This window comes from Chenopodium quinoa, unplaced genomic scaffold (assembly GCF_001683475.1).
Source record: "Chenopodium quinoa cultivar QQ74 unplaced genomic scaffold, ASM168347v1, whole genome shotgun sequence".
Taxonomy (NCBI): Eukaryota; Viridiplantae; Streptophyta; class Magnoliopsida; order Caryophyllales; family Amaranthaceae; genus Chenopodium; species Chenopodium quinoa.
The window spans coordinates 2677418-2749506 of record NW_018743331.1 but is presented as its reverse complement, the minus strand read 5'-3'; the positions used below and the strand labels follow the sequence as shown (position 1 = coordinate 2749506).

The following is a 72089-nucleotide window of genomic DNA, read 5'->3' as shown; positions in this document are numbered from 1 at the left end:
AGAAAATTTCCTCTTCTTCTTTAATGGCATGAATCTCTTTCATTGAAGTATCTTCAACAGGCTTAATAAGGAGTAATGGATCTAATGGATCTTGATCATCAGAAATTGCTAAAGAATCAGAAAGTGGAGAACTATTGATGCTTGGCTTCTTACTAGCGGGAGGCACTGGAAGTTTGTTGTTATCAATCAAGTATTGAATAGCTCTTTTAACTTCCAACAACTTTCAGTAGAGTGGCCCCTACCTTGATGGTATCTTCAGTGTGCATTTGGATTCCAATTGGATGTTCTCCTTTTAGGTGGAGGATCTTTCATTGGTCTAATGAGAGTAATAAGTCCTTTGGCATGGAGTCGATCAAAGGCAGTGTCATAGCTCATCCCAATAGGGGTGAACTCCTTCCTTAATTGCCTTCTTGACCCTTGATTATCCATGGCTAGGACATCATTCAGATTAAAGGTGCTAACATTGTTACTAAAGTGGGTGTTCTTGGAAGAAGAAGGATTGTCGTTCTTCTTTCCTTTCCAGCCACTGTTGTTACTATTGTTAGTAGCTTTCTGTTTCACAAGGTCATCTTCAATTCAATGCCTATATTATAGAAAAATTTAATTGTATTCAAGTTGCATTTATATTTCAAATGTTTTTGGTATTTTTCTTAGAGATTCTTAATTAATATTCTTACAGATTCTTTTTCACTCCGAACTTCGATCCTTCTAGCGGAAGTTTCCTTCCATCTATTATAAAATGTAGTGAAACCTTCATTCTCTTTTTGCTTAAGAATTTTAATCTCACTGTGATCGGTTTCTACTTGAATTACATTTGTATCTATCAATGAAAACATGCGTAATAGTCTCCCATGTAGCAATTTTCTCGGCACCCATAAAGAAGAACCATTGTTGACATACTGGTTCCAGGGAGAGAGAGAAGAGCGAGGGGAAAACCTTCTTGTCAATCCCCTTGATCTCCATGGTTGTCTTAAAATCCCTCAAATGAAAGTAAGGGTTATCAGTAGGTTTGAACTTGGGATGTCATTGGTAGAGAACTTCGGCGGAAGAAGATCTTTGTCACTGAGACCCCCTTAGAGCTTATACCAAGGTACTTGTAGTCGTTGGAGATTTGACTTGGACTGTCTTCGATGCGGTTGATCATCTCCGTTGGTACTTGCTTAGTAGGGTCCTCAGCCTTTCCATTCGGGTGCTAAGTCCCTTGAGAATTTCAGCAAGACCATTCACAGTTTCTTGGAGTTTATCAAAAAATCTTCTTGACTGGCTGCCATTCTTATCTTTCTTCTTTTTCGAACTGGACTCTGGAAAAGGAGTACTTGTACAAAGGTGTTGTCTTTGATCAAACGTCCTTCTGTCCTTGACCAAACGTCGTGGAATTAAACCATTGACACTTATTGTCAATCACTTGACTCGAACTCGATTCAACATGCATAGATGGGGAAAGGTCATGGTGTATGAGGGGAATGATATGGGGAAAGCATGAAAGAGAAAAGTATGTGAATGTGGAAAGTGTTTAATAGAGAAAGTGTAATGTATGGAAATTATATGGGAAGGTAGATATGGGAATTTGTGGGAATAAGATGAAACCTCAACTCAAATGACAGAAAGAAGACTCATGCATGGACCTAAGACATGGTCATGGTGAAAAGACATGTACAAAGTGTGTGCAAGGACTCGTGAGTGAAAGTGATATGTTCAAGACTCGTAGGATGACCATGGGACTAGATATGTGATAAGACTCAAACAAAGACCAAATTAAGACCTCGTGTATTCATTAAACCGGTTAATAATGGAAATTGGACTTGACAAGAAGACTCGGAAGGGAAAAATCGAACCATTGCGTGGCGATGGAACTGTTGCGAAACGCTGGAACCATCCGGCGTGATAGGGCTATCGCAGCACGATGAAACTGGCGTTTCGCGGCACATACTAGATTTTCACGCCGCTAATGGAACGTTAATCTAATCTGTTTTCGGTGATTCTTTCGAAGGTTTAAACCTATGGGCTGCTAGGTCGGGTATGTTTAGACTTTATAGGTTCGTATTAATTAACAAATTTAATAAAGCAAAGTCCTTTGGGTTAGTATATACAAGTCATATGTACAAGAATCAAGTTAAGACAAATGTTAGTTTGCATAGGCATAACGTAAAAGAACAAATGTTAGTTTAATCACAAACAAGTTATGCACAAGTAAGATATGCACAAGTAGTCAAGTAGTCACAATATGATGCAATGAGTTTGCCACCTAACCACGGCTCTAGTTCTATAAGGTCAAGGATTATGATTTCTAAGAAGGTCCATGGTTATGAGTCCAGATGCATTGCGCGCAAGCCTTAACTTAGAAGGGTTGGCACGATGGATGGGACCCCGCAAGTTAAACTCGCTTCCATGGTTTGGTGAATTTATAATCTCGCATGCATCCATTGTTGCACGGAGCGTTCATTAGGGTGAATAGAGCTTGAATTCCCAAGGGCTAAGACCATATGTAGAACACATATGGGTTCAGAAAAGTCGAAAAAACTCAATCAGGGAGTAAAATCGGCAAAACAGTATTGGAATTAGTCGAAAACACGAAAGTAGAAAACTGGCGCATTGTTGCAAGAACTCGACACTAGAAAACAGAGTCTATCACGCAGCGACAACTCCATCGCGCCGCGATAGGGTTGTCGTTTGGCGATGGTCTCTGTCGTCTCGTAACAGTTCCAGCGCGTTGCGACAATTCTGGTTTTCGAAAGTTTTTTCGATTTTTCGTAGTGTTTATTCGATTTTAGTTGTGAAAGATATTTCCGGCTTTTCGTACGTGTAAATATCCTATGTTTTTGACGAATTATGGATGTCTTTCCAATGCGAACCTTTTTATGTTTATGCCACAATGTTAATCAAAATTACGCACAATGAATATCTAGAATATTTCAAGTCCCATCCACTCATTCTAAACCGATTGCCAAAATAAATTTTAGGAATCAAAAATGGAAATCCTTACTAGTGGAGTCGCCAAAAACTGTAGGGAATTTTTTCAAACTTAACCCTTTGAGCCCCACTGTGTTCATGCTTTTAGCATGGCGGCACTCCAAGGGAAGGAAGCTAGAAATAGAAAAGTCGCCAACAAGTTTTAGGAACTTGTAAATCGTAAACAGGTGCGAAGGTAACACCCCATTCACGATCACGGAGATCACTAACTCCATAGTTGTCCGGAACCATGACTGGGTATTCGGGGATGATGACACGAATCCAACCTAAAAGAGATTGAACCCGCCCTAAATCGGCCTCTACTTAACCCTTATGATATTCATGTGCACTTTCCGATCAACATACATACATCAAGTTAGCCCTAAACTTGTTTAATCTATGTTGGTTAATTATTAATGCACAATCAAATTTATTATTGGTGATCAACTGAATTAAAATCATATTAGCCCAAATTCAAATTATTAATTATCTTATTAGGCATGATTTCAAGTACAAATTCCCTTTAAACCCGCAAGAAAGGGTGTGATCAAACAATAACAATCAATCATGAATAATCAAGCAGCATATAATTGACACAACAATCATCATCATAATAAAAATCTTCAAAACATCATTAGTAAGATCCTAGGCATGATACTACACAGATTAATAACAAATCTTAGCATGTCACTAATAAAAATCATAATCAAAGCTTTAACCTAAACATGATACTAGAAACATGATATTAGAAATACTAATTAATACCCTAAACATGATACTAGGAATCAAAACCAACATCCTAACATGATACTATCAATCATAAAAGCATCCTAACATGATACTAGGAATTAAAATAAAATTGTAAATATGATTTCTATTCCAAAATCTAAAGAGTAAAGATAGTAGATCTACTCACTTTGATGCCTCGGCTTTCTTTCTATCAAAACAATACACACGTTAGTAACTTCAAGAAAGATAAAAATAATAAAGTAAATATATCAAATATGAATTGAAATATAGATTTGGGACCAAACCCTCAGAACTATCAACCTTTCACGTCGAGGTCAAAGGCAACGTCGAGGATGGTTAAGAGTATTCGAATCTCATGAAGGAAGTATGGTGTTTGATCAAAGAGAGTATCAAAAGTGTGTGTTGGATGTGTTTAGGTTAGGCTAAGAAAATGAAGAATTAATAGAGAGAGAAAGAATATTAGAGAGGATTGATGATGATTGTTGGCGATTGAAAACGGAGTAATACGACCTTTGTTTATAGGGATAAAAGAGAGTCGAACGATCAGAAAAGAGTTAGAATTCAAATCAATGAGCCTATCGCGGCGCAATGGTGCTGTCGTTCAGCGAGGTTTTGAAGAAGATTGAATCCGTACGAAGTTTTATTTCCAATCGGATTGGGTTAAACGTACGTATTCTATTTTGACCAGGATTAGGATCATTGAAAAACAGATGTTTTATCCGATGTAAAATTCTTAAATCTTTATCTATTCGAAAACTGGATAAATTAAAACCTTCTAGAGGATTCTAGAAGCTCATAATAAATCCTAATGGGTTTAGGAATGGAACTAAGGTATTTGGACCCTCCTCATGATCATTGGGTCGTAGGTAAGGCTTGATTCGAGCTCGATTTAGTATTTTAGCCATAACTTCTTCGTTTTAAGTCAGATTCGGGCTTATAATATATAGTTGGAAAGCTCTTTTCAGGCCCCATCTAAATATACAATAATTGGACTCGGATTACGGACCAAAATAGACTGGTTTGGACGTTTTTATAAAGTGGACACGAAATGAATGGTTTTAAAAGACACAAAATAAATGATTTTGGTTTAAAACATTTAAAGAAAGGTTTAGAAATGGTTAAGGCTAAAGGAAATTCACGAGACTCTTTAATCCTTCACCTAACTTGATAATTAAAGACGTGAAAGTTACTCATCACCGGGTTTGGTTTTTAGAAAGACACAATCAGGTGTCTACATCAGTAAAATTAATTTAGGCTCTTTTCACTTCACCTTGTTTCCACTTATTTCAAGAAAAATAAGTCCAGATAAGTTTAGATAAGGGTTAATAAGTTCAGATAACATAAGTTCAGGAAAAATAAGTTCAGATAAGTTGTAATAAGTAGGGGTAATCAGGGCTACCCAAGTTCAATTTATAACTAAAATAAGTTCTAATAAGGGCTAATAAATTCAGATTAGTTTAGATAAGATTAGAGAAGTTAAGTTCAGATAAGTAAATATCTGGTGAATATAACGCACACTTTTTTTCCTCTATCTCTCTCTCTCTCTAGGGTTCTTCAAAAAAAGTGTTCCATATGCCAAAAATAGCCAAATTTCTCCGGAAATTTGACTATTTTCGACCCTTTTCCTTTAGTTTCTTTATGATTTTGTTATTGGATTCAAAAACTACACTATTTGAAGGTTCTAAGTACCCCTTTTGTGGGTTTGAGTGTAGTAAGTTCCCCTATGGTGGGCTTTGTTTTAGTTTTGTTTTTGTATTCTGAGTTTAGTATGGTACAAGTTGTTTCATGGGTAAAGATTTGTGCTAGATCGAAAAAGAGGTTAATCCTTCAATTACAATCAGATGAATCAGACGAAAATTTTCTTCACGACTACAACAGATCGATAGACCCCCTCGTTGAAAAAGGCTGCAAATCACAGCGATATGAAAGAGGGTATAAAGAATGTACGATTAGCAACAACGATCGTAGCTCTACTGAAAGGATTTTTTTTTATTTGATTCGATTGTCATGTATTTATCAGATTTAAATCTCTTTGTAGATGTCGTATGACTTTTTATTTATGAATCAATCTTTATTAAAAAAAAACAAATTTAAATTCAATAAAAATTAGGTGAAATGAACAAGATATTATGTGATGATGCACACAGTGCACACGTACTAGAGCTGTCAAAAAATGACCCGACCCGAGAACCCGACCTGAACCGACAATGATCTGAACCCAATCTGCACTTGAACAATGGGTGAAACTAGTGACATGATCTGAACCCGACTTAATGTTAACCCCATAACCGATATGATCCGATACTTTATGACCTGAACCTGAACTTGCACCCAACCTGATAATAATTGACAACCGATTTAACTCGACTCAACAACGATCCGAACCCGAACTAGTACCTAACCCAATTAGAACTCATAAATGATAATAACCTGACACATCCTGTTATTGTTGATTTGACTTATAGTGACCTAGAAACAAGCTTTATTTGACTCATTAATTCATCATTGCTAACCCAACTTGCCATTGTCCAAACTAATAGAAAACTAGATATCAACACATCCTACTTTTACCCAAATGACCCAAAACAAATTAAACCAAATATATTTTGAGTTTAATTTGGTTACAATGATAAAACTATTGTCTTAAAAAAAAATGATAAAACCGTATAATTGTACAATTTGTTAAGATAATTGGTACAATTTGTTAACATATTGGTACAATTTGTTCAGATTATATACCTCTAGTTCTCTATTATATATGGTTAATAAAATCTTCATAATGCTTGATCGAATTATGCAAGACATAATTATATAGGTTCAACTTGACCACAACGATATTATTGATCTGAATTGAACCTGACGCAAACCCAAGAATGCTCCAATTTAAAGATTAATCCTGATAATTATCTGACCCCACCCTGGCCCCATCCTAACACGAACCCGAATTTAATAGCTATTAACTCGTCTAAACCTGACTTGACACAACTCGAACCTAAAATTGAACCCAACCTGAATTTGACTCGAATCAAACCTGTCCTACACCCAAAAAGGTGAATGACTAGAAAAAACCTGAACCAAGATTAACCCGACCCGAACGTGAACTTGATTTGGAGGCTAGTTGACCCAACGTAACCTAATAACTGATTTTACCGAGACCTGATTTGACCTGACCCAAACTCGACTTGAATACCCAAATTGACTGCTCTAACACGTACTATACTTATAAATTTCTAAAATAATTCCTTGGTCTCTCTTCATTTGTTGTTGCTACTAACTCTTCCACAATCTCTCTTCACTTCAAATATAAGTTCTTAGGTTTGTTTTTTTTTTGTGCAACACATTGCTTTGGTACGTACTTTAATGAAGATATTAAACCGTGTTCACTTCACCTTATAAAATAATGCTCCCTCCGTATTTTATTACTTGCTCAATTTTCATTATTCATTTGACCTATTTTGACTAATGTTTGTGATTTAAACATAAGAAAAAAAAATAGTCTTGTGGCTAATTGTTGGAATAGTCTAAATGAATAGATTATTAATATTCATTTGTTATAATTCATACTTATTGATAATTAATGATATTATTTGATCAAAGATTTGAATCGACAATTTGGCATACGTGCCTAAGAGAAATAGAGCAAGTAATAAAATACGGAGGGAGTATTAAGGAAAAATAATTTTAGTTTAGTTAAAAAAAAATCAGTTATTAAAAATAATTTCAGGTTTATATTATTATTTAGTAAAAATAATTTTAGTATATCAAAAACAAAGTGAAGTGAACATAACCTTAGGTTATGTAAACAGACAAATTAATAGTAAATTTTTTACCACCAATAAGAAAAAATTGATTAAGTTTTACTATTTAAATCAATAGTATTATTAAAACTCCAAGGAAGAAGTATCATTTTGCCATGTGTCACTTTTAGTAATTGACAAAGCACCACATAAGCAATTACATGTCAATGTGATAACAATAGCAATTTTTACCACCAACAAGTCATTACTTGATTCATTAATCATAAATTTATTTTTTACCTTGATTTACGCTAAATAATTCAATGGTCTTAATGAATGGCCCAAAATATATTTGTAACTGACATTGTCCAAAATTATAGATGGAGTAGCTAATTTTTTATTCGCATACTTATTAAGTTTTTAACTATGGAGTAGCTATTATTTATTTTCATACTAATTAAGTTTGTAACTAACCAAAAATAAAATCTCAGAATATATTCAACTTTTCATCTTTATACGGAGTACTATGATTATTTTATTTTTTAAAATTTTAACGTATCGTCAATAACATTATCATTCCAATCTCAATTAATTACTTCATTACTGTCACTAAACCTTTTTATATAAATCATCCATTTCTGTCAAATATTTCATTACTAACACTACTAGAAAACAGGCCATTTCTGACGGAAAAATTCCGTCGGAATCACCTTGAATTCCGTCGGAAAACCCATTTTCGACGGAAATTCTGTCGAAAAACCCATTTTCGACGGAAATTCTGTCGGACCCGGTTGTCGGAAGCCCTTTTGTAGGAAAAACGAAATTTTTCGACAGAATTGTTTTGTCGGAAGAGGAATTCCGGCACCGGAAAAGTCCATCAGAAATTTCTGACGGAATACAAATCCGCCGTAAAATTCCGACGAAAATTCCGTCGAAAACTAGTGCAATCAAATTAACAAAAAATAAGCCGCACCACCACCGGTACGGCCTGTCACCACCCTTAGCCACCCTAAAACCCATTGTCAACCCCACCCTCACCCCACCTAACACTAACGCACCACCACCACCCTAACAACACCAACACCACTCTCACCGAACCACCCTACCACCTACCTTGACCGAACCTGACCCACCTCCTAAGTCCTAACCCTAACCCTAACCAAACCGAACCCACCCCACCCCACCTACCCAGAAAAACCCACCCACCACCCTAACCCATATCCTTCCCCACCACCCTAACCCTAACCCTAACCCATATCCTCAACCCACCACCACCCACCCACCTCACCATCCAAACCCCCAAAATAAAAAAACACCCACCTCGTCGCCCAGATCTACCAACCACCACCACCAACCTCACCATCCGAACCCCCAAAATTAAAAAACACTCACACAAAATAAATTCAGAGATCCGAAAAAAATAAACAAAAAATAATTGAAATCAAACAAAATAAATAAATATACAATTATCTTTTGAAATTAATAAAATAACATTACAATTAAATTAAAAATTAAATATAATCAGAATTGTTATTTTGAAAAAAAAAACTAGATCTACAATGTTGTTTTTGTTGTTGTCGTTGCTGCTGGTGTCGTTGTTGTTGTCGTTGCTGCTGTTGTCGTTGTTGTTGTTGTCGTTGCAGTGGTGTCGTTGTTGTGTCGCCGTTGAGGTGGTCAGAAAGAGGAGAGAACGAGGAGATCGAAGAAGAGGAGATCGAAGAAGAGAGAGAGAAGGAGGAGATCGAAGAAGAGAGAGAGAAGGAGAATGAGAGGACTAGAAACTAATTATTTTCCGACAGAAAATCTGTCTGAAACTAAGTATTTTCCGATAGATTTAAATTCCGTCGGAAATTTCCGACGGAATTTAAATCCATCTAAAATTTTGTTTTTTTCGACGGATTTTCGTGTCCGTTGGAACACATCCGTCGGAAATTGACCTTTTTCTAGTAGTGTAACCACCCCTATATACAATATTAGAATATATAAAATATGTCAGCTTCCACTATTGGAGGAGAGAGATCATCAAGAGAACGACTAATATATATTTGTAGTATTCAATGTGGGTGCTATTATGGAGAGGAAGATTGCATAGAGATCAATAAAAGGAGGGTCTAAACAACCAATGCAATAATGAAAAGGTAAACAATTATCATCCATATACATGATGATGAGCAAGGGTATAGTAGTCTGTTATAATTGTTGTAGGGTGAAACTATTAACCTCTTAAGAGTGAAGGGAGGGGCCAACTATTGGCTTATCTTAATTCATAGCTTAAGTTCATGGATCCAATACAGATATTATCTCATCACATTCCATAGTTCAACAATTCGCTTAATTCATTTTTTACATAAAACATGTATGTCATGCAATGACCCGGGGCAGCGCCCGGGCCACCAACTAGTTTATAACTTAATTCGTCTGTTTAGCTAGTCAAATCACTTTCTTAAATAACATGATTAGAAGGTGTGTTGCAAGTATAATAAGACAGGAGGAGTTATGAATCAATGTGACACTTAATCTGGGCAAACTCTAAATAAGTTTTTAAAGCTGCCAGTATTCTTATGATACAATTTGGATTGATTTCGTTTATAATTAGTACGTACTCTGTAACATAAAACGTTGGAAGATAACATAACACAACAATAGCATAGACACAAGAATTGACTACATTAGTAACAATAACTATTGTGACACTATCACAAAGCAATAGTTCTAATCTATAACTATTATTAAAGAAAGGAAAACTTGGTAAAAATAATTCCAACTTTCGCCTGTTCCCTCAAAATAATCCCAAGTTTGATTTATTTTTAAATAATCCGAACTTTGAGGGTTATTCGCTCAAAATAGTCCCAAATGAACGGTAACCTGTTAAAGAGGTAATTTATTTATTTATTTTTTATTATATTTTTGTTTAAGGTACACGTGTCATCACCTGATTATTTGAAAAAAATAATTAAAAATAATTAATAAACTATAAAAAAAACCAACCCCCTCCACCACCAACTTTCCGGCAGCCACCTGCTCCCACCACCCAAGTACTTCGATCCCCCGTCCCTAACTGCTGCCGCGCCCAGAACCCCTCTTCCCCGCGCAGGCTCCGGTGCTGCCACTCCCCCAACCCCCTATACCACCAAAACCCCAACCAGAAAAATTCCTTACTCAAACCCGAAACACCTAAAAAAAGCAACCCCACCGCACAAACCCCCTAATCGGCCCACTCCCACCCTCGAAACCTTATACGCTAGGGTTTAGATGGTTAGGGATGGCAGTTTGGAGGGTTTTGCGATGGGGTTGGGCTTTTTAAAGCGTTTTGGGCTGTGATGATGGTGTTTTTGGGGTCGGAATTAGGTGATTTAGGGGGTATGGGTGGGGAGCGCCGACGCTGGCACGCCGGAGGTCAGGGTCAAGGCGCTGGCGCGGGGGATGCTAGGCGGCGACGGAGGTAGGGGGTTCTGGGAATAACCGTGGCTGGTGGTGGGGACGGTGGTTGTGGGTGGGGCTAGGTTTTTTTTAAATTATTTAAATTATTCTTTTTTTTTTCATTTTTTTATTTTTTATTTTTTAATTTTTCAACCATTCATGTGGTGGCACGTGTCACCTTAACCAGTTATAACAGGTTGGTGACCGGTTGGGACCATTTTGAGCGAATGATCCCCAAAATTTGGATTATTTAAAAATAATCAAAGCTTGGGATTATTTTGAGCAAACCGGCAAAAGTTGGGATTATTTTTACAAATTTTTAATTACCGCTGACATCATAACTACACAACTGGCAGCTTCTTACATAACCTCCAAAACTATTATTGACATCATTCTTTTATTTTTTTGAATAAAGATTGATTTTCTTTCCCTTTTTTTTTTTTTTTTTTTTTCTCCTCTCTCTCTCTCTCTTTCAAGGTAAAACTAATGTTTAGAAATGATTGATTATTTATACATTTTTCTAAAAGCTTTTATGACTAAATACACAATTTCTATACCTATGGAGTAAAAATAATTGACGATTACATAGATTTTCTTAAAAAACAATCTCATATATATATATATATATATATATATATATATATATATATATATGTGTGTGTGTGTGTGTGTGTGTGTGTGTGTGTGTATATATATTGTGAGAACACATCCATTTTATAAGAACTCGATCTAATCTATATGAGACCAAATCTAGACTATTGATCAAAATTGATCCAACGTCCAAAAACCAGAATTAGTAATGACATTTTTGTAAATTTCACAAAAACTACACCTCTTTCTTCTTCCTCTTTTCCAAAAGACTTCTTCTATGAAACTTTCTTAGGTTTCACTCATTCTCTCTCTAAATTTTCCACTAAGAAACTCCACTTAGAGGAAGATCAAATCGGCGGTATTTATCATCATTTTTTTGTAAGTTCCTCAATTTCATCATTAAATTCTTTTGTTATTCGAATTTTTTCATTGTGTATAGTATGACGCTCAATTTTGCCTTTTTTCGATTTTTTGTATGTTTTTTCAGCCTAATTTTAAATTATTAACATTTTTTTTGGTTAAATTATGGTTTTAATTGGTCTATACGGATGACAATCTGATAAATAATTGTGTTTGTTCGTTTACGATTTTGTATTCTTGTGAATTTTTTTTAATCATGCTTTTATTTATAATCTGAATTTTGTGTTTGGGGATTGAATTTTTGAGCGATATTTTGCTGAATATTCACTATTATATTGAGTTATTTAGTCTAATGTTGTTTATTTTTGATATAATGTTGCTAAAATTTGATACAAAATTACGTTATTCATGGATTGGGTTTTTTGGATTTTTTGTTGAAACCCTAGAAATCGCGAATTGCAAATGGATTTAACCGAAGCTCCAATCCAAATGATGAACCAAAATTTCCAGTTGTTACTCAAGGACGATGAATGTAAGTATCAATTTATTTTAGTTTAAATTGCTCATTTTATTTTAGTTTGCTCATTTGAATTTAGTTTGCTCATGTTTATAGTTTGCTCATATGAATTAGTTTGCTTAATTGATTATATTAGTTTATTATCTTAGTAATTTATGCATACTTTATTGTAGGCATGTCTGCACGTTTATGTGCATAAATTAAATCCTTACTTCATTATGTGAACCTTGAATTCAACTACTTGAAATTGTATAAAAAAAGTCTAAAAAGGAAAAACTTCCAACTTTGTAGACAGAAGAATTTCTTTTTGCTATTGTACAACAATCATTTGAATAGTAGACAATGCAGACAATTAGGTAGTAGGATCCTACAGAATTTAAAGTACACCCAAATTTAGGAAATATTTGCATTTATTTTTGTAAAAATCAAAGTAGTAGTTTTCTTACTTTTGTACAATATAAAATGGTTGTAGTCTTGGCAATAATTATATGCTTGAAAAACTGAAAATAATCGTCTACAGACTACTCTTCAATTAGAAATATCTAGATAGTAAGAAGTACACCAGCTATGTGATCATATATAGAGCTGGCCAAGTCTTCTATTTCGGTCGGGGTACAACATTATTTAAGATTGTGGATCGACCTGAATCTGAATATTAATTGCTAACCATTTGTCTTAGATCTGCTTGACCTTAACTGTTAGCCAAAATGATTTTGGTTGTAGCTAGGCCATGTTTAGCCAAGCATTTACTAGTTCCTATATTTGTGTGTTGTTGATTACATAAAATTGTTAGCCTATTAGCTCAATTGGTCGAGCACTGTGTTTCTACATTGCACAGAAAATGTAGGTTCAAATCCTACATAGGCTAGTAGTAAAAAGCATTTATATTTGTATTCAATCTGATGAACATATTAGGATATAGTCAGAATTGTTACATTTGAATTATTATTACCCTCCTCTTAAAATGAGTAAACAAATATTGCTCATTTTAGCCGATTGATGCAAAATAGAAAAGCAATAATGTTGCTCATTTCATAATTGAGCAAAATATATTTCGTCATTTTATAATTGAGCAAATAATTTTATTTATTTCATAATTGAGCAAAGAATTGTTTTCTCATTTGATAAATGAGTAAAGAATTGTTGCTCATTTGATAAATGAGCAAAGAATTGTTTTATCATTTGACAAACAAACATAAGAATTGTTTGCTCGTTTGATAAATGACCAAAGAATTGTTGCTCATTTGATAAATGAGTAAAGAACTTTTTGCTCATTTGATAAATGAGTAAAGAATTGTTGTTCATTTGATACATGAGCAAATAATTGTTTTCTCATTTGATAAATTAACACAAGAATTGTTTGGTTATATTTGAATCGAAATTGGATCTTTTTTTAGTTTTTACTTGAAATACTTTGTCATTTATACATAGCGTTTATTTGAAATATTTACTCATTTTAAAAATGAGCAACGAACTATTTGCTCATTTGACAAATGAGTAAAGAAATATTTGCTCATTTGTCAAGTGAGTAAAGAATTGATTGCTCATTCCACAAATGAGCAAAGATATGCTTGTTAATTTAATGAATGATTAAAGAAATGTTTGCTTATTTGACAAATGAGCAACTAACTATTTGCTCATTTGACAAATGAGAAACTAAATTGTTGCTCATTTGTTAAATGAGAAACTAAATTGTTGCTCATTTGTTAAATGAGCAACTAAGTATTTGCTCATTTGACAAATGAGCAACTAACTATTTGCTTATTTGCTCAATGAGCAAAAAATTGATTGCTCATTTGCCAAATGATCAAAGAGATGTTTGCTTATTTTATAAATGAGTGAGTAGTTATTTACTCATTTGACAAATGAGCAAACTAATGTTTACTCATTTCTCAAATGAGCAAAGAAATGCTTGCTGATTTAATGAATGATTAAAGAAATGTTTGCTCATTTGACAAATGAGCAACTAACTCTTTTGCTCATTTTACAAATGAGCAACGAACTATTTGCTCATTTAATGAATGAGTAAAGAAATGCTTGAGCAATTAAATATTTGCTCATTTAAAAAATGAACAATTACATTGTTGCTCATTTAATAAATGAGCAACTAACTATTTGCTTATTTGACAAATGATTAAATAAGTCTTTGCTCATTTAACAAATGAGCAACTAATTAAGTTGCTGGTCATTTAACAAATGATTAAATAATTGTTTGCTTATTTTATAAATGAGTAACTTATTATTTGCTCATTTGACAAATGAGCAAATAATTGTTGCTCATTTATTAGTTGAGCAAAGAAATGTTTGCTCATTTGACAAATGAGCAACTAACTATTTGCTCATTTGACAAATGAGCAACTAACTATTTGCTCATTTGAAAATGAGCAACTAATTATTTGCTCATTTAACAAATGAGTAACTAAATTTTTGCTTATTTATCAAATGATCAAAATATTTTAGGTCATTTATCATTAATTTGCAACCAAAGATTCATTTGATTCAATGATAGAATTAATTGCTGCAAGTTCACTCAATAGCTAATTTGCTTATGAGCAATATAAAACTAAAACTATATTATTAAATATAGAAATTCAACAAAATTTCTATATGTTCAATAATTAATGAGGGGATGTGCTAAAAATATTAAATCATATATGTATATAAAAGTATCATTACACTTTTTTGGACAATTTCTAATATCATGATGACTCAATTCACCACAACCTCTGCATAATCTCTTCTTTTTATGGTTTTGTTCTACAACCTTTTCTTTTTCCTCCTATAGCCTTTTTGCACTTCTACCTCTTGTTTCAACATTTGACACATCAATCTCAGTCCTTTTAGCCTTTTTCTCCCTTTAGCCTTTTTGCATAATCTCTTCTTTTTATTCTACATCCTTCTCTTTTGTTTCTCCAGGAGTTAGCAAAGGTGCGCGCTACTTTAGGATAAATTACTATTGTAGGAGTAATTGACACATTTGTGATGGCACTAGAATCACTCTCAAGTTGTTTGTTATTGCTCATCATTCTGTTATTAAATATAATAGAAATAACAAGTCACAAACAAGTGAAAAACAATTCAACAAAACAGTAACAAGTGAATAACACAATAATATAGAAAACATAGCTGTAATTGATCTGCTGCAATTCTACACCCCTTTAAACACAGTAACACAGACACACACACACACACACACATTCACAATTAGAACTGAAATTAGATTTTTAAATAAGAATTGTAATCAGTTTCTGAAATCAAAATCTGAAATCAGAACTGCAAGCAGAAGAAGGAGGGGGTTGGGGGGATAGGTTTGTGCAGGAAAGTGGAAGAAGAGGGTGGGGTTGATGTGCAGTCAACAGACCAAGAAGGGGGTGGGGCTTGTGTGTAGGCAAGTAGATCAAGGAACTCATAATATGTTTGCTCATTTTGAATATATTTTCTCATTTTAATTATGTTTTCTCATAATCTATTTGCTTAGTTTAATAATATTTGCTCGTTTTAATTCTATTTTGTTATTTTAATTCTTTTTGCTCATTTTAATTATATTTGTTCATTTTAGTTTGTTTTACTCCTAACCCTGTTTCCGCATTTTGAATATATTTGCTCATTTTACATACTTTCAATTCAATTTAGCAAATTTATAACAAGCAATACAATAATTTTGATGAAAATCTTATATTGAGATCACTAAAATGTTCAAATTGCTCATTTTAATTATGTTTTCTCATTATATTTTTTTCTATATTATTACACATATTTAGGTTTGCTCATTTTCAATTCATTTGCTCATTTTAAATTTAATTGCAAATAAGAACATAATAACATAAGAGCATAATAATAGCATTCGGAAATAAGAACATTATAAGAGTATTAAATTGGAAATTCCACGACATGAATACGAAAATCTTAACAAAAATTCAAAAATAACATGCAATTCAAAGATTATCATAACAATAGAATCCAAAATTATCAATGCAATAGAATCGAAAATTATTAGAACAATCGAAAATTCTCAATTACTAGCTAAAGTCAAATATTATTTCTTAATTTTTTATGATAAGTTTAATCTGAGATCATTAGAATCACTATCAAGTTTTTCGTTGTATTCATGAAATTCGAAAATTTTCAATAATTGATGAAACCTTAATAATTGATGCAATTCGAAATTTTCAGAGTAGTAAAATCGAAATTGTAAAGATAAACAAACCTTGATAATTATCAAGCCTTCAAATTCTTTAATCGAAGTTATTCGTACTTGTGAAGAAGAAGATGAAATCGAAATTGTCAAGCCTTCAAATTGATTATTCAGTCGCCATTGATAATTATGGAGCTTCGTTGTGCAGAGAGAATAAATGAGAAAGTTGAAGCAGATCTTTGAACCAATTTTCAGTTAAGCGTGGGTTGGTTGTTAGGCAGCTTTGTATTTTAATTTCAGCTGTTGAATTTCATATAATCTAACGGCTGGTATTAGTTCTCACATAGATGGTGGTTCTCACATAAAGGGTGGTTCTCACCGGATCCCGACCCTATATATATATATATATATACATATAGAAATGGGATCATGTGAGAACTCATGGCTTAGGTGAGAACCAATATAAAATGAGAACCAATCTAAGACCATTCATTGTTATTAGATGAATGGTTCAGATTTATTAGTAACTATAGTGGGAATTCACGTGGGCCAGCTTGAAAAGGTAATGATTGTTTGTAATTTTATTTTTTTTTTAGTTTTGTGCATTGGAAGACGTTGTATTCCATTGGAATACATTATGGGTCAATCATTGGAAGACGTAATCTCAGCCATTGGAATAGATTCAGCCATTGGAATACATTATCAAAGGTTAGAGCTCATTTTTTTTTTCCTGTAGTTATATTAACCATAGATTTGTCTGTTGAATTTGGTACGTCTAATGTTCTTCATGCTTTTACCCCTGGTGGAACGAAGATATGGATTCCATGTTGTGATAGTGAAATTAGACCAACTATAGGTATGAAATTTTCAAAACTTGATGAAGGTTTGCGTTTTTATGAGTCCTACGCAGCTGTTGTAGGATTTATTACTAGAAAGTCGACGGTCAAAAAAAGAAAAAATGGTATTATTTCTTTTCAAATTATTGTATGTAATAAAGCTGGGTTTAAAGAAAAACGAAATAATGTGGTGACAGAGAAAGTTGATAGTATCGGGGAAGAAGATGATAATTTTGTAGATGATATGAATGTTGAAGAAGTGGTTGTTGGTCAAGATAAAGAAGACTATGATTGTCAAGAAGCGAATACTCGTATGGTTAAAAGAATATTGTCTACTCGAGTTGGTTGTAAGGCAAAGATGATTTTAAAGTATTGCGAAGATGGAGGTTACATTGTTTCTAATTTTGAAGAAGGGCATACTCATCATTCGTATTCATCCGAGAACTCTCATTTTCAGAAGTCCAAAAGAAAGCTGACAATGTTTCATAAGAAAATGATAATTGATAATTCAAAGGTATTTGAATATGGTTTTGTTTAAAATGATTAAATTTTAAATGTCAAGTAACAATTGTGTACATATATGAAACATTGGTACTGTAATATGAAATATATATTGTTTTGGATGGAACAATCGTATTTGAATATGGTTTTGTTTAAAATGATTAAATTTTAAATGTGAAGTAACAATTGTGTACATATATGAAACATTAGTACTGTAATATGAAATATATATTGTTTTTGATGGAACAATTGTTTAAAATGATTAAATTTTAAATGTGAAGTAAAAATTGTGTACATATATGAAACATTGGTACTGTAATATGAAATATATATTGTTTTGGATGGAACAATCGTATTTGAATATGGTTTTGTTTAAAATGATTAAATTTTAAATGTGAAGTAACAATTGTGTACATATATGAAACATTAATACTGTAATATGAAATATATATTGTTTTTGATGGAACAATTGTTTGTAATGTATATACTCAAGTAGGTGTAAGTACAACTGTATGGAACAATGGTTTTGATAAATGGAACAATATTACGTATAATTGAAACATAGTTGGAGCGATTAGTTGTAAAGGTTTAAAATTATTTCGTTATTATAACAAATGTAACAATAGGGTAATGCGTAGGAACAGTATGTCAGATATATGGAACAATAAAGTGCATTTTTGGAACATGTGGTCAGATATATGGAACAATAAAGTGCATTTTTGTTTCAATATAATATGTCGTCATCGAATTTCGCACTATCCATCAAGAATAACGTGTACCGTTATTGTTATTAAATGTGTGCCTTATTGTTTTTTGTTCATATCTATATTTAGAATCTTTGAAATCTTTTTTGCCTTTTTTTTTCATAAAATTAAATATGCACTGTTAGATCTGTTTCCATATATATCATGGTCCTCAAACAGTCTAGTCTTTTTACATTCTGTCTCCACAGGTGAATATTGGTCCTGTCAAGACATACAGAATGGTGAAGGAATATGTTGGTGGGTATGAGAATATAGGCGCTAGTAGGAATGACTTCAAAAATTTTCATAGAGATTTGAAGGCGTATATTGAAGGATCGGACGCCCAGATGTTTGTTGATAATTTTAAGAGGAAGAAGTTGATGTAGTCGGCTTATTTTTTTTATTACGAAATGGATGAAGACGACTGTCTATGTAGAGCTTTATGGGCAGATCCTATTTGCCGGAGAAATTATACCGTATTTGGTGATATGCTCTCGTTTGATACAACCTACCAAAGCAACAGGTATCATAGTGTTATTTTTAAAGTTTTTTGATTTTTTTTTGGGTTTTACAATTTGATGTAACATTTGTTTTAATTTTCGGAACATTGGAATAATATTACGAAACAATAGACATAAATATAGAATCATAATTTCAGCGTATGTTTCATGTTTTCCAGATATAATATGGTATTTGGTCCATTCACGGGAGTCGATCACCACAAGAAATGTGTCACTTTTGCTGCTGGTTTTATTGCAAAGGAAGATGTTGCTTCTTTCGAATGGCTATTTAGAACATTTGTTAAGGCAATGGGTGGTAGGGAGCCCAATTGTTTAATTACGGATCAAGATCCAGCTATGAAAATTGCTGTAAATTCTGTTTTCCAACAATGTGAGCACAAGTATTTATTTTATTGTACTGCAACTAGAATGATTCATTTGTGAATACTATTGTTTCAAAATATGTTTCTGATGTTTCATATTAGTTTATTCATGTTTCCAGCTGTTATGATGTTAAATATTATTGTTTTAAATTTATTGGTTCAGATTAGTATTTATTTTATTGTACTGCAACTAGAATGATTCATTTGTGAATACTATTGTTTCATATTATTGTTTCAAATTAATGATTTTAAATATTATTGTTAAAAAAAAAATTTTGTTCCTAAATAGTGTTTTATTGTTTCAAATTTATGTTCTGATGTTCCATTAGGTTAATCAATTGTTACGAGAATTTGCCTAATTATTCCAATTATTTTTTTTTATTATTTCAAATCTTCAAGATAATGTTCTGGAATTTTACTACAATGATACAGTATTAAAAGCTAATGTTCCTAAATAGTGGTCTAATGTCCCATAATTAATGTCATTGATTCATTTGTGAATACTATTGTTTCAAAATCCGTGTCTGATGTTTCATATTAGTTGATTGATGTTTCCAGCTGTTGTGATGATGTTAAATATTATTATTCTGAATTTTTTTTTTAAAAAAACATTGTTCCTATATAGTGTTTTATTGTTTCAAATTTATGTTCTGACGTTCCATTAGGTTAATCAATTGTTACGAGAATTCGCCTAGTTATTCCAATTATTTATTTTATTATTTCAAATCTTCAAGATGATGTTCCGGAATTTTACTATAATGTTACAGTTTTAAAAGATAATGTTTCAAAATAGTGGTCTAATGTCCCATAATTAATGTCCTTCAGATTTTGTATGTGGCACATAATGAAAAAGCTGCCCGATAAAGTTGGAAGGAATATCATTCAGGATACTGAATTTTTGAAGGAACTCAGTAAGTGTGTTTGGAATTTAGAAATTGAGGCACCTGAATTTGAAGAGAAGTGGAACAATGTTCTTGTTGAGTTTAAATTACAAGATCATGATTGGTTGAATTTGATGTTTGAGATGAGAGCTATGTGGATTCCAGCGTATTTTAGAGATGTCTTTATGGGTGGTATTATGAGAACTACCTCAAGGTCAGAGAGTGAGAATAATTTTTTTACATCCGTTGTAAATCCTCACGTGTCTCTTGTGGAGTTTTTCATGAGGTATGAAACTGCGTTGGATGCACAGAGACATTGTCAGGCAGAGAATGACAATGAATCACAGGAGAAATTCCCTCAATGTAAGACAGAATTGTTGATTGAGAGGCATGGTTCTGAGGTGTACATAGTTTCTGTATTTTATGAATTTCAAGATGAAGTTCATAGTGCTTTTTATTGTTGTGGTGTAGATGAATTGAGGAAGGAAGATGGTATTGATGTAGCAATTGTTACTGAGGCAAATAGGAGAAGGACATTTAAAGTTTTGTTTGAGTGCTTTAGTCATGACACTACCTGCTCTTGTAAGAAGTTTTATAGGATAGGAATCCCATGCAGACATATGATATGGATGTGGAAGGCAAAGAATTTAAAAAGCATTCCAAAGCAATATATCTTAGATCGTTGGACAATAAATGCTACTCAGAAACCAGTGTTAGATATAAGTTGTTTAGACACCGAAGATGATAGGCGGGTGGTTATAAATGAAATGTGGTCGGAGATATTTTCTTGTGTGAGTTTGGTTAAAGGTCATGAGGAGGACTTTATTAAGAATATTCGAGAGTTCAAGAATAAAATTGAAGCGACAAAAAATGTTACTTTGGAAGATACTCAGAATGTAAGATCTAGTGAACATGATATTGAGATGTTAATAGGATATAGCATTCCTGATGAAATACTTGTTCAGCCTCCTAAAGTGTCGAAGAATAAAGGTACAGGTGTTCACGATGGCTCTGGAACTAGTGGGTCTAAAAGATTAAAGGGTGCCAAAGAAATAGCGGTTGAACAATCTAAAAAGAAAACGAAGAGGAAATGCAGTGGCTGTGGCCGAGCTAACATATCATGATATTCGGAATTGTCCTCACAAAGCATGATGATTTGTGCAGCTGTTGTTCCTTCTTATGGGAATGTTTTACTCATTTTTATGTTTTTTGTAATGGAACAATTAGTTACATTTGAGAAACATAAGTTTTAATATATGTTACATCAGTTTTGAGAAGCATCAGTTTTAAGAAACACTAGTTCTAATATATGTAACAATTGTTTCATTTATGGGAACAGTAAGAACATTCCCTGAAACATTAAGATTCGTTTTAGCATGTTTTGTAAGCATGTTTTATATAAAAAAGTTACGGAGTATATAATATTTTTCACAAAGTGTGCAAATTGATTTTATGTGGCAGCGTGTATTGATTTAACTAGTCGTGGCAGCGTGTATTGATTTGACTAGTCATCTTTTTTTAAAAGTACTGGTGTGGTATTGTTGCTTTGGGAACATATTTATTGTAAAGTTTAAAAGCAACCTTACACTTGTCAGTTTCATGTGGAAACGTGTTCAGTTGTGACAGTGCATGGTTTAAATTTATTTCTTACCGTTGACAATGCATGTTGTTTCATGTTGTTTCATATTACGTTACCGTTGTTTCATTTTATCTATTTATAGTTTCATTTAATAATTCTAATTATGGGAAAATAATCCAGAACATGTTTAGCTAAACCTATAATCACATTGTTTCATATTACCTAGTTGTTGTTTCATTTTATATATTTAAAGTTTCATTTAATACTTCTAATGTGTCATATTAATAGTTCACAATTGAAAATAATATACGCACATCTTTACATACGAAACATAAAAAGATGTTTAGCTAAATTATCCAGGACATGCATAAAAATTATGTATCTTACAAATAATGTGGAAACATTATAAACATTGTTTACTGATTAACATGACGAAGCTGCTCTAATGCCCAGGTCTTTGATTTGGCTATAACTTCATCTTGTAGTACGTTTGTAGGGCTTGTCAATATTTTCCCACAATACTCAATCCTCAGCTTCTTCATTATATCAGGCTGAAATATATTAACAATTCAAAATAAATACCGGAACAATGAACCATAAATTATGTATAAATTAATATAAGAATTACACAAAAACTCACATCTTTTGGGTCGAATCCAATATCCCAACATTCATCTAGCTGCCCCATGTAAGTTTCCATGTATTTGAGAGCGTATACACCACAGTCATTATAATTCTCATTATTCTTCCATCTCATTTCCTTCATAGTGGTATTGAATCTAGACACTCCCCGTCCATTCCCAACTTTCTTTTCATTTAGAAATTTAGCAAATGCCTTGATCTGTGTAATATGAAACAATTAGATGTACCAAGGAACAATGGCACAACAAATATATACAATGAAACAATTGATATATAATATGAAACAACGTAAATGAAAAATGAAACATCAGATGTATGAATATGAAATCACATATTATATGTACAATGAAACCTATTTAATTTAATATGAATCAGTAGTAATGAAAAAATGGAACATCAAATGTATTATTTGAAACCATATATATATATTGAAACAAATTCTATATAATCAGAAACACAAGAAATCAACTATGAAACACCAGATATACTAATTGAAACATCAAAAAATAAAAAATGGAATACCAGTGATGTTTAGTGAAACAGTGTCATATTTTTACCATGGTAGTTGGGAAATTGCCGTACTTTGCATCCATTTCAACACCTTCTTCTAGAAATCTGTTGTCTATAATTTGCAGTTGCTTGCGTGAAAAATTGAAACAGAACAGATAATAGTGGTCAAATGCTGGGACGAGAAAGAAAACCTATAATGAAACAATAAGTAAGTTATATGTAACATTAAGTAAGTCTTTTTAAGCAAATATATATGCTAAGAATCAGTACTAGTTTAGTATCTAACCAAATCTACTTTGTCAAAAGAAGTTATTTTAGAATGATTCATCTCGTCCACCATCCTGCTCTTGAAAGCGTTGTATCTCTCTACAAACTTGGTATTTGGCGTAAAGTACTTGTTACCGCACAGCATATTCTGTTTATTCCCGGGTAATTAATCATTGTTGTAGTTGTTAGTGTATCAGGAATATTATAATGTATCAATACTATAAAACTGAAGTATTTTATACGGAGCATAATATATTAAAAATGAAACATTGGCACTATGTAGTGGAACATTGGCACTATATAGTGAAACATTGGCACTATATACAAAGAAACAATTGATATATAATATGAAACAACATAAATGAAAAATGAAACATCAAATGTATGAAACATTGGCACTATATAGTCAAACATTGGCACTATGAAATGAAACAGCGTAAATGAAAAATGAAACATCAGATGTATGAAACATTGGCACTATGTAGTGAAACATTGGCAATGTATACAATGAAACATATTGTATGTACAATGAAATATATTTAATTTAATATGAAACAAAAGTAATGAAAAATGGAACAATATGTTAATGAAACAAATTATATGATAAATGAAACATTAGAACTTAAAATTGAAACTGTAAAATAATTTTAGACATAATTACCCAACATTCAGAGGAGCAGAAAAAACGGTTGATAGCGCCTGGTTGCCTTCTTTTGTTTGCCATGTTAAGGATGTGGCCCCAGGAGTCTATTATATTGTTGACCACATGGTTGTCACCTTGTAGTCCTAAAATGTCTTCCCTACTGATGAAGTTAAGCCCGTCATTGTACAGCTGCTCACTGAAATTGATGGGACAGGAAAACAAATTAATGAAACAATATGTATATAATATGAAACAATGTAATATTGTATATAATATGAAACAATATGTACATAATATGAGACAAAGCATTCCAGGAAATTCTCACGATTTTGGGCCTGCACAAAAGGCATATTCGGCGGCTGTTCTTTGTAGGGCATCAATTTTTGCTGAAATTTTTTCATTCTGCACCATGAATGGGGATCGAAGGTGCACAGGAAGATTTTGTGTGATTCTTTTTTCTCTTTGCAAACCAGTCACTGGCTCCTCAGAATGTTGCATTGTTATCTTATGAACGATGGATTCAGTGAGTTACTCCAAGTGCTGCTTCGTTGGAGATTCTTCCTGCTCTAGTGACTTTCCTTTTGCTGGGGGTGTTGGAGGCAACGCCTGTGAACCTACAAATAGATTATAGTTTGGCTGGAATTCAAATAATGGAACAATGTCATGAACGAAATCATTGTGGGGTGTAGCTTGTGGGGGTACAACATTCTAGGGGGGGGGGGGGTTCATCTTGTTGTTCATCTTGTGGGGCCTGAAAATTTGCCCATGCTTTGTTCATCACATCACTGAGCTCAGATAAAAACGCTGGCTCATGAAATAAGTTCTCATCTTGAGATAGAAAACCCGGGGTGTTGATTCCTTGGGAACTCATAGTGGGCTGTACTGATGTGTACTTGCCCCATACATTTCTTATGAGCTCCTTCATCTCATCTGGGATATCCACCTCCTCAATCAATTTGTATGCCTTGTCAATCAGTGCATACATTGACTGGACATGGCCAGTAAGTTCCTTGGAAATGTTGTTGAATTCATCAAGTATAAATCCCTATAACACACCAACAATAGCATGTGGCCAATATGAAACATCAGATTTATTATATGAAACAGCGTAGACAAAACATTAAACACCCGAAATGTATGAAGCAATAGGTATATAAAATGAAACGATAGGCATATAAAATGAATCAACATACATCTAAATCATATACATTATTTTGAACCAACAATAATATGTAATGAAACAAATTATATTTAATATGAAACAATGAAACATCATGTATATTAATTGTTTTTTTTTTTTTTTTTTTTTACCTTAACATCTTCAGGAGCAGAGGACGACGAAGGGCCTTGATTTTCTTCACCAGAATTTGTGTTTATAGCAGTTAACCTGTCAAGGACTTTACCTTGTCCAAATCCTCTCTTCTTTTCCACCTTCATTCGTTCTTGTATCATCTGCTTGTTCCAAACGGCTATTAGGGGTATTGTCCTTCGTGGTTGAGCTGTACCACGCTTCAGTCTATCAAAGTACATAACCTGTTTGAGCAAGTATGAAAAATTGTTGGTTGACATTTTGAAACAACAGGCATATAAAATGAAACAGAACATACATTTGATATCACATATTTTAAATATATGTTGTTACATATTTAACATATGGTGTTTCATTTTATAATAAATGTGATTTCAAATGTATGTTCTGTTTCACAATAAAATGAAACACCATCTGTTAAATATGTAACAACAGTTATATGAAACAACAGTAATATGTAATGAAACAAATGACATATAATGTGAAACAGCATAAGTAACAATGAAACATCGATATATGAAACAACAGTAATATGTAATGAAACATATGGCATATAATGTGAAACAGCATAAGTAACAATGAAACATCAGGTATATATATGATGTTCCATTTTATATGCCAACTGTTTCATATTTTAAACCAACATTTTTCTACATTTTAAACAGGTTATGTACTTTGACAGAAGATATCAAAGTACAAATATTACCAGTTCGTTTATCATATGTAACAACAAATAAACAATATGAAACAGTTGGTTTTAAATATGAATATGTAACAACAGACGTTTATTATGAAACTGCATATTTATTATAAGAAACATAATATATTTAACATGAAACAACTTACATAAAATATGAAACAACTAATGCAAGTACTCAAATTAACAGTGTAACAGTAAGGATTATTTTAGTAACATTGTAATTCTTCAGTGAAACAGTTTATTTAGATTCTGAAACAATATCTGAATTCCAGATCTGAATTCCAACATCTGCACAACTTTATGAAACAACTTACATAAAATATGAAATAGCTAATAGTAAAGCAAGTACTCAAATTAACAGTGTAACAGTAAGGATTATTTTAGTAACATTGTAGTTATTCAGTGAAACAGTTTATTAGGATTCTGAAACAATATCTGAATTCCAGTATCTGAACAAGTTACGTAAGCAACTTACATTGTGTTGCTAATACTGAAACATTATGTATTTAACATGAAACAAATTTCATAAAATATGAAACAGCTAATACTAAAGCAAGTACTCAAATTAACAGTGTAACAGTAAGGATTATTTTCGTAACATTGTAATTATTCAGTGAAACAGTTTATTAAGATTCTGAAACAATATATTTACCATCAAGAATGGCAGAGGTCCTGTGAAGTATGCAGCTCCTTCTTTCCATTCTGCTACGGAGTTTATCAGATTCTCAAATGTGTATGTACACCAGTCGTAAGTCTTAATTTGTGAGACATTCTCACAGCAATACAAAAATTTAAAATTTAATGTTGAACGAGATGTAGATCGTACACAACAATTTATGGCAGCCACAATGAAATTCCAGATGAATTCATTGGTTACATCTTCATCTTTTTGGGTCTCAATCAGCTGTATTAATGAGGTATTGGTTGGACTTCCATCATCAAATTGATCTCTCCATTTTTGCAGGAAAACCTGCGATTCTTCATCCTCTTCAATCCACTTATTGTCTTAAATTTCTCTCCCTCCAATTGGAAGACCAAATACAGCATGGACGTCTTCCGGGAGGACTTCTATCTCCTCTCTATTTGGCAATTGAAGGGAGGCTCTGTCGGGGTTGAACCTTGCCACAAGCTCGTGACAAAAACTGTTTTTGTTAGAATCCAGGTCCAATAGTAGGAAGGACCCAAAGCCTACATCCCTTACAGCTTGCTTGTGAGCTTCCGGAAGTCCTACAATAACATGTTTCATGAATTTGGCTGGTGGAATACGTTGTCTAAATGCCACTTGTTCCTCCTCATCACTGTCTTCTTGCACATGTTTGATTTTTTTCCCCTTCGCAGACTGTACATTTGCTGGAGTTTCCTTCCTTTTTTTTGGCACGGGTACCACTTTTTCCTTATCAGCGACGCTAATATAAAATATGAAACAAAATAGATTTAATGCATGAAATAATGTAATTACTATATGAAACAATACATGTATTTTATGGAACATAATTAATAAAAAATGAAACAGAATTGTTATTATTCTGGAAAATGGAAAACTGAATTAATTTATATATTACATGAAACATTTATATGAAAAACTGAAACAATTTGCATATTTTATGAATCATCATTAAAAAACAATTCAACTACATTTTAACATAACGTTGACAACACAATTGTTTGGAACATATACATAAATAAATGAAACATTTAGTGTGATTTTTTGAAACATAATGTATAACATATCACTACACCTAGTTCATATGGAACCCAACTATATGAAACAAGCAATATAATAAATGAAACATTAATCTGAAACAATTGAGACATCTAACAAACAAAACGAACGCATATCACTACATTTAGTTCATAAAGAACCCAACTATATGAAACAAGCAATATAATATATGAATCATTGATATGAAAATATGAACCATCTTACAAACAAAACGAAACCATATTACTACATCTAGTTCATAAAGGACCAAACTACATGAAACAAGCAATATAATAAATGAAACATTGATTTGAACAATTATAACACTTTATATATTTTATGAAACATCATTAAATTACAATTAATCTACATTTTAACAACACAATTGAATGTGACATTAGTTTATTTAATTTTGAAACAATAACAACAACTTATGGAACAAATCAAAATTACTCTTATAATTCAAAACATAACAACGTTCAGAAACAATGGTTCATTTTTCCGTTACAATAATTCCAAATACAGAAACACTATAACAAAATTATGGAACAAAATTAATTTGATACTAATTTTAAATCCCTAGTTGCAGTAATTTGAAAAATGCCAAAACACAATCTATATAATTTTTGAAACCCTAAGTATAATTCGCGCGACATTAACAATAAAATTGGAAACATTACTTTGTCAATTGAGCTTCCGCCGTTGGTGGTTGTACGTTTTCCATCGGTTGTTTGGCTGCAGCGGGAACGCCGGCCTCCTCCCTAGTTGCAGTAATTTGAAATGCCAAAACACAATCTATGTAATTTTTGAAACCCTAAGTATAATTCGCGCGACATTAACAATAAAATTGGAAACATTACTTTGTCAATTGAGCTTCCGTCGTTGGTGGTTGTACGTTTTCCGTCGCTTGTTCGGCTGCAGCGGGAACGCCGGCCTCCTCCGTAGGGTTTTCCCCCTCCACTCCATCCAACTCTCTTCGCAACCTTTCTCTGTTAAAAACCAAACATTTTGAAAATTTAAAACCCTAACTGTTTACATTATCTTATTTTCATCATAATTTACTGAATTATAAAAAACTTACTGAAATTTCTTGAAACTCTCCTTGCTTCGGTAGTCCTTTTTCTGCGTTTGTTTTTTCATTTTGCTAACAAAATCGAGAATGGGTATTTTTGGGTAGTTTTTGGGGTTTTTATAGAACAGTGTAGCAGTTACTTCCGTTTTTCTCCCAATGGAAGTTATGGGCGCGAACACAATTGAAGTAAAATAATTGGTTTTTGAAATGATGTAAATTTGTAAGAATAATCGGTGTGTAAGGGAAGAAAACCAACCGTCAGTTTTGATTAGACATTAAAATTGCAGTTTTAAATTTTCGAGGGAAAACGTGATCATTGTCTCAATAAATGCACAGTGGGTATACATGTGCATATGTCTAATCTCAGCCGTTAGTTTCATAATTTTTAATGGCATAAGATTGGTTCTCATTTTAACTTGGTTCTCATATAAGGCTTATATGAGAACCCCCTTAAAATAAGAACCAATCTTGCACCATCAATTATAAGATTATGGATGGCTGAGATTAATTATCACTTTCCCATGCATTTTCTTGGGAACACGCATTTCAGTCATTGGTACATGCTTTTTAATTTTTTTTTCCTTATTTTCTGCATTGAAACAACGATTTATGTACTATAAAACCAAGAGATTCAGCCATTGAAGAGAGAGAAAATGGAAAATCTGGTTTCATTTTAATTTAGCCATTGAAGAGAAAGAAATGAAGGCAGATTTCAAATGAAGATTTCTCTCTCATAAAGAAAGCTTTTGAAGCGTTTTTTTTAATTTGATTATTTTTTTGTGTAGAATAAGCATACAAAATTTCATAATTTTTGGAGTTCGTTTGATATTTTTTTTGGTAGAATTTTCGAAGTAGTGCAAAAAAGGAGCAAATCTGGAAAGACAGATTTCAAATGAAGATTTCTCTCTCATAAAAAACCCTTTTGAAGCGATTCTTTTTTTGAATCTGCTTATTTTTTTGTGTACAATAAGCATACAAAAATTTCAGAATTTTTGGAGTTCGTTTGATTTTTTTTTGGTAGAATTTTCGAAGCAGTGCAAAAACAGAGCAAATCTGTGTGTGGAATATCATTCAATTCTGGAACAAAATAAATAATATTTATGGGACAATGGTTCATATTTCTGGAACAAAATAAATAATATTCAAATGAAATATTATATGAAACATCAATGATTTTTATGTATTAAACAATATCATTAGTATATGAAACAATACATATATTTTATGGAACATTAGTAGTATAAAATGAAACATAAGGTATGTTTTTTGAAACATCAATAAGGTATAAGAAATCACTGTAAACCTAGTTCATATAGAGCCCAACTATATGAAACAACCAATAATATATATGAAACATTAATATTATAAATTGAAACACTTGATATATTTTACAAAACATCATTAACGTACACCAACTACACATAATGGATGGTTGAGATTAATTATCACTTTCCCACGCATTTTCTTGGAAACACGCATTTCATTCATTGGTACATGCTTTTTAATTTTCTTGGGAACACGCATTTCAGTCATTGGTATATTTCACACATATGGTATGGAACAATGTATAATATTTATGGGACAATAGTTCTTATTTCCGGAACAATATAAATAATATTCGAATGAAATATTATATGAAACATCAATGATTTTTATGTATAAAACAATATCATTAGTATATGAAACAATACATATATTTTATGGAACATAAATAGTATAAAATGAAACATAAGGTATGTTTTTTGAAACATCAATAAGGTATAAGAAATCACAGTAAACCTAGTTCATATAGAGCCTAACTATATGAAACAAGCAATAATATATATGAAACAATAATATTATAAATTGAAACACTTGATATATTTTACGAAACATCATTAACGTACACCAACTACACATAATGGATGGCTGAGATTAATTATCACTTTCCCATGCATTTTCTTGGGAACACGCATTTCAGTCATTGGTACATGCTTTTTAATTTTCTTGGGAACACGCATTTCAGTCATTGGTATATTTCACACATATGGTATGGAACAATGTATAATATTTATGGGACAATTGTTCTTATTTCTGGAACAATATAAATAATATTCGAATGAAATATTATATGAAACATCAATGATTTTTATGTATAAAACAATATCATTAGTATATGAAACAATACATATATTTTATGGAACATAAATAGTATAAAATGAAACATAAGGTATGTTTTTTTAAACATCAATAAGGTATAAGAAATCACAATAAACCTAGTTTATATAGAGCCCAACTATATGAAACAAGCAATAATATATATGAAACATTAATATTATAAATTGAAACACTTGATATATTTTACGAAACATCATTAACGTACACCAACTACACTTAATGGGTGGCTGAGATTAATTATCACTTTCCCATGCATTTTCTTGGGAACACGTATTTCAGTCATTGGTACATGCTTTTTAATTTTCTTGGGAACATGCATTTCAGTCATTGGTACATTTCACACATATGGTATGGAACAATGTATAATATTTATGGGACAATAGTTCTTATTTTTGGAACAATATAAATAATATTCGAATGAAATATTATATGAAACATCAATGATTTTTATGTATAAAACAATATCATTAGTATATGAAACAACACATATATTTTATGGAACATAAGCACTATAAAATGAAACATAAGGTATATTTTTTGAAACATCAGATAAGGTATAAGAAATCACAATACACCTAGTTCATATAGAGCCCAACTGTATGAAACAAGCAATAATATATATGAAACATTAACATTATAAATTGAAACACTTGATATATTTTACGAAACATCATTAACGACGTATACTTCAACTACATTTTAACGTAACGTTCGAATTTATGTGAACCTTGCATTTTACTGAACAATCTCTTGGTTTTCCAATGCAAGTTAACATGTTTCAATGCAATAAATAATAAAAAGCATGTAATAATGACAGCTTTTGACAGATTTTGTATCCCAATACAAAAAACAATATCATTAGTACATGAAACAACACATATATTTTATGGAACATAAGCACTATAAAATGAAACATAAGATATATTTTTTGAAACATCAGATAAGTTATAAAAAATCACAGTACACGTAGTTCATATAGAGCCCAACTATATGAAACAAGCAATAATATATATGAAACATTAATATTATAAATTGAAACACTTGATATATTTTACGAAACATCATTAATGACGTACACTTCAACTACATTTTAACGTAACGTTCGAATTTATGTGAACCTTGCATTTTACTGAATAATCTATTGGTTTTCCAATGCAAATTAACGTGTTTCAATGCAATAAATAATAAAAAGCATGTAATAATGACAGCTTTTGACAGATTTTGTGTCCCAATGCACAAAAATTAAAAAAAAAATACAAACAATCATTACAATTAATGAAGGTGGCCCACGTGAATTCCCACTAATGAAACAATAAATCTGAACCATTCATCTAATAAAAATGAATGGTGTTAGATGAGTTCTCATTTTAAAATGGTTCTCACCTAAGCCATGGGTTCTCACATGATCCCATTTCTATATATATATATATATATATATATATATATATATATATATATATATATATATATATATATATATATACATACATACATACATACATAACTGTGTGTGTGTGTGTGTGTTTTTTTTTTTTTTTTAAGCCAAACGAACATCTCCTATATTATATTAGTGATTGTAGAGTTAGGATTTTCCTCTCTTTATTAATTCTTCAAATTTTCTACTGAATAAAAAGTGAATGCTAACATTTTTAAAATTTTATTATAGCTATAAAGTTAATTAGTTAGAATATTTAATATAATGTCCTTCAATTTAGCTCAATTAATCTAACAAGAGGGATTACGATTTATTATGTTTTGCTTAAAATATTTATATTACACACTTACCTGTAAATTTTTATTATTAAAACCGTGCATCGCACGGGACTAACCTAGTTACAGAGTTTTTTAGGAAACTAACAAGTTGAATTGGTATATATACGTTTTTTTTTTTTTAAATTTTAATTTAATTTTTTTTTTGTTTAAAAAAAACAAAATAGGAGGAGAATACAATGTGTGCATTATTCTCCATGAAACTAGCTTTGTTGCCCTTGTATTGTAGTAGCACTTGTATTATCAACAGGTCTTTCTTTCTTAACAGTTTCCACCTTATTTATGAATTTCTCCGGTATCTCTCATTATCTGGCACCTGCACAGTGCACATTACAAGATACTTGTGAGCATCCAATTATTATTATTATTACTATTATATTATTATTATTATTATTATTATTATTATTATTATTTTTTTTTTTTTTTTTATTATTATTATTATTATTATTATTTTTTTTTTTTTTTTAGATTTTTTTACTCTTTTTATAACATTAAAAAATGTATTAAATAATATAAATTATTAGTTATTATCAATTAAGATTTTATATTAATTGTTATTATTATTATTATTATTATCTATTATTATTAAATATTAATTATTATTATTATTAATTGTTATTTTTAAGCAGGCAGAGCATAGCAAGCAGGCAGAGCAAAGCAAAACAGATTTCAGCAGAGCAGAGCAGGGCAGGGTAGAGCAGAGCAAAACAGAACAACTCAAAAGAACAGGGCCTTAATCTAGTAAAAGACGTAATAACCTAATAACTGCAAAAGGTAAGAATGTATCAGTAAAACTAACATCGAGAATTCGATTCTAACATGACATTTTAAGAGCGGAAACTTCATTTATTTGTTAACCATGTTTATTCTTATGATGGAGTTTCAGTTGTAAAATTTCATCCTTGATTTTCTTGAAATATGTAACAAAAATAGCACCATTTAAAGCAGAATTACTGTTAGGAAAGGGCCTAAGAGATAAATCAGTTTTGTGAAACTTGAACCAGAGCAGTTTCTAATTGATTAATGATCATATAAACTCCAAACTGTGAAAATTTATAACAAATCAGCATAAAACTGACCCATCTAGACAGAGCAGCAATGTTGTGAGTTATATTAAAGGAGAATGCTAGAAAATATTATTATGGAAAAGCGAAAGTACGATATATATCAAGTGTATTGCAGGGAATAGTATTTACTTGTTCGCGTACCTGCTTATGGAATAACAATGATCATAGAGAAGCAGCGGGAATAAGACATAAACAATCCTATTGAATTTGAATGAAGAAGATGTGTTTAATGTAGGACCAAACCTCCCCGGGGGGTTGTTTTTGACATCTACTCTTCAGGCTTTCTGAACATCCCACGAGCACAAGTTGCTTAAGAGATGTGAGTTTGGACATCCAATTCGGTATTGATTCTAGTCTTTCATGAAAGTGAATATTAAGGCATTCGAGGGCAGCCAAGGATTGCATCCAATCAGGCAGACTCACTAGCTGTGGCAGATCATTAAATGTCAAGTCGCGGAGGGAGTAATGAAGGGATCACCATGCCCAGCCATCTTCAGTCTCTTCTGATAGCCTCACATTAGGACACTTTCGTATTGTTAAGTTCTTTAAGGCAGTGAGATGCTCTAATCCTCCAGAAACACTCCTTAGTTTGTCACTTGCGAAACACCTCCTCTACTTCTTCCAAGCTCTCCACCTCCCCCGAGTCATTAAATTCTAATCATTCAAGACTCTGAAAAGCCATCATGGGCAGAGAATTTTACCACACCACATTGTCTATTCTCACTTTCCTGAATTTTCAGTATCAAACAATGACTGCGACAATTTATCATAAGAGAATGCTGATGAGGGAGGAACCTCTCCTATTTTTTCATCCCCCTTGGTTTGTAATATTTTCAGTCTTTTGTTGAAGTCTCGTAACCATATATCTTCAACCTTGGAGCACAGCAGAATACAAGTCAACTCCGGGCAGCTCACTGTACGCAAGTGAGAGAGACATAATTGCATGTTTTTTGTTATCTTCAAGGTGAAGAAAATCATCTCTCCATCCTTTCAACTTTGGCAAACGAAACAAGTGCAGGCGTTCCAAGGAGGGGAAGATTGATACTCCTTGAGCACATTCTGATCCAGGCGTGGAACTGAAAACTGATTGACTAATTTCTATATACTCCAACTTAGGTAAACTACTAAGGCTGAGGGATTTGAGATGACGCAGGCTTCCAAGACACGGCAGGTACTGCAACTCCTTACAATTCTTAAGAAGAATATACGCAAGATTTGGAAGAAGTGTTGTCCAACCAGGCATTCTCACACCACAGTACCCAGATACTAGTAACTGCTTGAGATTTGAATGTGGTTGCAGCTCTTCCATCAATCTTCTTGCTTCCTCAGTATCCACATCTCCATCTACTTTCTGATGATGAAAATAAATCTTAAGGCACTGGAGATGTTCCTTGCGTCTTAGATAATGTCATTTAGTTCTGCTGTCATCTACCTTAACAACATTATTAGACCACTTAAACTGGATACAAAGCAGACCTTTGAGGTTGTTCATAGCCTTAAGATCTTCCAGTCCATCAAACCATTGCTTCGCAGTTGAATAAATCCCTTTACCACCGACTATAAATGTATTAGCCTGCGAAGGCAATTCAACTCTGCCATCCCCCTGGGGAAACAAGTTATATTCGGCAATACAAAGTCCTAAGCTGCACCAGCCTACTCAACTCTTTTGGCAACTCTTTCAATTTAGAGCAGCCAAATAAATTTAAGGTTTGTAGATTACATAGTTTTGTAATCGACTTTGGAAGCACTTCTAGTCTTTGGTTTTGAGAAAGATCCAAATTCCCCAAGTGCAACAATTCACCAATCGATTCAGGCAATGTTTGAATTTTTGAATGACTCAAATCCAAAGCCCTTAGGCGAATGCAATTAGCTAAAAGTGCCTCTACGTATAAATGTTCCATTTTAACGACTACTTGAGTGATTGACCCCATTGGCCAGATACGTTCGAATATGGGACATGTATAACAAACATCTTGCACTTTCGTTTCTGGTAACAGACAAATGGCGAACTTTATAATTAATCCAAGTTGCCGCCTAAGTTATCTGTTGCACAAATCTCTTGTTTGGTTACTATTTGAGCAACATCATGCATAAGATCGTGTATCATAAAACACATAACTTCACCACTTCCATTTCTTCCTACGTCATGAAAGAAACATCTTTGCAACAAAGTTGAAAAAATTCCTCTGTCGCATCTTCAATGTTTTGACCTTCATATAAAGGGATGATATAGCCTTGTGCCATCCAAAGGCTTAGTAACATCTCCTTTTCTATCCGATAATCCTTAAGAAACAACGCACAATAGCTGAAACAACTTTTCAGAGGAGACTCGAGATTGTAATAACTCAGCTTCAATATAGGCATGATGTCATTCTGGCTCTCTCTGAGGTTGGCTAATTGTATTTGCGCTAGTGATAGCCACTTACTCTTGTCTTGACCATATAAGAGACTTCCTACCACTCTTATAGCAAGAGGGACTCGAGCACAACCTTTTACAATCTCCTTCCCAATCTTGACCAAGTCGTCAGGAGGGTTAGACGATTGTAATCCAAAGCCATCCTTTCAAATAAGCACCATGAATTTTCCTCTGACAAGCCTTGGAGCTGGTGTGTTATATTATCTCCTATAAATTCTGTCGTTGCTTGCGAACGTGTTGTTACCAAAATCTAGCTTCCTCTTTGACCTCCTGTGAAGAATCTTTCCAGGTCACACCACTGATCACACTTCTCAGACCATAAATCATAAAAAACAAGCAAGTAATTTTTGCCTGCTAGTTCAATTGCGTAGCTGTTTTTGTACGTGATCCAAGGTTGAGTGTTTGTGACGCTCACCAGTAGCTGAACCCAAAATCTTACAAAGAATTTCTTTTACATCAAGTTGCTTCTGTTCTTGATCAGAAACACAAGTCCACATCCTCAACGGAAATGCAGTTGTAACCCTTGGATCGTTATGCACAAGTTGAGCAAGTGTTGTCTTGCCTAATCCTCCAATTCCCACGATCGTGAGAAAAAATACATCACGTTGCACATTAGAATCGAGCATCATACCAACAATCTTCTCCAAGTCATCCTTTCTTCCAATGATATCGCCTGCATCTACATAGGAACAGGGCTCGGGCCTTCCCCTCCAAATAGGCTCGGGATCATGCTTAAAGCTAAACTGAGTGTTACAAGCAATAGCATCCAGCTTCTTCCTGATTTTCTTAACCCCTCGAGACATCCTGTAAGCTAAACCTAATGGGTTGGAATCAGAAGAAACGACACACCTTTCTAGAGAGACTACCACCAGCCTCCAAGAGTTGCTTCTGCTGAGCAAGAGTAACAAACTCGTCCAGTAGATCATCTGCTTCAAAGACTCCGTCCTTAAGCTCCTCGAGCTTATACTGTGCTTCATGAGAGAGCTCCAGCTTGGCCTCTGCATCAAGAAGCACAGCATTGACGGCAGAGACGGTGTGTCGGAGATCATCAAACTAGGATTTGTAGCCACAGATTGAAAGGATCTCTTGGAGCTCTGAACACTGCAACGCTGTAAGCAGAGTTTGAGTAGCTCATAGAACTGTGCCAACAATATCCATTTTTGTTTCTGAAAAAAGATGCAACTGAATAAGAAAATGATTTGCAAGCTCTGCTATATCCACTCAAAAGAAAAAATAATGCAAATAAACATTGAAATTATTGTTATGGGTAAATTTCGTAGGGGTCAAAGTCAAAGAAAGTCAACGACAGAGAGATAGAGTTGACGTCCTGCCAGGTTCGACGAGTGGAGTGAGTGTAACCACTCTCCTATTTCCTAGGAAGAGATAAGCATGAAAGACTAAGTCTCCTAGCAGCAGGGTCAAGCCGTTTGTCAAGCTGGGAGAAGTGCCATGAGTCAAGGAGTTTGTTGCCGGAAATCAAGTGAAGCATCTTATCACCTCCAACGGCTACATCATGACCTAAATTATGTCTATATAAGCATCTAGCCGTGGCATAGAATATACATTGCAACCTAGCTACTTACACCTACCTATCATACATTGTAATCATCTTTGTTCAATCGTTTTACATAGTAAAGTTTAGTAGATCCTCATTCTACCCGCGGTTTTTTACCTTCGGTGGGTTTTTCGCGTCACTAATTTTTTGTGTCATTTACTTATTTCGTTATTGCTTTTCTTTAAGGTTTTATTTAGTTGATTCGTAACCTAGATTTTGCTATTCAATCCCACTTGACGAAATTTAGCATAAACAATTTGGCGCCGACTGTGGGGATACAACTAGATAAAAATCTTAAAGCTTAGAAATTTTAACCCTACCCTTTTTCGCAATGGATTTCGGTGATATGACTCTCGAGCAGAAAAGAGAAGCCTATGAGAAAACTAAGGTTCATCTCCTCGCAGTTTAAGAATCCAACGAACGCCTAAGCCGTGAAAGAGAGGCGTCAGCATCTGATGCAGCTAACCTCCGTCAACAACTGGAATCCGCCTAGAGCAACCGTTGTCGAGATCCAAGCTGGCTGGAGATGATCATGACGATGCGTTCCCTGGAGCTACTGGAGTCCCCGCATGATGTCGACACCAAAACCAGCGGCGAAGAAATGGATACTGAGCCTTCAGGAACAAGGAACGAGACTTAAACCCCGAACAACAGGCAGCAAGGAAATTTCCAAACTCCAGAGAATGAGCGTCATCGCGACGATCGTGAACCGAGTCAAATTGAACTACTGCTCGAGAAGCTAGCAGTTCTTGAGAAGCAGAATTCCAAAGTGCTGATCATGATGAAGAGGATGCCAAGTGTCCCGATCCCAGTCCAGAGAGAGGCTTCTAACGGATTTGCAGCAACGCCGTTCAGTGATGAGTTGTCCAGAGCTCGCATCCCTAGAAGACTGTCGCTTCCAACATTTACTTCACTCTACGACGACACTACCTGTCTAGAGCAACATGTCGAATATTACAAGCATCAGATGTGGAAAGCATCAATTTCGTTCGAGTGCTTGGAAGCATGCATGTGCATCTTTCGGCGCGACGCTGATTGGACCTGCCCTTAAATGGCTCGGCAAACTCAAACCCGGTAGTATCACTACTTTTTCCTATGTTAATTAACAAGTTTTATTCCCATTTTGAAAGTAGCAAGCAATTCCACAAGCAAACTAGCGACCTGTACCAGATCGTCCAAGGACAAAAAGAAAGCATCAAGATTTATTGGACCAAGCTCAACAAAGAGAAGGTCTCTATCAAGAATGTCGACAACAAACTGCCATTGAAGTCTTCCGTCGAGGACTGCATACCAATTATGATTTATACAAGGATATGGTCAAGTACCCCTGGTCGACATTTGAAGGAGTCCGGACAAGAGCAATGGCCCAGATGTGCTTCGACGAAGACGTGATCAACCGCAGTTCCGGCCACAACAACAGGAGCTCAGTCGACTGGAAAGTCGCAAACAACCAGCGAGGATCATGGCAACACCAGCCTTACGAGACATCAGGTAGATAACGGTTTGTTAATAGTATGAAAGAACAGGTTGCCAACGCACCAAAATTCCCTGAAATATCATAATATGGTTTTGATGTCGACGTAGTAGCTATGGTGAATGCGTTGGAGCTGCTAGGTAACAAAGTTCGTCGGCCGTCGAAAAGCACCAAGCCAGATTCCGAGAAAGATATGAGCAAGTGGTGTGAATTCCTTAGCGACCATGGGCACAAAACAAAAGATTGATATGCTTAAAGAAGAGAAGTAGCCTTCCAGCTGAAGAGAGGCAACCTCAAGCATCTGATGGGCAAGAAGAAAAGCAACGACATCAAGGCTGTCTCGACGACGAAGCCGCCTAAACCTCCCGCACCTACTGTAGTAGTTAATGTTATTTCTGATGGTTCAGATAGGAAAGGTTTTGGATAGAAGTTTGGGAAAAAAATTGGGTTGGTTTAGGTGAATTAGATGGAAATGAGTTAGGCTATGGGTATGGTTTCAAGCACTCTGCAGTGAAAGGTTGTTCATCATCGGGTTTGGATGTAGGGAGACATAATTAGGTGTCTACAATATAATACATAAATCAAGTAGAGTCAATCTATTCTTGATATGATCAACTTATAGCAATAGTATATGACCAAAATACTGAAGATATCTACATGATAAGGCTACCACCCTTATATGATCAAATGATAGCATAATAACAGAATAGGGAGAGGAATAGAGAAAGAAGAAGAGGAAATTTAGGGGAGAGAGAGAGAGAGAGAGGAGAAGAAGAAGAAGAAGAAGAAGAAGAAGAAGAAGAAGAAGAAGAAGAAGAAGAAGAAGAAGAAGAAGAAGAAAGAAAGAAAGAAAGAAAGAAAGAAAGAAAGAACGGAGAGAAGGATTTAGCGTAATTATCATTCAATGAGAATTAAAATTCCAACTGATTTAGTTCTTTATAGAAAACTTAACACATCTTACAATTACACAAAAATAACAGCATATGCAAATAAACTGGAAAACAATAAATATGAAAATAACATAATTTCTTAACAAACTTTCCCGCCAAAAACAACACTGCCAAGTCCAGCTTCTCATTACTCTATATCACTACAACGCCTGGTGTCAGATAAAAAAGACACTTCAGCTGATCTAAAATAAGGTGTTTCCATACTAGATGTAGAGGAAGCTACAACATTTTCATCATTTGATTTGCAAGTTATTCCAGCAGTCAACACTTGCTCGAGTATTGAGCTGGTTTGTACTTCATCGGTTTGGGCCAATTTAATATGACGAGACTCTGCTGTCTCTAGTACAAGTAGAACTTCTTTCATAGCGGGTCTTCTCTTACCTTTCTTATTCAAGCATTGTATTGCAAGATCAGCAATAGTGTAAACCTCTTCCTTCGAACTCTCTTTTAGCAATTGAGGGTCCACAATGACAAGTAATTGAGAGTTTTTCATATGTGAAAGAAACCATGAAACCAAACTTCTTTCTTGTTCGCACATAGCACGTATTGCCTTTTGTCCTGTTAAAAGTTCAACAAGGACCACACCGAAACTATAAACATCACTCTTCTCAGTATATTGGCTTGTCTCAAAAAATTCAGGATCTAAATAACCAAATGTTCCCTTAACATCTGTGCTTACATGGGTTTGATCGAGAGCCACATTTTTTGATAACCCAAAATCCGATAACTTTGCCCTGTACTTATCATCTAATAGAATGTTGGAAGATTTGATGTCCCTATGAAGTATAGGAACATAAGAAAATGAATGTAGATAAAGAAGTGCTCTTGCTAAATCGGAAGCAATTTGCAAGCGCATTGTCCATGTGATTGGAAACTCTTCATATAGATGATGGAGATTATTGAAAAGAGTTCCGTTGGGGATAAACTCGTAAACTAGTATTGGGACTTCCGAATCCAAACAGAATCCTAGTAACCTGACTATACTCCTATGAATTACTTGAGACATGATAACAACTTCGTTGATGAAATCTTCTTGCTGGCTTTCATTCAATGTCGTAGATTTTTTTACAGCAACAAGTCTCCCTTCACCTAGCATTCCCTTATAAACAATACCTTGCCCTCCTCGTCCAAGTATCCTACTCTCATTAAAGTGGTCTGTGGCTGTTTCCAGCTCATCAATGGTGAAGAAATATGCTCTTTCCATTAAGCGTTCATCAGACGACATACGACGTCGCATCAACAAACCACCATTTTTCTTAAAGTTCTTAGCTTTTTGCTTAACTACCTTTCTTTTTTTGTTCATAAAATACAACCACCACCCAACTGGAGGCAAAAGTAGCAATCCCAATACTGCACAGATATATACAGCTACTTTTGGAAAAGAATTGACACAACGTGTTCCATTCTTCCAACCATCTCCATGATATCCTCTCGGACAAGAGCATTTGTAGCCACCCTCCGTGTTTATACAAATATGAGAACAATGAGTACTTGAAATATTTGTACATTCATCAATATCTGCAAGAAATTTATACCAAGAGCTTTTATTAATAGGAAACAAACCATTATTGTAGACAATCCAATCACACGCCCATCCCTAGGGCAGGGCATAAGGTGTCATCGCCCTAGACCCCAGGGGAAAAGCCCAATACTATTAAAACTTCGGAATTTTTTTAAAATATCCTACTTAATGATTCATAGCTTTTTATTTCCCAAATTTCAACTTTCAAGCAATATTTACTATCTATCTTTGCCCTTAATTATTTCCCCAAATAATTTTTTTCTTGGTCGTATAACTTCCCTTCCAAAAATATAGATAAAAATTAATCTCTTCTTATTCGGATTCAATGGAATTAATAGTTATCTTCTTCCCATTAATTTTTTTTCTTGTAAAATTCTAACTTCATTAATCTCCTAAAACAGCTCTAATTCAAGTGGTGGTATTTGGTTCACAATAGTCACCTATAATTCTAATTCCTCCATTAATTGTTAATTGCAACAAAGGGGGTGTGCACGGAACCCAAGACAAAACTTTCCAAACAAAATTAGTGAAACATAAGGGCAGTAATTAAGAAGGAGTGAGGGTGGATAATTAGTTTGGCTTAAAAAGTCCAAGTTCTGTAATGTTAAAATTCTTTTTTTTTTTTTTTTTTTTTTTTTTTAAAATTACAATTTGGGTATGTATACAGTAATTTTAGTTGCTTATTATTTACTGTATAATTAATTTGTTTGGGTATAATATAATGAATACGAAGTATTATTCTATTACTTTTAAGTTTTTTTAATTTTTTTTCTTGTTATATTTGGTATTTGATGTTTTTTACTAAAGATTAGCATTGATGTGTACATTCGATTATTTCAAAGAAAAAAAATGAAAATGAAAATTCATATATATATATATTTATATATATTGCAATTTTATTTAACATTTTTACTTTACTTGATAATTAGGGCCCAATTGTCATTTCGCCCATACGCCACCAAAAAGCTAGGAACGGGCCTATCTGTTCACTTTTATGGTAAATGTTTAAAAACTTTGTCTATAATAATCTATATCTATATAACTATTTGAAAGTCGAATGTATGAGAAGGCTCTAATATATTTTCATAACGTGCCACCTCAACAATCACTTAAAAGGAAATAACATAATAACAATCATATTTAAGGATTAAGGAGTGGAGCTTGCCCAAGATCGAGTGACCTGGATTTGATCCTTACCCACCCCTCTTGTGATAGGAGACAACCCCCCTCCCCCTAACACACACACACACACACCCTGCTTATCTTATCGTGTAAAAAAAATGATAATAGTTATATCATATCCTATAATATTATTTCATGTCATACTATAAAAGTCAATTTGATAGAAATTTTTATTCATGTGATAAAATTATTTACTAAAGAAAACTCTGACCAACGAATATGATGGTAATGTGAATTAAATCTGTTTAACAGTTTGCATGGTAATCTAAGTAATAAACAAATAAGATTAAAAACTGCTCCTAAAAAGTACTACATGTCCATACTGTATAATAATTACCATTTCTTTGTAGTTTTTAAAAAGTCTTCCATTAAATAATACCCAAAGCCAATATGGTATAACTTTTTTTTGAAAAAGAAAGTAGTCGTAAGTAATAACTGACCTGTACATCCGGGACGAAGATAAGGATTACCCTGGTAACCAGGAAGACAACTACATTGTTGGCCACAGCCACCATGGCAAGGCTTATAATCGTGACATTTGATGTTAATGTGATTAGTAAAATCGTTATATGATACTGTTGGATAAGCGGAAGAAAAAGTATCATACCGAACAAACCAATCAATGACGACCGGAACAGTGTCTCTTGTTCTCTTGGCGAAGTCAGGGTCACCAAGATCAGCAACAGTGAAGTTGAACTTACTCGGTTTCCCTATGAAAGCGTAGCCATATGGATTACGCTTGTCAACCGTTGTGTGGTTCTTCAAACTACCTAACATTAAGTTATATTTAAACAACGCGATTGGGATGGATGTTTGGCAGCAACCAACCCCTGAACACGATCCGTTTACCACGACTGATAAATCTTCACACCCTGCAATGCACCCACCTGTTAAAGCAGATTCAGAGGCACTAACCCTGCCAAGTACGGCATAATCATCACAGCCAATGGTGATAAGCTTGTTCTCGGTGTAGGAATATACCATTGGATAACTTGATATATCTGCTTCATCTTCTACAGAAGTTGAATTTACAACTTGTCCTTTTTTGTAGAATGCAGTTGCCACAAAGCTCTTAACAAGGATCTGCCCGTTAATGGATATGTTAAGAATCTCAATGTTTTTGCCTTTTAAAAAGGCTTTTGGCGGATGATCGGCAGTCTCGACGCAACTTATGTTGTAGAATTCATTTAAGAAACATGCATCCCCGTCTTTGCTGCTGCCGATACCATACGGGTAGGGAATACTTATGTTTCCGCAGCTAGGTTGGCAGCCAGGTTTCGCAATGGGGGTTGCCAAACTTAACCATACTAGTGGGAAGAGGAAGCAGAAGGCTCGTACCGCTAACATTTTTATCTTTTAATTTAGCTTTTTATTTGTGGTTTATGATTGTTTTATAAGGTGAATTGTGAAATATAGACAAAATTCTTGTATTTGTAAACCAAGCTAATACAAGGTGCATTGACTTGACCTAACGACGACTTTGGCCAATATACTAATATACATATTCAATGTCATGTTACGCGTCTGGTCCCATATTCTCCGTAATACTTGCTTTAATTCTCATGACACGGATTTTTAAGAGCAATAGTTTTTCTCTAACACGGGGTTTTAAGTGGAGTAGTAGAAATTTTTTAGCTGACACGTTTTGATTTTAGCACTGTTCATACAATTTATTTTGACCATGTTTTGTGTTTTAAACGTAATGAAATATATATTTTAAAAATATCAAACTTTTCATAATTTTTTATTATCGGTAATTAAAGATATTACGAAGTCATGGTTGAATTTGAACACTGACAAACGTGACTAAAGAAACACGTCAACTAAAAAGAAACGGCGAAAGTATTATTTTATGCTAGAAATTAGGTTAGTTGAAAAAAAAATGAAGGGAAAAAAAAGTGAGTATAGTGGAAAGGAAATAGAATATAAAATATATCAAAATACGATATGAGAAGACTACTAGTGGACAGAAAAATAGTAAAATATTATTAAAAGTTTCTAATAAAATAAATGGAGCAAGTAATAAAATACAAGCGCAAAAGAATAATGTGGAGCAAGTAATAATGTACGGAGGGAGTAACAAATTTGTAAGTGAAAATATCACATCTATTCTATTAACTAATATTAAGACAAAACATGTTAACATCATCCCTTCCCCAAATTGTACACACGCTCTCACATGAATTTTTTTTCCCGCCAATTTGCTATGATGACATCATTTTTTTTTCTTTTACCTTTGTTTATTATCCTATAAACTTAATATTTCAATGTTTAAAAGTATTCATTGTGATTTTTTTATTTATTTTATTTTATTTTATTTTATTTTTATTTTTGTATATTTTACAAGTAGTATGCTACATTAGAAATTACTAATCATGTATATAGTAAATTTACACAGTAGAAAACTTTCTTATTTTATATTATAAACAAACAAATCTCACAATGTGGTTATTAAAACCATATATCACACAAGAACTAAACTAGTTTAGTTAACATTTCATCAAACACCCTTTGTGCATTCTTATGACGTTTCATTATTAGTGAGCAATGTGATAATCTTTCATAGACAAAGATTGTTTTGCTGCGCTTCAATTATCTATGTTTAATGAGAAGAATTATGGTACCGCCGCGGTTTGTGACTATAAAGTGCAAACTTTTAGAAAACTAAAGGAGAAAACTTTGAAAGAGAAAATTAGTGGAGATAGCTTTTTGACTAAAAAAAGATTAAAAAAAGAATATTAGTGAAGATTACGTTTGAAAAACAATATTAATAGAGATTAATCAATTCGAAAAGAACTAATCCATGTACTGATCTTGAATATAATATGCACCGAATGAAAGCAGCTTAAGAATAATTAAATTAGGGAGCAGGCTACAACAATATGATTATATAAATGAAGGAAGCTTCTATCATAGTCGGTGGACTATTTTTTAATTTTTATTCCCATCGACTACATAATATGTTAGATCTACACCGTTGTTATTCTAATTGTAAAATCTTTATCGCCTAATCTGATGCTTGGGCAAAACATGTTGGGGTGTTCATCTCAAGTCCCATATAAAAAGATTAAGGAAGTGAAAAGCTCCTTATAAGTGAGAGCACACTCTATTATTATTATGAGGTTTTTTTGGAAAGGTGTTTAAAAACAAATTCGTGTGAGCTAATCCCAAAGCGGGCAATATAATACTAATGTGGACCAGAGTGTGCCTGCGATCCGTCAAGGTTGGGTGACCCGGCCCCAACAAGTGGTATGATTGTGGTGCCTTGCGTCGAAAGTCGTCCTGATATTGTGGCTCATGCGGCGTGTCCCGTGGTGATAGCAGTGGTGCAAGATAGTTTCGCTGAAGGGGAGGCCATAAGTTATGTGGTCCTTGGTCTGAGGGGAGGTTTGTTGGGGTGTTCATCCCAAGTCCCACATGAAAAGATTAAGGAAGTGAAAAACTCTTATAAGTGAGAGCACACTCCATTAGTATGAGACCTTTTGGAAAGGTGCCAATAAACAAGTTCGTGCGGGCTAGGTCCAAAGCGGACAATATCATATTTATGTGGAACGGAGTATGCCTGCGTCGGTCAAGGCGGATGACCCGGACCCAACAAAACATTCATTAAGGAATTGTTTATTTGGTCAATTAAGAAAATTATTTTATCTTCAACCTTCAAATTTTTATTTATTTATTTATTATTATTATTTTTTTTTTTAACAATCCAACCTTCGTCTTTAATCTTATATAACCTTCATTTAAATTTCAACCTTTATATAACTTTCAACCTTAAAATAACCTTCATCTCAACCTAGTACTCTTCATTTAAATTCAATCGTAGTGTACGTCTCCGATTTATAGTTTTGATATACTCCTTCCGTTTTTTTTTATTTTGCATCACTTGTAAATACACGGAGTTTTAGAAGAATAATATAATATTGTGAGTGGATGAATAAATTATTATACTAAAAATAAGATAGGGACCATGAAAGATAAAGTATGTGAGGGATGATATATATTATTATTATTATTATGTAAGTGGGAACCATGGTAGAGAGAGGCATGATAAAGTAATTTGAATGAGGTTTAAAGTAAGAGAGAGAAATGATAAAATATAGTATAAAGTTATCATATATAGAAGTGATGATTTCAAAAAAAAAACACCCATAAAAGAAAAGTGATACAAATAAAAATAAAAATAAAAATAGAGGGAGTATTAATGTAATTTAGATAAGGAATTATATATAGTTTAGAATCATACATATATCACGTGTGTCCACGTACCATTGATGAACGATGATAAATTTCAATTAAAATTCACAGAAAAAACTCAAAATGATTGTTTAACCCTTTATTTAATAATTAGAAAAACCATTGTTAATAATCAAGGAATTACAATCTTTTAATATTTTGGATAAATCTCAACCTTTAATCTCACTCAATCTAACGGCTCACGTTTCAGCCGTTTTAATTAATGTCATTTTCATAATTTCGTAGTTTTTCAAATTTTTTCTAGTTTTTTTTTTTAACTTTTAAGGCAATTTCATTTACTTTATGACTCATTTCATTTACTTTTAAAGTTTTACTAACTTTTCATTTACTTTTTAGAAATAAAACTAAAAATTACTTTGTAAAGTTGAAATATTACGAAAATGCCATTAATTACACGGGAAGCATGTGGACCGTCCGATTAATATGATCTAAGGGCCCAGATTAATTCTTAGTTCTTATTATAACCTTGGTTCTCATTATAAATATAATTATATATATATATATATATATATATATATATATATATATATATATATATATATATATATATATATATATATAGAGAGAGAGAGAGAGAGAGAGAGAGAGAGAGCGGACCGGGTTTTTAAGAGAGCCACATAGGATTAAAATTTTATAACGCGCCATGTAGAATTATAATTTTTAGTTATAGCCATTAAAATTTTAGATTTATAATTTGTTTAGATTTAAATCATTCAAATGCCACATAACCAAAATTGGAGATGATATTTTAAAGTTTAAATTAATTAAATATACAATATTATCTTTTGAGATTATGAATTTCACTAAATATATAACGAATGAGAAGAAATTCACAACATTTATTTTAATATAAAATTAAAAATTGATATACTATTTACAACGAATAATCTATTAAATTAAAGTACAACGAATAAAATAACAAATTTTATATCACATACATACAAAAAAAAATTATTTGTTTTATAAAATACAAACAAACCGTGCATTGCATGGCTTCATCGTATATAAATAAAGTAGGCATTTTTCGAGAGCATTCGGCGCGCCACATAAGTAAAGGTATTATCTTGACCAATTAAAAATTAGATTTGTATTTTATTTTAGAATTAAAAAATTCACTCGCCACCCAAGCAAAAGTAACAAATGAAATTTAAGAATTTTTCCACATAGATAAAAACAACAAATAGTGATTAATTAGGATTTAAATTATTTAAAAAACTAGAAATTATTTTTACTTTTTTTAAGAACTAAAATTTATTTGTTCTTTAGATATTACAATTTAAATTATTTAAAAAACTAAAAACTATACAAAATAAGGTATGAAAAAATCATGCGATATTTTTTTAGAGTATTTGACGCGCCACATAAGCAAAGGTATTATGCGGACCAATTGTAAATTAGATTTGTATTTTATTTTAAAATTAAAAAATTCACTGGCCACCTAAGCAAAGTGAGGAATGAGATTTAAGGATTTGACCACATAGGTAAAAACAACTAATAGTGACTAAATAGGATTTAAATTATTTAAAAACAAAAACTTATCTTTTTAAGAGCTAAAGATTATATTTAGATATTACAATTTAAATTATTTAAAAAAACTACAAATTATACAAAATAATTTATAAAAAAAACTTGCATCCACGGGCTTAAATCTAGTTATTCATGAATAGTATAATGATTTTGTGGTCTAAAAAATCAGTTTTATTTTTTAAACGATATGCTCACCATGAAGCTCTCAAGTAAATATTAGGAATTTTTAGGTACACCAGGGTGTACGGTGCACCCAACCAATGTGAATTTTCATATTAAAATATATGTATGTTAAAAGGGAAAAAAATTAGTAAATGTTTTAAAGAAATCTAAAATGAGTCTAAGGAATGAAGAGATAAATCTAGTAGAGTGTAAAGGAGTTTTAACATAATTGGAGATTAAAAAAATAATTATATTATATATAATATCTTATGTGTTATTGGATTAAAGTCTTAAGACAAGACTGCGCTAATCTTACTCTTACTTCCTCTATTGGATTTTAAATACAACAATTCTCATAATATTGAGCATTACTTCCTTTATTGTATTTTAAATACAACAATGCAACCCGTATCTTAATTATGTATAATACTTTGACATAATTTTTTGTATTTTTCATTTAAATTTAATTTATAACAAACTTTGTTTTCAATTTATTTATTGTAATGAAGTAGAAAGTCTTGTATGGACCCATTCTACTCTAAATCTATAATAGGCTCAATATTTGACACTCCCAAATAATATAGTCACGATGTGAATGATATGTCACTTTTTAGACGATATAACTATCTTGTTGTGAGTCATATTTTGAATAATATAGTTGTATTTTTATATAATTTAGTCAGGTGATATAGCTTTTGGATGATATAATTATCTTTCGAATAATATAATATGTTTAATACTTTTTTAATTATATATTTACTTTTTGAAGGAAACATTTACATTGCAAATAATATAATCAATTTCTCGATAATATAATCACTTTTGAATGATATACTAACACATTTATAATGTTATAATCACTTTTTATATGATATAATAGATGGTTATGGGTGCACAATAAATTATTGTGCATGGGTCTACTCTAGAACTTTTATTGATGAAGTTTATAATAAGAAATTTTGTCAAATAACACCTTTTATAAGACTTTAGAATAGTAAAAAAAACACAAATGTGCACCGCCAAATGGGCACCGGTTTTCAAAAACCGGCGCAAAAAATACAAGCTAGACCCAATAAAATTAAAAGGGCACTGGTTTACCGATGCCCTTAATAATTTAAAAAGGAAAAACCAAGCATAGTAAATTAGGGTAGTGGTTAACTGATGCCATTTATAATTAAAAAAATAAAAACAAGTAAACCCTCATTCAGTTTCCTTTCGCTCTCTTGTTCTTGTCCAGTCGCCCCCTGTCTCTTTCTCTCTCTATCTCTTCTCTCTTTATCGAGGTTTTTCACCGCCACCCCTTCCACCACCACCCCTTCCACCATCAGCCTACTTCTTCTCTCAATTTCTTTTCTCTCCTCATTCTTCACGGCGTCAAGGCGATGATGGTGACGGTGGTCGCGATCTGTGGTTGGATTTTTGGAGTTTTCTTCTCGAGTCCTGATGAGATAGAATTTTGATGCTTCTGATCTTACGATTCATAAGAATTGGGTCCATGGCATTCGGGTTCCCCTTCAAAAGCAGGTATGAAATTGCTTTTCAGGGTTTTTGTAATTTAAGGTTTTTTTTTAAATTTGGGTTTCTTTAAATTTATGGATTTGTTTCTTTTTAGGGTTTAATTGAGGAATTTTTTAGTTGGGATCAGTTCTTCAATTTGTTGATTGTCTCTGAGATTTCAATGTTTTGCATAATTACTTGTTTGTCTTAGGATTCATCTAGAGTTTGACACTACTGCCCTCCTTGCTGCCCCATCGTAGCCCGAGCTCCTCCTCGCTACATGTTGTTTCTGCTACCTTCTCTTTATAATTGGTGGTGCTGAGTGCTGCTCGTAGTTCAATTGTGAGGTCTAGACTCTCCCTTTCCTCCTGCCTTTATCTATAACCGTCACACCTCTACTTGAACTTTCACCCCTTTCGCCACTTTCATAATCCTTAGGTTGCTTATCCCTATGAACCATCTTGTCTTTACCCTTTCCTTTTACCCAACTCTTCTTCCTAGGCATGATAGGAGTCTTAAACTCAATTCCTTGTGATCTCGGACCAAGACGATCTTTAGGGGGGCGCCTTCTTACCTCCAAGTCATCCCTTCACATCAACATCCATAGCACTTTTGGATCCCTTCCAATCATGCTTGCGTGATCCAACTCGTTCCCTCCTACTTCGAGGATTCAACCAAGATTTGTACTCACTAGATAAAGGTGGAGGAGGTTGATCGCTCGCAAAAACAGTCCACATTAGCCTTTCAATCCACTATGCCTAAAATTTATGAACATTACTTTCATACAATGATAATTCACGAGGACTATCATTATGACGTGGAACTACTTGTTCAAGTCCATATTGCCGCATCAATCAGGAAGGACAATAATAAGTCAATTTTGAAAGTCTAGGAATACGACAATATAGAGTTTCATTCGTCCCAATCATATTAGTATGTGTAGACACTTGATTGTGTCTCCCCAAAAATCAAACCTAGTGATGAGTACCTTTCACGTCTTTGATTAACGAGTTCGGTAAATAGTTGAAGAGTCTCGTGAAGTTCCCTTAAGCCTTGAACCATTTCTAACCTTACCTAAAATGTTTTAATCTAAAATCATTCATTTCGTGTCCTTAAAATCATTCATTTCGTGTCTAATCTATAAAAACGTCTCAAAAAGATTATTTTGGTCCATAATTCTGATCCAATTATTGTTTAGTTGAATAGAGTTTGAAAAGAGCCTTCCAACGATATATTATAAGCCCAAATCCGACTTAAAACGAATAAGTTATGGCCAAAATACTAAACCAAGCCAAACCGGACCTTGGTCCACCTTACCTACAACCTAATGATCATGTGAGGGTCCAAATACCTTATTTCCTAAACCAATTAGAATTAATTAGGAGTTTCTAGAATCCTCTATAAGATTCTAATTTATCCTTTCCGAAAAGCTAAAAATCAAAAGAGTTCGAAACCGAATAAAACTTCTCATATGATAATCCTTATCCCGTCCAAATTAAAAGACGTACGAATATATTTTGTTAACCAAATTATATTGGAAATTGAACTATGTACGACCTTTTTATCTTTAGAAGTCATCGCAGAACGACAGAATCAACGCGCCACGATGGGCACTAGCGCAGCGCGATAAAACTATCGCCCCGCGTTACGAGCTGTTCAATTCCGATTCGAATTCTGATCGCTTCGACTCTCTTTTTCCCTATTAATAGAGTTCGTTTTCCATCTTTTCAAATCATCAACAATCATCACAATCATCAATTATCTTTCTTTAACCTCCATGTTCTTAGACTTAGCCTAAACACATCCTTGATACTCTCCCAAAACAGTCACAATACCTCATTCACGAGATTCGAATACTACAAGTCATCCTCGACGTTGCCTTCGACCTGACGTGAAAGGTTGATAGTTCTGAGGGTTTGGTCCCAAATCTATATTTCAATTCATATTTTATTTATTTACTTTTTTGATTTAATTTTCTTGAAGTTTACTAACGTGTGTATTGTTTTAATAGCAAGAAGGTTGAGGCATCAAAGTGAATAGTTTAACCACCCTTATTATTATTATTATTATTTGATCTTGGAGTAGAAATCATGTTTACAATATTATTTTAATTCCTATTATCATGCTTAGGATGTTTTATGATTTCTAGTATCATGTTTAGGATAATGTTTTGATTTTTTTATTAGTAACATGTTAGGATTTGTTATTAGTCCGTTTAGTATCATGCCTAGGATCTTACTAACGATGTTTTGATAATGATCTTATGATGATGATTGTTTTGTTAACCATATGTTGCTTGATTATGCTTAATTTATTATTGTTATTGCTTCATCACGCCTCTTTTTGCAGGATTAAAGGGAATTTGTACTTGAAATCACGCCTAATAAGATAATTAATAATTTAGGCTAATATGTTTTTAATTCAAGTGATCACCAATAATAGGTTAGATTATGCATGAATAACCAACCAACATGAAACAGGTTTAGGTTTAATGTGATGTATGTATGTTGATCAAAAAGCGCACATGAATATCATAAGAATTAAGTAGAGGCCTATTTAGGGCGAGTTCAATCTCTTTTAGGTTGCATTCGTACCATCATCCCCGAACATCCAGTCATGGTTCCGGACAACTATGGAGTTAGCAATCTCCATGATCGTGAATAGGGTGTAACCTTCACACTTGTGAACGGTTTACAAGTTCCTAAAACTTGTTGGCGACTCTTTTATCTTTAGCTTCTTTTAATTTCCTTGGAACGCCGTGTAGTACCCCGTATTTTTGAAACGTATCTTCTAATTAATTAATTAATTAATATTTCCTAAAAAGGGTATTTTACTTTGAATTTTGGAGCCAAAATGATATTTGAATTTGGCGCCAAAAACATTTTAAAAGTTAATTATTATTTTTGGATTTTGGATAAGATTTACTATTCATTTATTTATTTTAAAAAAACCAGATTATACACACACACACACACACACACACACAAATATATATATATATATATATATATATATATATATATATATATATATATATATATATATATATATATATATTTCCGATATTTTAATTAAGAAAAAATATATTTTTTTATTTAATTAAGAGGGACAAAAAATCCTAATTAATTAGCTATGATTTTCGAATTTTCTAAGTGTAGAAAATCTGGTTTTCTTAGTAAAATTATTTAGTGAATAATTGGTATTTTTCTAGTTAATTATTTTATACAATATATATTTTTTACACAATCATTTTTAATCAATAAAATCTAGCAAAATAACTTCCTTAAATCTAATCAAGAGGGCCAAAAATTTGAGCTTAGGAAAGCTCAAAAATTTCGGCCACCTTGGGGTGATTTTGAGAATTTTATTTTGGTAGTTTTGTATTTTAATTATCTTCCTTAATTCTTACTATTTTCCTTAAATCTTATTTCCCATCTCATAAAGATTTATCCATCTTATTTATTTACCTTAAACCATTCTTGATTATTCCCTAAGCAAAGCCATTTTCCATATTATTTTTCACGACAACGTACTTTCCATAATTAATTATTCCTTAATCACCATAAAACTAAACTTTCCTTAATTTTTTAGCTCTCTTCTCCAAGTAATTCCTTAAACCAAAATTACCATAATTCTTCCTATATTTTCCTACCATAATTCTTGCATGAGCTAGCCTATAAATACCACTTGAATCATAGCTAGAAACCCACACCAAAGCTCTCTTCTTTCTCTCTAATTTCTCTCTTATTCTCTTCTCTCCTTTTCTCACTTCCTTGAGCCAACCACCACCATAAACCACCACTGCCGTCGTCAGCCACCACCTCCGGGCGACCACCAACGTCGCCACCAGCAACAGCCACCTGGCGGCGTGCTGCTGCCCCTTACCGACCCCTTCTTCTTCCTTATTCTTTGGTTTTCTACTTCTTCTTCTCTTCTCCTAATTAATTCTATTATTATTATTATTATTATTATTATTATTATTATTATTATTATTATTATTATTATTATTATTATTATTATTATTATTATTATTATTATCATTATTATTATTTTATATGGTGGTTTATAAAACAATTATTATGAGTGTTTTTAATTAAATAAAATCGGTTTATTATTCAAATTTATGAAAAAGAATTTATAAGGTTCGTGTACATAAAGTTGGGGGTTTTATATTAATTGTTGTGATTATCTGATGACCTTATATTGATTAAGGTTATATTTAATTGTAGGGTGTTTTTGACAAGAGTTCTTGAGGTTCCTTTATGTGTGTTTGCTAAGCGAGGATCAAGGTACGTTTAGGCGGCTAGATACCTTTGAAATTGATTGGATTAAATAAGCATGTTTTATATGATTTTTTTGGTGATTGAATTAAATTAATTTGAATTATGATTTATGAAATAAAGTATGTTTAAAGGAATTGATTTTAATAAATAAATTTGAAGGATTGATTTTAATATCATGTTTTGAATAATTGAATTATTTATCATGTTTTAAAAGGTTTGATTTTGAAAGCATGTTGAATTAAATAAAATGGAGTTTTGAATTGTTTTAATTTAAATATTGGAATTATTGATTTAAAGAGGATTTATTAAATTATTTATAAAAGCTTTACAAGCATGATTATTATATTACTCCCACTATGCGGATTCATTGAAGAATATGGACTTTGTATGAACTAGTCTTTCCTCAAGAATAGTCTTTCAATATAAAGATACTAGATTGGGGGGTGTGCACACTTAGGAGAGAATTGAGTTTTTGAAAAGAGGAATTGAGTTTTTAAAAAGAAGAATTGATTTTTAATAATCACTATTATTGAATTTTGAGTATTGAGTTGTTGGAATTATGTTTGAGAATCTTGAGAATTGGTTTTGAATCATGAGTTTCGAAAATATTGAATTAATTATTGGAAATGGCTTTAAAAGCTTGTTTGCTGATAAATTGAATTTACTTATCTTGCACTTATCATACTTAGCATATTTTTCTAATCCGTATTTCCTATTTGTTTTGGTTCACCCTGTTTACCTTAATGGTAAGCAGTGTTAACTATTTCTCACGTGGAGTCAATAAATGAGCATTTGAGAATCTTGGGATATTCTTCACCTAGTTAGAAATGTTGGTCGTTGTTTCTATTTTTGAGTACTCATGACATTGGTTACTATTTATATTAAGTATTAATAAAGGAAGAGTTTGAGTTTCTGCTACGAAGTTGTGGTTTTAATTACTTTTTTGAGTAGCCTTGCGTAATCACGCAGCGGTAATACGCCTTAGTCTATCTCTACGGCATAATTAAACGTATCATACTAGTATTTCCGTAGAGGGAGATTTGGGGGTGTTACAAGTGGTATCTGTTTTCTGGTCTTAAAAGCTTAAAATGGGAATAAATAAAAATTGTGGGTAGACTTAAGAGGGCATATAGAATAGAGTTTTGCATTTGTGTGTGAAAGTCAAAACCATTTTTTTAAAAATAAAAACTATTTTCTTATTTGTAAAGATGACGGAGAAAAGGATTCTCGAGTACGACTCTCTATCTAGGCAAGACTCTCCTCGACGCTATAGGTAACTTACCTAGGAGATGCATGCTCGACCTTCTAATATCATGATTCAAGTACATTATTATTATTTTCGAAAACAAAAAGAACTGAAACTATTTGAAAGCTTGAGTGTGTGTGTTCATTAAAGTTGGTATTAAAACACCTTAGTATATGGTCAAGAGGTCCGAATTTTTGAGTTATTGCCCATAGTTGGGTGATCTTGAGTTATACTTGGTTGATTGAGTAATGACTTGCTTATGCAAATGGATTTTTGAATTGAATTGCTTATGTGAATTGGCATTGAATTGATTATTTTGCATGTGTATGTGAAATAGATGGAAAAGATTGATGAAATGAGAAAGAAATACTTTAACTTGCATTATTTGAAAGATGATGGAGTCAGTGTTAGTGAGTTTTTAACTGGCATAGTTGCTTTGGCCTTAACCTTCTATGAACGATATGGATTGGAAGTGTTGACCCAACCACCTTGGATGATTTCCTTGGCCTTAGCCCATTTGCCTAGAGTTCTCAAATATAAACCTCTCTTTGATAAGTATAAGGATGTAATCAAGGATAATGGAATGTGGAATGAAAAACACCATCATGAAGGGAAGTGGTTAGCAACCGTGTCTAGCTTCAAAAGAGACGCACTATGTTGAACGTGACTATGAGCCTAGGAGGAGAATTGTGAGATTTTCCAAACTTTCAAAGAATGCCACCTTGAGAGAAGTTAACCAAATGTACTACTTAAATGCTCAACTACCTTTTGCATACCGAAAGCGCCGTCCCCTCCACTGATGAGTCCATCCCACCTCTTGGGAGGAGCAAGAATTACCCTTCTCCTTCATCTACTCCAAGCTATGAACCTCCAAGGCATCCGAGCCCAAAAGCCTATTTTCATATTGCAAAAAGGCCCAGAAATCTTAACTAAGAAGTTAATCAAAAGCCACCAAGCCTAGAATACCATCCATCTTCACCAAAAGTTCAACAAACCCAATGCTTCTTCAAAGCCAACCTGTGGTTGTGCTAGTCCACACAAAAGCCCAAATCACAACCCAAATTCAAGTTCAAGCCATACTCCAAGTTACAGTTGATATAACCCAACCTTCACCATCCCAAGTGATAAGGGAAAGGCTAAGCAAGATGATCCTGACTATGATCCCAATGAGGATGACTATTCTGAGAGTGTTGCTTAAATGATTGAGCTATACATGCTACGTTTATTGCTTTCAATAATTGCCTTAGATGGCAAAGTTGTACTTTTAATTTGATTATTAATGAAATGAAGTTATTTTTATTAAATTTTTCTTATGTTATTGAGTGAATTAAATGCTTATATGAGTAGAACTTGTTTTAATTTTCAAAGTATGGTAATTATACCCAGGAAGTATGTCTGCAAGAATGAGAAACCAAATGGGAAGTAGGCGCACTGATTCCAAAGTAGGGAAAGTCCTTAGAAAGTTAACCAGTGTCACTGAAAACATCACGAAAGTGGTGAACCAAGGAAACCGTAATTCTGACCTTGACTGTTATAGCGAAGTTTTTAAGAGAGTTGTTGCAGCCAAACCACCTGTTTACTTGGGGAAAGAGGACCCAGACAGTCTTGAAAACTGGAGTTGGGAGTTTGACAAGTTGTTTGATGTTATCAATTGCCCAAGTGAGCTGAGGGTGAACAACGGTGTTTATTATCTAAGGGAGGAAGCTGACTTACAGTGGGCCCAAAGAAAGGATGAGTTGTTGAAGAAACAAAACTTTGGGTGGGATGAGTTTAAGGAAGCCTTGAGGGAGAAGTTTTACCCTTCTTACTTGAGAAAGCAGAAGTGTATGGAGTTTACCAACCTGAGAATAGGGAACATGTCTATCAATGAATACTACAACAAGTTTATTGAGTTGATGAGGTTTGTCCCGGAAGTAGTTTCTAGTGAAACCATCAAAGCTTAGAGATTTGAGCAAAGCCTAACCTTGACCCTCCAAGGGAAGCTAGGGGGAGTTACTTTTGAGACCCAAAATGAAGTCTATGGCCGTGTAGGCCACCTGTACGGTATCAAGGGGAGAGAGATGGAGCATTCTAGAGAGAAAAGGAAGAGGTTGACGTTAAGTCAGGAAAAGTGAAAGAGTCTAGTGCTCCTAGAAAACCATCTTAACCTAGTGGATCTGCACCCAAGGTAGGAACCAGTAGTGTCGCGGAAGGTGCCCCAATGGGTCGTGTGTTCGTGATGAATAGCTGTGAGGCTGAAACTTTTAATGATGTAGTAATTGGTGTTTTCCTTATAAGTTCTTTGTCTGTGAAAGTTTTGTTTGATTCGGGTGCATCCTATTCTTTTATTTCTAAGAGAGTGGTTGAAATTCTTGGGTTAGGGAGTCCTGAGTCAGTTTCTCTAGATGTGTCTATTCCGTCTGGGGAAGTGAGAAATTGTTCCAAGTTGTTTAGGAGTGTACCTCTTTCCATTTCTTGGGTAGAGTTTTCGTCGGATTTGATCGAGTTCGATTTAAAGGATCTCGATGGGATTTTGGGTATGGATTGGTTGGGAAAGTATGAGGCCAAGATTGACTGTGTAGCTGAAAAGCTTACTTTGAATAGCCCAAGTAAAACTAGAGTGACTTACGTAAAGGAAGGGATGAGTTCAAGGTTGAGAATTATTTATGTAATGCAACTACAGAAGTTTGTTAAGAAGGGTTATCCTCTGTTTATGTGTAGTGTTCAAGAAGTTAAAAGTGAGGAAGAGAAGATTAAGGATAGTATTCTGGTTATGGAAGAGTTTCCTAATGTATTTCCAGATAAGATTCCTGGTATGCCACCAGTGAGGATGTTGAGTTCACTATCAACCTAGTGCTTGGTACTAGACCTATTTCTAAGGCTCCATATAAAGATGGCTCCAGCTGAGATGAAAGAGTTGAAGACTCAGTTGGATGATTTGTTGAAGAAAGGCTACATTCGACCCATTTCCTCATCATGGGGAGCTCTAATGTTGTTTATAAAGAAAAATGATGGAAGTATGAGGTTGTGTATTGATTATCGAGAGTTGAATAAGGTTATAATGAAGAATAAGTATCCATTGCAAAGGATCGATGATTTGTTTGACCAGCTGAAAGAGGCTGGAGTGTTTTCGAAGATAGATTTGAGGTCAGGTTATCACCAGTTGAGGATTGGGGAGCAAGATATTCCAAAGAGTGCTTTCAGGACCCTTTATGGTCACTATGAGTTCACAGTTATGCCATTTGGTTTGACCAATGCACCAGCAATGTTCATGGATTTGATACATAGGATTTTAAAGCCATACTTGGATAAGTTCATAGCAGTGTTCATTGATGATATTTTAATTTATTCAAGGGATAAAGGGGAGCATGAGGAGCATTTGAGACACGTACTGTCATGTTTAAGAGAGCACTAGTTGTATGCTAAGTTGTTTGGTTAGAAAAAGTGGCATTTTTGGGCCATGTGATTTATAAGGAAGAAGTTTTAGACTTTCAATTAATCGAAGCAAGATTTGAACTGTCAGTGAATGGCCAACCCCAAATAATGTTTCGGATGTAAGAAGTTTCTTGGGTTTAGCAGACTATTACAGAAGGTTTGTGAAGGATTAATCAAGGATTTCAAAGCCCATGACAAGTTTGATGAAAAAGGAGAATAAGTTTTCATGGACCCAAGAATGTAGAGAGGTGTTTCAGACCTTGAAAGAAAGGTTAACCACAACACCTGTGCTGGCTTTGCCTGATGGAAGTGATCTATATGAAGTTTATAATGATGCATCGAAGTCTGGACTAGGATGTGTTTTAATGCAGAAACGAAGAGTGAATGTGTATGCTTCAAGGCAGTTGAAACCACATAAGGTGAATTACCCAACCCATGATTTGGAGTTAGCTGCAATAGTGTTTTCTTTGAAGATTTGGAGGCATTATTTGTATGGGGTGACTTGTAGGATTTTCACGAATCATAGGAATTTCTCAGTGATTATGAATTGGATATTCAATGGCATTATTTGTATGGTTGGAATATGAATTGGATATTCAATGTCATGAAGGAAAAGCTAATGTTGTGGCAGATGCTTTGAGTAGGAAGTCAGAATACTCGATGAATGTAATTGTGGTGCCAAATCAATTGTGTGTGAAATTTCAGAAAATGAGTTTGGAAGTGATGGATCATGAAGAAAGTGACTAGGATGTTGAATGCATTGGTGATTCAACCATCCATATATGATGAGATCGGGTAAAGTGATAAACACGTTTTACACATATGTTTTGACCGACTTTTCAATACATTCTTGTATGGTTTTAGGCTCTTTCGAACCATTTTCCGCTAACATTCTCTTATCTAGTGTGTTCGGTGTATTTTTATAAGTTTTACAGGAACTTGGAGTTTTTCGATGATTCGGACACATTTTGAGCGATATTGGAGATGTTGGTGGACAAGGATGTAAAACCGAGCTAAACAAGAACCAATCTTTGAAAAACAAGAAGCAAAAAGCAGTTTTTATAACTGTGCCTGATTGGGCTAAGCATGTCCGGTCAGATCGAGCACAGTAGGGACTCTTGGCTGATGCTAGAATTGAAGCAAAGAAGTTATCTTAAGGTTTTATGCCACGCGCCCGATCAGGAAGGCCTTTTCCGGTTGGACCGGCGCGTGGTGGCTAGAGGCGTTCAAGGCTATGAAGATCAGGACAAGGCAGCTAGCAACGTTGTGCCTCGCGCCCGATCGGGCGCCACCTGCACGGTTAGATCGGGCAACGAGGAGAATAGCAAGTAGGAGAAGCACTGTTTTTTATGCCACATGCCCGATCGGGCATGTCAATCCCGGTCAGACCGGGCACAGTTGTGCGCAACTCCGAATTCTAGTTTTATTATTTTTAGGTCATTATGGGTATAAATACCCATTGTAATTATCGTTAGTGGACAGACTACTTTTTTCCTTAAGTCCTCTTTCTCTCTCTAGAACTCTAGTTTAATACTTTTTAGCAATTTAATTCTTAGGTTAGATTTGGGTATTGTTGATTAACAATTTGAGTAATTTCAATTGAAGCATCATTGGTATTCATTTATATTCCTTTCTCTTTCAATTATTATTGTTTTCAATTATATTTTCCTTGATTAATTTTGTTATTGCTTATTTCAATATGTGTGAGTAGTTTTCTTATTTTAAAATCTAGGGTAGCCCAATTATGATTGATGCATGATTTAATTCTTTAAATTCTCTAATAACTATTGCAATTGTTATGCTAAATTGATTGTGATTATGCCAATACTAGATTAGAGATAATTAGTATTGTTATTATTCCATAGTTTCAATCACAACGAGAGTTGGGTTTTAACGGAATTGAGTAAATTAATTTAGGGTTTGAAATTCATCACGAGAGTAGTTGAATTGATAATTGGGAAGTGAAGTAAAGTGTTTAATGTCTCTAATTTGCATGATACCATGAGAATAGGCTTGATTGTAGGTTAGGGAAGCCATTGATACTCGAGAGAGGTCCTTGGTATTGGTTAGGGTTTGCTTTTCCCCGTGTTAATTGGAATTGTATGTTAGGGGTAGATATATAATTGTGTCGATCGTAATTGTGGTGATACTTGATCTTGGATGTTTTAGCTTATTGATTTATTATATTCGTTTGATTATTTCTAGTTTTCCATACATTAGCTTTTAGTTTATTCCACCATTGTTTGATTCCTGCTTAGTAATAATTTGAGTCTATTTAATTAGTTGAACTTTAGTCTCTTGGGATTCGGCCCTTACTTGCCCAACTACATAGTTAGGAGGAATAGTTAGGTTATTTTTGTTAGGTACGCGACACGCCTATCAGAAAGTCAACTAGAGGATGAAAAGTTGAAGGAAATAAAGAAAAAGATCGATGAAGGTCAAGTGTTGGATTTCACCATTGGTGATGAAGGAAGTACTCGTTTCAAAGGAAGATGGTGTGTACCACAAAGTCGTGGAGATTTGAAGCAGAGATTGATGGAAGAAGCCCATAATTCTCCTTATTCAATGCATCTTGGAAGGGATAAGTTGTATAAGGATATGAAGAAGACGTTTTGGTGGCCCAATATGAGGAAAGATGTAGCTGAATTTGTGGTCAAGTGTTTAACATGTCAGGAAGTGAAGATTGAGCATCGTACGCCTCACTGCAATCCTTGGAAGTGCCAAAATGGGAATGGGATTCTATTTATATGGATTTTGTTGGAGCATTGCCTAAGACCAAGGCTGGAAATGACACTATATGGGTAATAGTGGACAGGTTGACGAAGTCAGCAGCATTTTATACCCATGAGAAGTACTTGGAGTATGAATCAGTTGGGAAAAGCTTATGTGAAGTTTGTGGTGAAGTACCATGGGGTACCCACGGATAACATTTCGGATAGAGATTCAAGATTCCTGTCTAACTTATGGCAAAGTTTGCAAAAGGGGATGGGAACGAAGCTGCGAATGAGCACAGCATTTCATCCTGAGGCAGACGGTCAGACTGAGAGAACAATTTAGACATTGAAAGATATGTTGAGAGCATGTGTGATAGAGTATCAAGGGTCTTGCGAAGATCACTTGAATCTGATCAAGTTTTCCTACAATAACAAGTATCATGCAAGCATTGGAATCGCAACGTTTGAAGCTCTGTATGGTCGGAAGTGTAGAAGCCTAGTTTGTTGGGATGATATAAGTGAGACGATGGTACTCGGGCCTGAGATGATTGAGGATATGGTGAAACAAGTGAAGTTGATCTAAGAGAAGATAAAGGCAGCCCAAGATCAATAGAAAATTATGCTGATTTGAAAAGAAGAGATGGAGAATATGAAGTGGTAGAGAAAGTGTGTAGTAGATTTCACCCATGAAAGGGGTAATGAGGGTTAGGAAGAAAGGGAAGTTAAGCCCAAAGTACATAAGCCCGTATGAGATCATTCAGAAAGTGGGAAAAGTGGCATATAAGTCGGATTTTCCTAATCAGCTGGAAATGGTTCACAACGTGTTACATGTGAGTCAAATTCGAAAGTATGTACCTGATGTGACACATGTGTTACAACCTGAAACAATTGAGATGGATGAGAAATTGACCTATGAGGAAAGACCAGTGAAGATTTTGGATACTAAAATAAGAAGCATAAGGAACAATGATGTGAGAGTTGTGAAAGTGTTATGGTCGAACCATAAAACTGAGGAGGCTACATGGGAAGATGAGGCTGATATGAGGAAACGTTACCCAGAACAGTTTGACTAAGGTTAGTGGTCAAGTTACGGGGGCGTAACTCTTGTTAAGGCGGGTAGAGGCGATAGAGTTTCGCGCGTTTGCATTTCGAGTCATTTTTTAGTGTTTTTTTAGTCTTCCTTGAGTTAGTTGTAGTCTTGAATCGAGTTAGGATGTTCATGAACCAATAGCTTAAAATAATTTGAAATGACTTTCTTATTTCTTTAGCTAAGTTTCAGGACGAAACTTCTTTTAAAGGGAGTAGACTGTAATACCCCGTATTTTTAAAACGTATTTTATAATTAATTAATTAGTTAATATTTTCTAAAAAGGGAATTTTAGTAATTTATTTTACTATTTGAATTTTGGAGCCAAAATTATATTTGAATTTTGGCGCCAAAAGCATTTTAAAACTTAATTATTATTTTTGGATTTTGGATAAGATTTACTATTCATTTATTTTATTTAAAAAAAAACCAGATTATATATATATATATATATATATTTCGGATATTTTAATTAAGAAAATTATAATTTATTATTTAATTAAGAGGGATGAAAATTCCTAATTAATTAGCTATGATTTTAGGATTTTCTTAGTGTAGAAAATTTGATTTTCTTAGTAAAATTTAGTGAATAATTGGTATTGTTCTAATTAATTATTTTATACAATATATTTTTACACAATTATTTTTAATCCTTAAAATCTAGCAAAATAACTTCCTAAAATCTAATCAAGAGGTCCGAAAATTTGAGCTTAGGAAAGCTCAAAAATTTCGGCCACCTTGGGGTGATTTTGAGCAATTTATTTTGGTAATTTTGTATTTTAATTATCTTCCTTAATTCTTACTATTTTCCTTAATACTTATTTCCCATCTCATAAAGAGTTAGCCATCTTATTTATTTACCTTAAACCATTCTTGATTATTCGCCAATCTAAGCCATTTGCCATATTATTTTTCATGACAACATACTTTCCATAATTAATTATTCCTTAATCACCATAAAAAAAATGTTCCTTAATTCTTTAGCTCTCTTCTCCAAGAAATTCTTGAAACCAGAATTACCATAATTCTTCCTACATTTTCCTACCATAATTCTTGCATGAGCTAGCCTATAAATACCCCTTGAATCATAGCTAGAAACTCACACCAAAGCACTCTTCTTTCTCTAATTTCTTTCTTATTCTCCTCTCTTTTTCTCACTTCCTTGCGCCAACCACCACCACAAAACACCATTACCGCCGTCAACCACCTTTTCCGGCGGGCCATCGACGCCGACCACAAGCAGCAGCCACCTGCCGGCGTGCTGCTGCCCCTTAGGCCTTACCGACCCCTTCTTCTTCCTTCTTCTTCTCTTCTCCTAATTAATTCTACTATATTATTATTTATTATTATTTATTATTACTATTACTATTATTATTATTATTATTATTATTTTTTTTTATTATTATTATTTTTTATTATTATTATTTTTTATTATTATTATTATTATTGTTATTATTATTATTATTATTATTATTATTATTGTTATTATTATTATTGTTATTGTTATTATTATTATTGTTATTATTATTGTTATTATTATTGTTATTGTTATTATTATTATTATTATTATTATTATTATTATTATTGTTGTTATTATTATTGTTGTTGTTATTATTATTATTATTATTTTTATTGTTATTGTTGTTATTATTATTATTATTATTATTATTATTGGGGGTTTTATAAAACAATTATTATGAGTATTTTAAATTAAATAAAATCAGTTTATTATTCAAATTTACGAAAAACAATTTTATAAGGTTCATGTACATATAGTTGGGGTTTTATTTTAATTGTTGTGATTATCTGAGGACCTTATATTGATTAAGGTTATATTTAATTGCAGGGTGTTTTTAACAAGAGTTCTTCAGGTTCCTTTTTGTGTGTTTGCTAAGCGAGGATCAAGGTACGGTTAGGCGGCTAGATACCTTTGAAATTAATTGGATTGAATAAGCATGTTTTATATGATCTGATTTTATTGGTGATTGAATTAAATTGATTTGAATTATAATTTATGAAATAAAGTATGTTTAAAAGAATTGATTTTGATTAATAAATTTGAAGGATTGATTTTAATATTATGGTTTGAATAATTTAATTATTTATCATGTTTTAAGAGGATTGATTTTGAAAGCATGTTGAATTAAATAAAAAGGAGTTTTGAATTGTTTTATTATAAAGATTGGAATTATTGATTTAAAGTGGATTTATTGAATTATTTATAAAAGCTTTACTATCATGATTATTATATTAATCCTACTATGCGGATTCATTGAAAACTATGGACTTTGTATGACCTAGTCTTTCCTCAAGGATAGCCTTTAAATATAAAGATACTAGCTTGGGGGGTGTGCACACTTAGGAGAATAATTGAGTTTTTGAAAAGAGGAATTGTGTTTTTAAATAGAGGAATTAACTTTTAATAATCACTATTATTGAATTTTGAGTATTGAGTTATTGGAATTATTTTGAGAATCTTGAGAATTGGTTTTGAATCATGAGTTTTGGAATTATTGAATTAATTATTGAAAGTGGTTTTAAAAGTATGTTTGCTAATAAATTGAATTTACTTATCTTGCACTTATTGTACTTAGCATATTTTGCTAATCCGTATTTCCTATTGGTTTTGGTTCACCCTGTTTACCTTAATGGTAAGCAGTGTTAGCTATTTCTCAGGTGGAGTCAATAATGAGCATTTGGGAGTCTTAGGATATTGTTCACCTAGTTAGGAATCTTGGTCATTGTTTCTATTTTTGAGTACTCATAACATTGGTTACTATTTATATTAAGTATTAATAAAGGAAAATTTTAAGTTTCCGCTGCGAAGTTGTGGTTTTAATTAGTAGTTTGAGTAGCCTTGCATAATTACACGGCGGTAATATGCCTAAGTCTATCTCTACGATATAATTAAACGTATTATACTAGTATTTCCGTAGAGGGAGATTTGTGGGTGTTACACGCCGCCATGCCTAAAAGCATGAACCACAGTAGGGCTCAATGATGAGTTGAAAAATTCCCTACAGTAAGCCTCCACCTAGGCACCACCCACCTAAGGGGAAATTCCCTCCTTGCCAAGAACACCTTTCAGTCATCATAAGACGTGTTCGCATAGTAGATTTTCTTCGTACGAACAAGATCATTGGGACTGTGTTTTTCGATATCGTCGAAGGCTTCAAACAGTCCTAAACATTCCATCAACCAAATCTGCAAAAAAAGAGAAAAATAAATAAATAAATGCAGATGGTTAGTGTCGCATTAAAAAAGTTTAATTATTTTTTATTCAGGATCAAGAATTTTAAAATTTACCTGCAATAGTACCGGAGAGCTCTTCATGATGGCTTTCCGATCAAATTACGCTTCATCAAGACCACGGAGAGTTTCTCGAAGACAAGTAGGCATAGGGATCTTCCAGATTCAACATATATAAGCACAAACACTAAACTAGCATGTCCTACTTCACCATTTGCAAATAAAAGCTTGCTAAACATTCAATGATGCAAAAACTAAAAGCCCTTATGTGATATACATGATATGATTCAGAAATAGGACGATTAAAGTATAAATTTGCAAGCTTTACCAAATTTACTTCCCCACCACATACAATTTTATTCAAGTATGCGCCTGTTAGATTAAGGTGACGCTCAAAATCATGGTAGTAGTTCTCACGCAGAGTAGGCATTGTGACAAGGAGTCTAGCAGGGAAGCCAAAAATAGCATCAAATTCTTCCGACAGAGGACAAATTTCATCATAGTCGAACTTGAAACATTGTGTTTCTAGATTCCAATAATCCAAGGCCGCTCTTAGAAAATAATGTTCAATTGCTACGTGCCTTAATGCTAATAAACCTCTGACAAATAATGTTTTTAGCTCTCTTTTATCTGTGTTGGTCAAAGAATATGACCAATCACACATGGTGTTGTCAAAGTTTTGAGACATTAGTATTAAAATATGAAATTCTAATTATTTTGTGTTTCGTAATTATGCATATCATGAATTACTAGTCAAAATTTATAGCCAAAAAGAGTCCAGAAACGAATAAAATACGTCCAGCCGCACGCGCAAAATTTTCGTGACACGGTAAGATTACCGCGCCACGGCAATTCCCACCGTGACGTGGCAAAATTTGTCGTGACATGGAAAAATCCACATCAAATTCTATCCTTGATCTTTTTATTCCGAATTTTCTTTTGCTTTTTTTTAATCCTCCATCTGCCCTTAACCGTCTTTTAGGAGTTTTATTCGAACTCTTCTTCTCCTAGCATTTTATCTTTAATAAAATTCTTCCTTAGTTTTTCTATCTTTTTATTTTTTATTTTTGGGGAAGTTTAAAAAACTTGTCCTTTTTTTTATTCATTTTTATTTTGGGGGAATTTGTAAAATTTGTCCCATTTTTTATTCATTTTTATTTTTGGGAATGTTGTAAAACTCTTGTCCTATTTTTTATTCTTTTTTATTTTTGGAAAAGTTTTAAAACTCTTTACATCTTTTCTGTTTTTTCCTTTTCGGGAGAAGGTCGGTACCCTCCACTTATGATACACAATCACACACAAATAGTCACATGCACACACTAACATACACATCAAATAAATAAATAAAGTGTCAAATGCATAAAGTGTGAATAAAATGTACATAGTAGTGTCAAGTGTCATCAACGAGTACATAATAAAATCCCTCGATCAAAAATCTCCTGATCCAGATGAACTAGGTAAAAACTCCGGTATAGGCTCTCTCAAGGTCTAATAAGGATGTGACACACCGAAAATTCCCTCCATCATCCGAGTACGTTGAATCGCATCCTTACCTAACTCCACAGCTCCTATAGAAGCCAATGTCAAGGAAGGCCCCGACCAACCAGTTAAGTACATATGCTGAGATGACTGCCCGTACATAAGCATCATCAGTGGAAGCATCATCTAAAACACCGGAACCGAATGTAAGCCCTGGTCTTAAGCAGAAGTCACTGGCCTAAACATAGGCTGTGAAGTCTGAAAAGGCTAAGTCGGCTGTAGCTGCTACCACTGGGGCTGGGAATGCTGCTAAACCTCCGGAGATCTTCGGCGACGGCTAGACCCTCCCTCATCCGAGCCTCCATGCCTCGGACGCGAGCGAGACCTCCGCCGGTCCAGAAAGACAAAGATGAGGAAATGATCAGTGATGCAAAAAAAGCAAAATACAGACATGAAGACAGTCAAGTATAAACATACCTCATGGACGGTATCCGAACTACTCCGACAACTCGCACCACGCCGCATCTTGATGATGTAGTACTTCAGAGCGTCAATAACCTGCAGCAAGCTCATCGCATCCGGACGCTGAACTTGGAAGTAGAATCATCAAGTCAGTAACAAGCAATATCAAATAAAGTCAGAACATTATTCGAAGAACTTACCGGCTCCATGTCCTCGGGATAAGACTCCTGGGCTTGTCTATAGCCCTCCGGAGCATCGTCGATATGCTCCTCGATCATACTGATCGGCCCCAGATAGCGAACCGACTGGGATGGGATCTTAAGTTTCCCACTACGACGAGCAATCACCTAAAAACATGATCGAATAATCAGGTTATTTGACGATTTAAAAAGTGACTACAATAAAACATGTTTCCCAAAGATCAAACCTGAGGAAGACGTGGTGGCGGAGCCAAGAAAGGAAGCAACTCCCGAGTATAATCGACGTCCATATGAACAAGCTCTCACCAAGAGATCTGAAGACGACCTCCATTATGTACGAGCGCCTCCAGCGTAGGCACATGCAACATCGACGGAGGTGGAAGCACCGACACTACAAAACGATCAGTATTGTGCTGTCGGGTTACTCGCTCCCCCAAATACCAAATAGGGCGCACAGTGCCAAAGAAGACAGCACGGTATGTTAAGATATCCAAAGCCTCAGGATACTGTCAATGTTGGCCCAGGGATAGTACATAACCTCGACTAGAATCTAAAAAGTCAGGAAAAAAAAGGATGAATGCCAAGACGTAGTGCCACGATAAGGAAATTATACTAAAGAGGTGATCTTTACACCAACAGCGGTGGTACCCCAATGCAACAGCCCACGAAAACTCGCCATCGAATCAACGCGGGACTCGCCTTGCCACCGCCAGCTCACGCCTATGGGAAACCCGCAACTGCCCCTGATGCCACTGAGGAGCCAATCCCAGGAAGTACTCATAGAACCACAGTTGCAACAAGAGTAATCTGTGATTTCATGAGCCAAAGAAGTAAAATCAAAACATACGAAAAAGGATTGTCACCTCTACAACCCTTCAAAGACCGCAGACTGTAACAGGAATCTTTTTGTCTACCTGTCGATAACCCTAACGTAGCGACAAGAGCAAAGCAGCATACCCCATGCCAGCCTAGTTAAAGGACCCAATCTCAGAAATCCTGGCTATGGATGACAAGTAGCGAAAAAGCGCACGAGAACTCTTCTCAGGACAGAGAGTTCAAAAAAGGAGAATCAAGCCAAAAATCCGCATGCGCTGCTCTGGCGTCGTCCCTGACAAGTCAAAACCTCGAGCTAAAACACATGCTAACTCCGACCGCTAACTCTGAGCACCGTTCCGAGGTATCGGCTGGGCCCTAATAACATGTACGACACGGCCTAACCAAGCCTCTACATCACTCGAAGACCAAGTAAGCTCAGGTTTTTGCTAAACGGCTCGATCTATGAAACGTAAGCCGCTAATAATGCTGAAGTCTAGGGGGGTCACTATCATCTCCCCCCAAGCAAAGTAAAAAGTGTTGGTAGTATCCCAAAAATACTCCAACAAAGCTCGAACAATGGTCAAATCGTAGCCTCGGGGGCTGCAAAACCCAGAAACTACTGAGTAAAATTCACTCAGACCGGTGGACTCCCACAAAGCACTAGTAGCAGGGTCCCTCGTGATACGCTCATGTAACCTAGGGATCACATCTCCTGATCCCGAGCCGTGATGGCGAAATACACCGTCAACTAAACCGACGAGCAGATAGTGAGAAATGTGATTCTCACAGCAGAACCAACTGGTATGGGGACCACGCAGGTGGAACCCACCTATCCCTGCTGGTAGAAGCCCGTGGCTTGGGCCGTAAAACCTCGTCCTCCTCCTCCTCAGGTGATGAAGGAGTATCCCCCATATAAGCCCGACGTTGGACGCGAGCTGAAATGTCTCTATCTCGTCGTCTAAGGATGCTATTTAGTTCAAAAAGAAATCAAAATCAAAATACTTAGCATCATTTCATAAGGTATTTAGTCATTTGCTCAAGACAGCTTGGAGGGCTACCTAAGGCTACATTTTCCATTATACGCTAAAATTTTACCTCATGGCTAAAAATTAGCAAAATAATGGAATCATTTTTAGTATTAAGTTTCTGCATGACAAACTAATATTATAGTTCGTCTAAACCGCATGATACTATGTTCTCCATGACAATGTAGTACATGTACAAAAACAGTGTATGTTTCAAATTTGCACAAAAACAACAGATCTGCATGTCAAAGCATTTTCTACAAGATCTACAGCAGTTACATTATCATTTTAAGTACAAAACAACAAGATAAACATGAAGAACACCAACAATTGCATTCACGCACAAAGTAGTACAAAAATGGTGAATTGTTCATTTCTTCACAAAATCAAGCAAACTTGGTCTCAAATTGCTCACAAACCAATATACATTCATAAACAAGAAAAATCATAGCAAGAATTTCAACAAAAAGCATCAAAATAAAAATATAAATAAAAAAATAAAAAATAAAAAATAAACAGTTCGATTTTTAGGGTTCTTTGGGCAATAAATCATCAATTTTCGGCAAAAAAACAACATAAAGGTTGAAAAACTTACATGTATTTGTGTGAAGATGCAAAAATGAGGAGCTATGCAAGAAATTTGAGCAAATTTGGTGAAGTACCGAGCAAGAAACAGCAGCAACAGTGGCGAAAATGTGAACCGCAAAGAAAATGAAGTGAAATTGAAAAAATCAGGCTGCAGCCCTATTTAAATGAACAGTTTTTCCATGCCACGACATAATTGTCGTTACGTGGCAAAAAATACCATGTCACGGCAATTTTCCTAATGGCACGGCGTCCTGGTGTGTGCAGCGGCGTCAGGAATCTTTCGATGTATATTCCTGATACCTTTGACCAAGTTTGAACGAATTTTCCGCAAGTATTTGGCAGCTATTTCTTCTCCGAAAACTCGCGGGACATTCCAACTGATATTTAAATGGCATCAAAATTACCATTTCGCCCTCAGCAAATATCAATGTCATATTTTCATCAATTTAAACACCTAATACAATCGAATATAGTCGGCTTGAAGGTCTCAACATCAACAAAACATACTACAGCCTCTGTTCGGCGACAATCGAACAATCATCATCTACAGCCTCTGTTTAAGGACAATCGAATAATCATCATCTGACATTTAGAAAACACTCAGTGGTCATTCCGAGGCGCGGATGATTCACGTTGTAAGTTTCTTGAGGTGTAGAGGCATGTAATTTTTTCATCATTAGAAAATTTTTCCCGAAGCGCGGAAAATGGTCAATCGTTGCATACTTCTCGAGGCGTAGAGGTCTGCAATTGTGTCCCGAGGTGCGGACACTTAGTGTTATTCCCGGATTATGGAATTTCACTTGTGAGCTACTCGAGGTGCAAAAGCTCCCGATAGGATTCCCGAGGCGCGGATACTATCACACGTCAATCTGCTCGAGGCACGGGAGATCATCATTCAGTGGATTGCTCGAGGCATAGGAATCTACGACTTATTTCCCGAGGCGCGAAAACTTATCATCTTGCATCTTGTGGATCACTAGAGGCGTAGTGATTCACGATAGGAGTCCCAAGGCGCAGAAAACTATCATCCGGTGGATTTCTCGAGGCATAGAAAACTACCAAACGTCTATGCTGCTGACGCAATAGTGTTAGATACGCATTCTATCTCTTCACTCTTTTATCTGTGGAACTAACGCTTTTCTGCAGGTATTGGCATATGCAGAGTGATTTAGGATCGTAGAATATCTGAAATCACTCTCTGTCCCAATCAACTACTTTGACTATAGTTTTCAAAACTGACGTTTCTACAAACTCAGTCAAAGTAGG

At 33.8% G+C, this 72089-nt stretch overlaps 5 protein-coding genes across 5 annotated transcripts; 3 read left to right on the top strand and 2 right to left on the bottom strand.

Moving 5' to 3' along the window:
• Positions 1–18949: 18949 nt before the first annotated feature.
• On the top strand, positions 18950–21427 carry LOC110737533 (protein FAR1-RELATED SEQUENCE 5-like). Its single transcript, XM_021917878.1, has 3 exons — positions 18950–19062; positions 19219–19440; positions 20248–21427. Exons 1-3 carry the CDS (start codon positions 18950–18952, stop codon positions 21425–21427), a joined length of 1515 nt encoding a protein of 504 aa, XP_021773570.1.
• A 3045-nt stretch (positions 21428–24472) lies between these two features.
• On the bottom strand, positions 24473–35622 carry LOC110737532. Its single transcript, XM_021917877.1, has 8 exons — positions 35470–35622; positions 35154–35324; positions 34615–35072; positions 26996–27359; positions 26606–26857; positions 25256–25477; positions 24708–24989; positions 24473–24580 (listed from the first exon to the last, which is right to left on the bottom strand). Exons 1-8 carry the CDS (start codon positions 35620–35622, stop codon positions 24473–24475), a joined length of 2010 nt encoding a protein of 669 aa, XP_021773569.1.
• Positions 35623–40038: 4416 nt separating this feature from the next.
• LOC110737750 (wall-associated receptor kinase-like 8) lies at positions 40039–44277 on the bottom strand. The gene is made up of 2 exons (XM_021918091.1): positions 43261–44277; positions 40039–41634 (listed from the first exon to the last, which is right to left on the bottom strand). The coding sequence occupies exons 1-2, from the start codon at positions 44165–44167 to the stop codon at positions 40244–40246; spliced, it is 2298 nt and encodes a 765-aa protein (XP_021773783.1). The 5' UTR covers positions 44168–44277; the 3' UTR covers positions 40039–40243.
• A 12903-nt stretch (positions 44278–57180) lies between these two features.
• LOC110737531 lies at positions 57181–57732 on the top strand. The gene has a single exon (XM_021917876.1). The coding sequence runs from the start codon at positions 57181–57183 to the stop codon at positions 57730–57732; it is 552 nt and encodes a 183-aa protein (XP_021773568.1).
• A 4883-nt stretch (positions 57733–62615) lies between these two features.
• On the top strand, positions 62616–62990 carry LOC110737529. Its single transcript, XM_021917874.1, has one exon. The coding sequence runs from the start codon at positions 62616–62618 to the stop codon at positions 62988–62990; it is 375 nt and encodes a 124-aa protein (XP_021773566.1).
• The last annotated feature ends 9099 nt before the right edge of the window (positions 62991–72089 follow it).

Coding starts and splice junctions, on each gene's coding strand:
- LOC110737533 (XM_021917878.1), top strand. CDS start 18,950: ATGGATGAAGACGACTGTCTATGTAGAGCTTTATGGGCAGATCCTATT. Junction 19,063..19,218: donor ACAACCTACCAAAGCAACAG/GTATCATAGTGT, acceptor CATGTTTTCCAG/ATATAATATGGTATTTGGTC. Junction 19,441..20,247: donor TTCCAACAATGTGAGCACAA/GTATTTATTTTA, acceptor AATGTCCTTCAG/ATTTTGTATGTGGCACATAA.
- LOC110737532 (XM_021917877.1), bottom strand. CDS start 35,622: ATGGAACATTTATACGTAGAGGCACTTTTAGCTAATTGCATTCGCCTA. Junction 35,325..35,469: donor CTCAAAACCAAAGACTAGAA/GTGCTTCCAAAG, acceptor TTGTTTCCCCAG/GGGGATGGCAGAGTTGAATT. Junction 27,360..34,614: donor GAGCTGCCCGGAGTTGACTT/GTATTCTGCTGT, acceptor ATTTTATATTAG/CGTCGCTGATAAGGAAAAAG.
- LOC110737750 (XM_021918091.1), bottom strand. CDS start 44,167: ATGTTAGCGGTACGAGCCTTCTGCTTCCTCTTCCCACTAGTATGGTTA. Junction 41,635..43,260: donor TCTTCGTCCCGGATGTACAG/GTCAGTTATTAC, acceptor AATTTCTTGCAG/ATATTGATGAATGTACAAAT.
- LOC110737531 (XM_021917876.1), top strand. CDS start 57,181: ATGTCTGCAAGAATGAGAAACCAAATGGGAAGTAGGCGCACTGATTCC.
- LOC110737529 (XM_021917874.1), top strand. CDS start 62,616: ATGAGGGTTAGGAAGAAAGGGAAGTTAAGCCCAAAGTACATAAGCCCG.